The sequence below is a fragment of the Citrus clementina genome, unplaced genomic scaffold (assembly GCF_000493195.1).
Source record: "Citrus clementina cultivar Clemenules unplaced genomic scaffold, Citrus_clementina_v1.0 scaffold_9, whole genome shotgun sequence".
NCBI classification, from domain to species: Eukaryota; Viridiplantae; Streptophyta; class Magnoliopsida; order Sapindales; family Rutaceae; genus Citrus; species Citrus x clementina.
Genome location: NW_006261964.1, coordinates 2,558,129 through 2,619,076, shown reverse-complemented (window position 1 = coordinate 2,619,076; position 60,948 = coordinate 2,558,129). Strand labels below are relative to the sequence as shown.

The 60,948-nt window shown below is 35.4% G+C and overlaps 7 protein-coding genes and 1 pseudogene across 8 annotated transcripts; 3 read left to right on the top strand and 5 right to left on the bottom strand.

Moving 5' to 3' along the window:
* Positions 1 to 7,202: 7,202 nt before the first annotated feature.
* On the bottom strand, positions 7,203 to 10,563 carry LOC18032246 (protein FAR1-RELATED SEQUENCE 7). Of its 2 annotated transcripts, XM_024192200.1 has the most exons (3): positions 10,329 to 10,563; positions 7,612 to 9,942; positions 7,483 to 7,510 (listed from the first exon to the last, which is right to left on the bottom strand). In XM_024192200.1, exons 1-2 carry the CDS (start codon positions 10,334 to 10,336, stop codon positions 7,635 to 7,637), a joined length of 2,316 nt encoding a protein of 771 aa, XP_024047968.1. In that variant the 5' UTR covers positions 10,337 to 10,563; the 3' UTR covers positions 7,483 to 7,510; positions 7,612 to 7,634. The 2 variants fall into 2 exon arrangements, with proteins under 2 accessions (XP_006419768.1, XP_024047968.1); XM_006419705.2 differs by having other exon boundaries at positions 7,203 to 9,942.
* A 222-nt stretch (positions 10,564 to 10,785) lies between these two features.
* On the top strand, positions 10,786 to 12,925 carry LOC18032248 (pentatricopeptide repeat-containing protein At5g18950). The gene is given in 2 exon segments (XM_024182773.1): positions 10,786 to 11,767; positions 11,769 to 12,925. Coding segments are annotated over 2 exon segments (1,767 nt in total). The 5' UTR covers positions 10,786 to 11,033; the 3' UTR covers positions 12,802 to 12,925.
* A 738-nt stretch (positions 12,926 to 13,663) lies between these two features.
* Positions 13,664 to 15,418, top strand: LOC18032255 (BI1-like protein). The gene is made up of 4 exons (XM_006419703.2): positions 13,664 to 13,993; positions 14,484 to 14,597; positions 14,730 to 14,887; positions 14,988 to 15,418. The coding sequence occupies exons 1-4, from the start codon at positions 13,723 to 13,725 to the stop codon at positions 15,192 to 15,194; spliced, it is 750 nt and encodes a 249-aa protein (XP_006419766.1). The 5' UTR covers positions 13,664 to 13,722; the 3' UTR covers positions 15,195 to 15,418.
* LOC112096603 lies at positions 15,302 to 17,127 on the bottom strand (annotated as a pseudogene).
* A 5,950-nt stretch (positions 17,128 to 23,077) lies between these two features.
* Positions 23,078 to 24,582, bottom strand: LOC112100986 (polygalacturonase-like). Its single transcript, XM_024190865.1, has 4 exons — positions 24,127 to 24,582; positions 23,726 to 24,015; positions 23,391 to 23,619; positions 23,078 to 23,296 (listed from the first exon to the last, which is right to left on the bottom strand). Exons 1-4 carry the CDS (start codon positions 24,580 to 24,582, stop codon positions 23,078 to 23,080), a joined length of 1,194 nt encoding a protein of 397 aa, XP_024046633.1.
* Positions 24,583 to 27,972: 3,390 nt separating this feature from the next.
* On the bottom strand, positions 27,973 to 29,501 carry LOC112096547 (polygalacturonase-like). The gene is made up of 4 exons (XM_024179973.1): positions 29,049 to 29,501; positions 28,654 to 28,943; positions 28,290 to 28,518; positions 27,973 to 28,191 (listed from the first exon to the last, which is right to left on the bottom strand). The coding sequence occupies exons 1-4, from the start codon at positions 29,499 to 29,501 to the stop codon at positions 27,973 to 27,975; spliced, it is 1,191 nt and encodes a 396-aa protein (XP_024035741.1).
* Positions 29,502 to 31,521: 2,020 nt separating this feature from the next.
* LOC112096531 (polygalacturonase-like) lies at positions 31,522 to 33,006 on the bottom strand. The gene is made up of 4 exons (XM_024179972.1): positions 32,554 to 33,006; positions 32,172 to 32,461; positions 31,836 to 32,064; positions 31,522 to 31,740 (listed from the first exon to the last, which is right to left on the bottom strand). The coding sequence occupies exons 1-4, from the start codon at positions 33,004 to 33,006 to the stop codon at positions 31,522 to 31,524; spliced, it is 1,191 nt and encodes a 396-aa protein (XP_024035740.1).
* Positions 33,007 to 47,853: 14,847 nt separating this feature from the next.
* On the top strand, positions 47,854 to 48,639 carry LOC18032256 (50S ribosomal protein L22, chloroplastic). The gene has a single exon (XM_024186032.1). It carries the CDS (start codon positions 47,954 to 47,956, stop codon positions 48,557 to 48,559), a length of 606 nt encoding a protein of 201 aa, XP_024041800.1. The 5' UTR covers positions 47,854 to 47,953; the 3' UTR covers positions 48,560 to 48,639.
* The last annotated feature ends 12,309 nt before the right edge of the window (positions 48,640 to 60,948 follow it).

The following is a 60,948-nucleotide window of genomic DNA, read 5'->3' as shown; positions in this document are numbered from 1 at the left end:
ATGACCCTTCTTGTTTTCTACTCAGGTATCAAGGGATGTTATCTGCATTGCTTCCCTTGCTGCCGAGGAGTAGCAGCTTCTTGCGATCCTCTGGTCTCCTCGTACCACTCCGTCTACCCCATTCACCCAGTACTTCAGAGCCAGATAATGGTTGGACAACACCGCTTTGCTCATCCTCAGAAATGGCTGGCCTAGGATCATCTGGTAAGGACCTTCTTCGTCTACCACCACAAAGTCCAGCATCATTGTCCTTTCTTTCGGGGAGCTCTCAATTGTGATAGGCAGCTCGACCATGCCCAGAGGGATCAGCTTTCCTCCTCCAAACCCTTTCAAGGAGGTGTTGGTATATTCCAGTTTCCGGTCTGCTATTCCCATCTTCTCCAGGGTTGACTTAAACAATACGTCAACTGAGCTCCCTGTGTCAACCAGTATCCTGTCAAACTTCTTACTAGCGACAGTGGCCTCGATGACCAAAGCATCCTCGTGAGGGTATAAAATCCCTTCTTCATCCTCATCTGTCCACATGATTGGCACTTGCCTAACTCTTGCACGTTTGGCTGCTGGGGTGTTGAAGAATACCTATTTGCTGGTCATGGCGTATCTAGCATAATTCTTCCTCGACCTGTTGGAATCTCCAGCCAATGTTGGGCCCCCAGCTATCATCCTTACTGTAGGCTGCTCGCGCCTCAAATTCCTGTCACTCTGCTCCCCTTCATTTGTTGATGCTACCATTGGGAATGTCCCATCTATAAACTCGTCCAGATACCGATTTCTCACCAAATCTTCAACCTGGGTCTTGAGATCCCTGCAATCTGCTGTGGTGTGGCCATGAGTGCCATGGAACTTACAATAGCGTCCCCTATCGCTCCTGCTGGATGGCTTTGTTATTGGGGCAGGGAGGCACAGCAGCCCTCGATCCTTTATGGCTTCATACACCTCATCCAGGGACATCTTCAAGGAAGTATACCGCCCATAGTCCTGGTTCTAGTCGATCAGGTGCACTGCTCTTTCTCTGTTTGCTCCGTTCTGAGTTGGGGGCGTTGGCAGTACTTCTGGTCTACTCCCTCTGCTACCGTGGGAATGTTGATGAAGACCACCATATGCTGAATCATGCCTTCTCCAAGGCTCCCTAGCTGGGGAACGAGGAGGTTGCGCCCTGCTACGCTAATACTGTGGTGGCCTCTGATGGGGCTGGTAAGCAGTTACCCGACCTCCTACTCCACTACCTGAGGTCTGGTGGTCCCTCCTCCTGATCGGCCCATTCCCTGGTAATGCTCTCTTCTCTTTCCTCCCCAACCCTTCTAACTGGTCTGTTTTAATCCGTGCGGCCTTCTCCTCTTCAATCTCAATGTCTCTTTTAGCCTGCTCGTATGCGGCCGCATACGTCTGAATAACTGGGCTTCTTAAGTTGTACCACAGTCTTCCTATCTTCACCCCTTCTTTCAATCCCCTTAACGCCTGAGGGTGGTTGAAGGCTCCCAAGTCGAGGACAGCACGATGAAACCTCTTGATGAATTCCCGAAGGGTTTCTTGCTCTCCATGTTTCATGCTTTTCAGCTCCATCATGTCATCTTCTGGTGCCATTGTCCCACTAAACTGCTCCGCAAATTCCTGGCACATCTGCTCGAAGGTTTTAATGTTGCTCCGAGGAAGTTTCCTGTACTACTCTCGTGCACGTCCCTCAAGGGATAGTGGGAACACCCTGCACCTTTGGGATTGAGATAATCCTTGTACCCCAGTTATGTCGTTGAAGCGCTCTATGTGTACCAGCGGATCAGTTCTTCCCGAATATCTAAGGTTTGGGAGGCGGAAATCTCTCGGAATATCTGCCCTCATGATCTCTGCTGCGAGCGGTGATTCTCCGTCCAGCATTATCCTCCAACCAGGAGCTCTGCTCCTCCCTTGCATGTCGTCAATTATCTGCGCTAGTCTGCGCACTTTCTCCTCCAGCTGCACTGCACGACCAGGGTCACGTGCTGCAACCTGATCCCTCTCTTGCTCCACATCAAGCAAGTGTTGCCTCAACTCTGTTTCCTCTGCATTTGCCACTCCGTCGTCCTCGTCAAAAATCTGTCTTGCCGGGGATTGCTCTTCCTCTCCACGGAATTCTCCCCGCAGAGGTATGTTACCTCTCTCACCACCAAATCTCCCGGTGGTTTGACTTCTCCTCGTACTATCGGGACTTGGAGCCACTCCCCCAACTCTCATCCTTTCCTCCTAGGTTACCCTTCGTTCACTTCGCAACTCATGCAGGATGGTTGTCAGGGTCTCCATCTGCTTTTCCATCCGTTCCATCCGGTCGAACATGGCTTTTTCCCGTGCTTCACTGGCTATCTCTCTCAGAGTCACGGAATCGTTAAGCTTCATATCACCCCCTTGTGCACTACTTCCTCCTGTCTCCATTGCTTTTCACTTGCTTCACTCCTCTTCTTGCTATCAACAGAAGCTTTTTGATCAGCTCCCCACAGACGGCGCCAAAATATTAATGCGAGATTCTGGTTCTCCTCGTTCTACGACCAGGGTCTCTGCTCGATCAACTTCACCACGACCAGGATCTCTCCTCGTAAAGCTTCTTCTCCAGAGGTTGTTACGCACACAGACAGGTCAGAGTACGCCGGTTGTTTTCCTGGCGCAAACCCTCCGACGCTCAAGTCAGATATGAAGGTTCGGGGTACGCTTGCCACAAATCTTATGGCTGTTAGGTTGTTTTCTCTCTTTTAGAATCAAAATTGCTAACCCTTTTACCTTCGTTGGCTACCTTTTTATAGGCTTCCTCTAAATCCCAGTTTTCCGTAGTTCACGCCCATTATTCTCCCCACCCTCGGATGTGGATGCCCCATTGTAGTCATTTGTGGGTGAATGGAGATGGACTTCGTGCCTTGATTCTCGGATAGGAACGCACGTCTTTCCAACTGTCGTTGATCGGGTCTCCTCGCCTCGACTCCTAGCAGGAATGGCCTTATGCCTCTAACGGGAAATTGGCCTCGCAGATGACGTGCTCGTGGATGAGCAGGATATTCCTGCCCCTGTTTCCCTGCTACCTGGCTCTTACAGGACACACCTGCTCGCAGACTTCTGCCACCAAACATCTGCTCATCACGTCTGGTCTCGTCGGAGTATTTCCCTCAAACAGTTGGTAAATTGATGCATTATTTGATTATACAAGTGTAAATATTTGTACTTCATGGTAAAACTAAGATGCTTGGCAGTTGGTTTTTGAGGTTGTCATTAAGATATAAGAGAAAATTGGTTACACAAAGCTTGTAGGCAGTGAGTTGAGAGTTAGTAACAGTTAGTATTAACAATGAATTTTATTAAGTTGAGAATTTAGGGAAATCAAAACTTACCCTATCCATACAACACTCCTGATTCCTAGCATACATTAACATTACAGCCAAAATATATATTTCCAGATTTAGTGTTATCTTTCATCATGCATAATCTGCAATGTAAGAGCTCATACCATTACTTATCTAATTTTGCATTGCTACATTTAAGATTGTTGGTATAAAAGATGGCATTTATTGGCCTGGTTAGGCTAATTATTTATATTAATGTTTATGCAGCTTAGTTTGATATTGAGGCAGTAATTGATGGTGAAGTGTTTGTGGTTGGTTTGCCTCATTTTGGTCTTTTTAACACTGAATTCAGTTTTGTTTAATTATATGATTGTGTAATATCAAAAAAAATTCATAAAAGTATAATAGTCTTTTTACTACGCTAACCCATTTGGCGCCAAATGTAAAGATCATCTACAATATTAAATAATCTTGCCATTCCTTGAAATGTGTGGGGAAGGTCATTTTTTAACATTCCCTCAACTATCTAACGGGTGTCTAACTCTTATACATGACCAAGGGGGATATTGTCAATATATACATATATTCCCTCTAGGTGTAGCAAAGGTAAACCTCTCTAGATGGCATTAATTAATAATAAAATTATTTCTCTGCCCTAGTTAATGCTTATTTTTCCTCTTTCCCTTCTCCAATTTTTTTTTCTTCTTTCTACTGTTTTCTCTTCTTCCCCATCCCTAGAGATGGCAAAACCCCGGGCCGGGTCCGGGTATTGCCATGACCGGACCCTGCCCGGATGCAACCGGTCCAGGTCCAGGTCCGGATCCGGGTCCGGGCCGGGTTTTAATCCGGGTACCCGGATTTTATATTTTTTAATATTTTATGTGTATATATTTTTTATTTTTTGATAATTTTATAAGTTTGAAATTTATTTCAATAAAATTTGACATGAAAATATAAACTTTAAGTGTTTAAAACTTTATATATGTATAATAAATAAGTCAAATAAATATAAAATATTTAAAATAATATATATTTTATAATTTTTTTTAATAAAATCCGGGTTCCGGGTTTATCAAGTGATACCCAAGACCGACCCGGCTTCATACCCGAGCCGGGTAATACCCGGCCCGCAACACCCGGGTACGGTCCGGGTCCGGATCGGGCGGGTATTTTTGCCACCTCTACCCATCCCTTCTTAAACAACATAAAGGTTCCTTTTCAGCTTTCCACCATCAATAAGAATGGAAATTTGAAACATGACAAAATTTCCTGCATTAGACCCCAACATTAAAATGGAAATAAAAACCGCGATTAAATTTCATCATGATCTATACATTCCATTGATTTTTCCTCTCTTTCAAAAATCATTAATGGAAAAACAACAATCAAATCGAATCGCATCCAAAATAATGAAACAAGAATGGAAATTTGGATCTTAATTAATGATGGGATCCCGAACAGTACTGTTCTTCAAGAAATATATATATGAAAATCAAATACTTTTTCGGAAAATATGAAAAGGCATAAATTAGATTAAAAACTAGAAAAATGAAAATAAAAATGGTAAAATGTGATGCAATCCAGTCCAACAATAACAGCAAAATTATTAAGGAACAAAAAAAATGAAAACTTTCAAATCTACTGCATGGCATAGTGCAGTAAAAGTAATGCAGCGTGGGAAAATAAACTTGTTATGGAACTAAGCAATGGGAATGGCCTTGTAGAAGTAGATGAATGATACATGATGACGCCGGCACCAGCGCCCCCACCTCGCACGCCGCCACGTGCACCTCCGCCACCTTTGGCAGCCACTGAGTCTAAGGATGACTGTGACATGATCATCAGGACAATAATTGATAGCACCACCAACAATTTTGTGAGCTTTGCTGCCAAGTGAGATGTCATTTCTTTTTCAATCGCGTGGGAGAATTTCGAACTTGTAATTTCTTAAGAAGACAAGGCAGAAGAAACTTGTTATATCGCTTCGTATCTTTCATGTTAATGAGCCAAATCTGAAATTATTTATGCCAGTTTAATACACACACACACACACGAAAAACCTTACAATAACGTTATAATTAACAAATCTTTTCTCTTTAAAACTTCTTTTGATTTTGTTTTGCAATAATTTTCTTTCTTTTTAATCGTGGGTTGTGGAAATATTGACGTAATTTTACGAGAGCAACTTGTTACGAGATAAGTATTGTGTGCAGTAAATCCGTGCACCATTTAGACAATTTCTAGTACAAAAGTTGTTAAATAAGCTTGGTGACCTTTTCAAACTAGTAAGTAAGGATGATTGGAACAATACTAGAGAGAAGAGAGAGCAATATGACCAAATATAATTTTATTACTCACAAAAAAATAAATACAAAAAAAGTTTTTTAAAAGAGCTTGAGAGCTTGTGTGTGATGTGTGTTGTGTGTGCCGGTGGTGTGGTGTGATGAGCAAAATGGTGAGGGCTCACCCCTATTTATAGAGTTGGGTGCTAGGTTATGAAGCTTCCTAGCAAGTGGATGTAAGTTGCCTAAAAATCTAGTTAGAGATTAAAGAGCACAACTCTATAAAATTTTACACAATTTACAATTGTAGAGAATTCTAGATTTTGAATCGGGCTTGGTTACTTACTCAGCGCAATACGACTGGCTAGTTATATGAGGCGGTTCAGTGTTGAGAGCGCCCTACGCTAAGTACATCCCGCTGTTAAGCGGAGCACACCCCACTTCTAATTGCATCCCACTTTTAGACAAACTTTTACTAAGCATACCCATTAGTGGCAAATTTGACCGGCCGTGACAATCTACTGGTTCTGGAGCTGACCTTATTTTCTATGAAATTATTCATGGGGTGATGAATTTTCTTTCGTCAAAAGCATAATTAGTTGCATATAAAAGCAGAAAAATCACAAATTTAGATATACATACGGCTCCTAGTTCAATTCTTTGGAAGTCATTGCGGTTATTCTCCGAAAAAATTTAAGATTCGGGAGCACCTTATGATTCCTTCATGTATTACAAGTTCACCAAATATAAAATTAATTACTAGTTCCAAAGAATTTTGCAATCCCCCTGTTCTCTCAATCTTCTTACTTCTTCTTCTGCTGCATTCAATGTCTAAAATCTAAGTGGACCTCTCTAATTCTTGTATCATTTTAATACCATTTCATGTCCTTGCCAATGCTAATTGGTTGCTGCTTAGTTAAAAATAATTTTATTTTCAAAGAACTTCACTGTCAACTAAATCAACATTCAGATATAAACTTGGAGACTGCTCTGTAAATAAACAATAAATCTTTGTTCCTTCAACTGGTTTGAGAGATTAATACAGGCAAACCAACACAATTCTCAGCAACGCAGCAGCCACTGCAAACAAGAGATAATTTTGGAACCATTTGATGAAGTAACCCGATCCTCAATGGCATTTACACTCAAATGATAATAAGCAGGAAATTTATGAGTCAGCCATTGAAAATTATTAAAATTGCAATTGCCACCAAAATTCTACAGCCTCTCATCAAATATTTGAAACAAATGACTAAACAGATACAGAGTTCAGATTAGGGTAACTGGGTAACTGACTAGTTTTCTTAGGTAGCATCCATTACAACTCAAAAGGATAATGAAGAGACCAAAGAAGTGCTAAATTTTCAGTATTGAAACTTTTATTTATACAAGCAATTAGATCAGCAACTGAGCTACCTCATTGGCCTTGGATAACATTGTAAGATAATTACAACCACTTTTAAATTACCCCTGAAGCCCAGAGCTCTCGGCTTCCTCATGAACCATTTTCTTTCAAAGTTACCCCACTAATCTAAGGGATTTTTCCTTGTTCTCTACATCAGAACCTTAAACATCGAATGGAGTTTATTCCTATTTCATACAATTGTCACACCATTTGCAAACCAGTACACTGAACAGAAAAAATACAGTTGACAAATCCAACGAGTTTTGCTCCTAGACTGACTCAAGTATCAATTATCAAATATTTCTTTGAAAAGTTCACACTGCTAATAAAGACAATGACCTCATAAAGGCATCCACAAGGAGAATGCTTGGCAGAAATTAGGATAGTTAGTTTTCAAGAATATTATTATGCAATTAGCATAACATCCCCAGCTCAACAAGCATTATAGTAGACGATTTGAAAAGAACTATTCACAGCATGAAAGTCCCAGATTTCTGACTCAAACATAGAAAAATATCACAGACCTGAAAGCAATTAAGCAATCTTCAATTACTCAACAAGCCCCAACCAAGAAACTGTACATGCAGTTCTAAACACAAAAAATCAATCGCAGAGAATGTCTGACCTTTGTTATAGTTGGTACAAGTATTATCTTTGCCAACAAAGTTTGTTCCCACCTTCTCTCATAATCTCATAGGCAAGTTTGTGTTTTTCTAAAGATCCTGTTCCAGACTCAACGTATTTACTGGCTGTTTCTCTTAAACTCCAAACCATCAAGGCCTTAAGTTCCTGAGCACTAAAGCCCGATTCTGTATCACGTAAAACACCATACTCAGCATTCCTTGTCCACCGATGCAAGATGTATTGAGATGGAATTTCCTTTACGTTCATTAGGTTGAACACTTTTAAGATATGCCCGCAAAGCATGCCTTCAAATTCAAACATCTGACAGCTGCAGCTCACATTTAGGGCACTGAAGGTTACCACATGCTTCTCATCCTCATTTCCGCACTTCCGCACTAAGTATCTGACAATAGTTGCTTCCTCATTAGTTTTTGTCACAAGATAATCAAAGGATTGCAGAAGTTCGTTCTGAAATATTTTGAACATATTACGTGTATAAAGCCTTCTACATTGTTCTTCTATTGGTTCTTTGGTTTGTAGAAAAGCCTGCAAGTTCCATGTGTTGAAATCTTCTTTCCTTTCCTCCTCACGACGACGCTCAAGGCCTTGAGTGTATCTTGAAAGAAACTCTCTTAGTGGTGTCTGGGCAGTTAAGGTCGCGCCAAAGAATGATTCAATGCTTTTACCTATTGGGATGCCAGCGAAAAAGCTTCTACGCAAGTACAATGGAACCCAACTTTCTCGCTTCTCATACATTTCTTTAAGCCAAATATTGTCCCTCTGGCCATATTTCTCGATAAGGGCAGTCCACATGGTACTAAATTGGGCAATGGATTGACTCTGGTAAATGCATTTGTTGTATTCAAATACGAATTGATTAGACATAGACCTCAAATTCTCTCTTTCCTTGGCCCTAATCTGCCACATTGAAAACCGATGGTGAGTCCTTGGAAAGATTCGGGCAATTGCCTGCTGGATAGCCTTGTCTTGATCAGCAATAATTGTTTTTGGATGACACCCAAACATTGCCCTTATCCATGTATTAAACAACCAAGTAAAAGACTCCTTCGATTCATTAGCTACTAAAGCACAACCCAAAAGCACCGGATGCCTGTGGTGGTTGATTCCAACAAATGTTGCAAATGGTATCAGATAATTAGTTTTCCTATATGAAGTATCAAAAATAATAGCATCTCCAAATTGACTGCATGAAAATCTAGACCTGCCATCTGCCCAGAAAACACTCATGCATCTACCATTATCAACTTCTACAGAGTGAAAGAATCCAGTGTCTTCTGATTGTCTGGTTTGAAAATACTCGAAAAGCACCCTGTACCAAGCACTTCCAATGTTGTTCTCCTGGCTTATCTTGATAATGCTGCCATTATTTATTTCAGCGAGATCGACAGAATCCAGTCCACCACTCACATCCTCTATGAATTTCTTCGAAGTAGCAAAAGTTTTCTTATTGGCCCCCATTTGACTCTCCAGATCATGATTATGATCTTTCTGGAGACGATCCACTATCCAGCTTCCAAATTCTTTTCTCTTTATCCTCATAAATGCTCCACAACCTACTCTTGAAGGGTGTTGAAATCCTTCCTTTGAGCAAACAAACCGCCGAGAAGTAACTGACCCATCATTTTTCGAGCGGAACAGCTGACCAATTCGTACTCGAAATCCTGTTTTTTCGGCATATGCTTGATAAAATTGGTAAGCTTCATTAGCTGAATTGAACTCTAGACCTGCATAAGGTTCAGGAATGCATTCTCCTTCACCTGCACTGCTTCTAAGCCGTTTGAAATTAATGACACCAGATGGGCATGACCCTCCATCAGCAAATGATTTGATTTTGGGCCTGTGGGACACATTAACTGATGATTTTTTAGCTGAATGATTTCTCTGCTTCGCAGTAGGCAAACTGTTTTCACCAGCAGAGTCAAACTCGTGATTGTGATCCTTCTTCATTTGGTCAAGTACCCACTTCCCAGAATCACGTTTTTGCACTCTAATATAAGCCGAACAACCTGTCCTTGAATTGAGCTGAAATCCCTCCTTTGAACACACAAACCTTCTTGATGAAACTGAACCATCAGTTCGAGAACGATACAACTGACCGATACGGATTTTGAATCCCACACGCTCTGCATATTGACTATAAAACTCGCGTGCATCATCTGCAGTATCAAATTCTAACCCAACAGATGGTTCCATTCTAGACCATCCTTCATCCGCTCCATTGACATTATCAATCACTGACAGCACACCTATCGGGTATGCATTTAGAACCATGGCATTCTCACATACTTCAGTGTTAAGATCTGTATTTGAACTGTATCATTAAGAAAAGATAATCAAAAAGTCAGAGAAAAATCACCTTAAAATTTAGCCATCAGTCAGCTAGCATATTGGCACACAAAATACTCCATTTACTTTTAAAGTAAAAAAAATTATCCAAGTTCAAATCAACAAGCAAAATTGTTCGAAATAACATGATTTGCAACCCCAACAAATAAGACCTTAAACCATGAAACTGAAAATACGGTTCCTTTTGCCTTCTAAACAAAATTTCTCAGCTAAGAACAGACTGCAAAGTTTCTCAGCAAATTAAAAAGATGATCAGCGTACAAACAAAAATCAATTCAATTAAGCAATATGAATTCGCAAAACACAAGCAAATCAAAGCTGCGACTTCTCTCAATTTGGTTAAGAAATCACCTTCTCATTTCCGTGAAGTGACCGGAGCCAGAATCTAATCTCCGGAGAGAAAAAAGAATCGAATATATACACGACAATGAGATCGCGCGAACGGGCAATTTTGGTCTTTTTGGCGGGAAAATGAAAACCTAATTTGATCGATTAAAATCGTGATTGAATGTATACCGTTCTGGTCATTTAACGGTCGAGAAAGCCCACTTTCTTCATCCCGTAAATCTTCTCCGCCCGTCTTGTGTGGTGCTCGCCCTGATACTCTCCACTCTCTGGGGCTGACCTAACATTTTTTATTGTTGCAAAAATATCCCTTTTTCAGGCTGTTGCTTAAAAATATCTAAAATATTTTATTCTTATTATTCTGTCCAAACTATGATGTGATTTGACCAAAATTCACAAGTGTAAAGCAAAATTACATATTAACCAAAACTAGTAAAACCACTGCTGTTCTGTCTCGCACCTCTCGAAGTCTGCTGAGCTGTGCAAATTCATCCTCTAGCCATCTGAGTCAAAATTTGCCGTGAAGGTTTCAGTGTTGATTCTGCTTTGAGTTTCAAATCCCATCTCTGTAAGTTCAGTTATTGAGTGTTTTCAGTTTCCTTCTGTTTATTCAACGAGTTTACTCGTTATCATTTATATTAAATCATTCACTTTTAGGCCAAGAACTATAAACCCATTAATGAGAATTAGTAGAAGAAACAGTGAAACTCCATGGGTAGAGCTCCGTTTTCTGTTTTGACCATCCTTCGCCAAAACCCTCGTATTTTTCAAAACCCTAATACCCAATTAAGAAATCTTTCAATAGAGATCAAAGAAAGCCAGCAGCTTTACACAGAGATTGCAAAACAAGTATGCAAGATCACTAGAACCAAACCCAGATGGGAACAGACTCTTTTGTCTGATTTCCCTTCTTTCAATTTCAATGATCCTCTATTCTTCCGTGAGTTCTTAAAGCAACAAAATAATATGCTTCTATCGATTCGTTTCTTTCAGTGGTTGCACTCTCATTATGGTTTTTCACCTGATTTAGATTCTTGTAATGTACTTTTTGATTCTCTTGTCGAGGCTAGGGCATTCAAGGTAGCTAAGGAGTTTCTTGCTATTACTGGTTTTAGTCCTAATCCTAATTCATTAGAGCTATATATACAATGCCTTTGTGAGAGTGGGATGATTGAAGAAGCATTTCGTGTGTTTTCTAAGTTGAAAGAGATGGGAGTTTTTGGTTCGATAAAGACTTGGAATTCAGCGTTGTTGGGTTGTATTAAGGTTGACAGGACTGATCTCTTATGGAAATTGTATCATGACATGATTGAATCTGGTATTGTGGCGGATGTTGATGCTGAGACTATAGGGTACTTAATTCAAGCTTTTTGCAATGATGGCAAAGTGGCTGAAGGGTATGAGCTCCTTCGACAGGTTTTGGAAGATGGTTTGGTGCCTGAGAACCTGCTTTTACAAATTAATATCCAGGTTCTGTGAAAAGAAGAATTTTGGTAGAGTGTCTGAACTGCTCCACACAATGGTAGCTAGGAACCGTGCTCCAGATAACTTTACATATGAGGAAGTCATCAATGGACTTTGCAAGAGTCAAAAGAGACTTGAAGCTTATCGGGTTTTTAATGATCTCAAGGAGAGGGGGTATGTGCCAGATACCGTCATGTATACTACAGTGATTCATGGTCTATGTAAGATGGGATGGCTTGGGGATGCTCGGAAGATGTGGTTTGAGATGATTCATAAGGGATTGCTTCCAAATGAATATACATACAATTCAATGATTCATGGGTATTGTAGGATCGATAATTTGGAAGAGGCAAAAAGACTGCACAAGGAGATGCTTGATAAAGGTTATGGGGAAACTACAGTTACTTATAACACCCTGATTGCAGGGTTGTGCTTACATGGAAGGACAGACAAGGCTTATCACTTGTTTGAAGAAATGGCCCAGAAAGGTATTTTTCGTGATGTAATCACGTATAACACATTGATTCAAGGATATTGCAAAGAAGGGAAGATTGTGAATAGTAAGAAACTACTTGAGGAACTCTTGGCACTGGGTCTACAGCCATCAGCATCCTCATACACTCATCTTATTGAAAAACTATGTCAAGTAGGAGATGTACAAGAAGCAAAAAACTTGTGGAATGAAATGTGTAATAGGGGTCTGCAGCCCAGGGTCCACACACATGATTGTTTCATTATTGGGTTGTGCGGGCAAGGATATTTTGTAGAGGCAACAGAATGGTTAATAGAGATGCTAAGGAGAAAACTCAAACCACAAAGAAAGACTTTCGAGAGACTGGTCCAGTGTTTATCACAAGACAATAGGTTGGATGATTCTTTACTTGTATTAGATTTCATGTTTAGGATAGGTTATGCACTTGAAAAAGCCATATGCCACTCTCTGGTTACCAAACTTTGCAAAGAGAATTCCCATTTTGTTGAAGCATTCCTAGGGGACATCCTAGAAGGAAATTAGGCAGAGCTTTCCCAGTTTCGTTTTTTTGTAACTTAAAAGCCTCAAATTGTGACGTGCGTCACAGAGAGGTTCAGTTGTGATTCGTAATCCTGCAAATTTTGCATATTCGACAGGAATGGATACAATGAAGTTCATCAATGTTACATTTTCAATTTCTGGATCCAATGGTGTGGCAGACAAACCGAAATTCTGAGTTCAATGACGCATAGTCTGAATTCCCGTGTACTCAAAGGACAATGAAAAGTGAAGATGCTTGAGTCTCTGGGTTATTTTCTTATCTGTGACTCAAGAATCTTTCATGAGTTTTGTGGACACTCCACACATCCCGTGGCCCTCTTCCAGTTCAGTTCACTCACTGCAGCGCAGCAATTTCTGATGATTACTATATGAATTTGAGTAAAAAATCATCACAAGTAATTCATCGACTATAATAAGTCAATCATTTCCCTTCAAGCAGAAACGATTATTCATTGACTCTATTATTTATCTTTTTCAGTTAGTTAAATAATTAATTAACTTACCAGTTGATAGGTAAATAAACGTAACGCAAAACAAGAAGACATATGGAAGTCAATGCCTGAGGTTTTCCAAGAAACTCACAGTTCACCCAACCAGGAAGGTACAAAAGTGCGAAAAGGATGTAAGAACATCACATGCTTTGCCTAAGCAAAGCAACCGGGTAATACTACCATCACAGCTCGTCACACTTATGATAACCAAAGACGCGTCTGATTATGATTAACCCACGATTTCAATCGTCGTTGACACACGTAATCAAACCTAACAGTCACACTAACACATCTTTAATTAGAATCATTTTTCACAACGACCCCCAAGTCCCCACTATAAAAGTACCCGTCTGCGAAACTTACCGAATAAAAAAAAAATCACGAAAATTCAAAAATCAAAATCGCTTGAAAGATGTTGGGCTACGAGACGGTGAGGAGCAAAGATGACGGCAAATTCGAGGTAGATCTGGAAGGCGGAGATGGGGAGAGGCTTTACCCCGGTCTCAGCTACGGCGAGAACCAGCTCCGATGGGGTTTCATTCGCAAGGTGTACGGCATCTTGACGGCCCAGATCGTTTTGACCACCTTGGTCTCCTCAATCACCGTTCTTTACAATCCCATCAACGATCTTCTCAGGGGCAATTCTGGCCTTCTCCTCTTCCTCTCCATCCTCCCCTTCATCCGTACGTTTCAGTTCGTTTAATTCCCTATATGAATTGGTTATCTTAGTAATTTCGTTAATTTGATATTTCGCTGAATTTTATGTTTGCTTATACTGAAATTAGGTAGGTATATACTTGGGAATGTTGTTAATTGACGATTACGATTAAGGGTTTCTTTTGTTTGCTTTGTGTTGTCCTTAATGATTCTTCGTGCTGAGTTTGCTTGGTTGGGGTTTTGATGGAATTGGTCATGTCATGCTTGAATCTTGAGTATATGTTTAGTTGAATATGATTTGTTGCCTTCACATTATATGCGCTTGTTCATTCTAATGGGATAATGGGATTATGTTAAAGTTAAAAGGAGTCTTGAAGTTTTGGTGATTACATGAGAAGTTGTATTGCATCTGAGATCTTGATTAAGTCAATTTGCTGCTTCCAGTATTTGTACGATATTTGCTTGCATCTGTGCATGCTTTATCTAAATTCAATACTAAGCGTTGTGTTCATGCAGTGTTATGGCCACTGCATGTGTATCATCAGAAGCACCCTGTGAACTTGATTGTCCTTGGTCTGTTCACTGTATCTCTGAGTCTTCCTGTTGCTGTAAGCTGCGCTAATACCGATGGTTAGTATTTTTCTTCTCCCATGCTTGTGCAGTTCAGTTGACAATTATTGGCCTAGTGATAATTTACACTTTTCTGCTTATTATGATTTGTGATTATGGCTCGATGAACTTTGTTGTATTGTATGTTCTCAGGTAGGATTGTGCTTGAAGCATTAATTCTGACCTCGGCTGTGGTTTGTTCTTTAACTGGGTACACTTTCTGGGCCTCTAAGAAGGGCAAAGACTTCAGCTTTCTTGGACCAATTCTATTCACCAGCCTCATAATCCTCATTCTGACTAGCTTTATGCAGGTGAGATATCAAATTTCTTATGATAACAAACACTGGTGCACGATTTGGCTTTTTACGTATGGTACTTACCATTGATTATAAATCGTGTTTTGTAATGCAGATGTTCTTTCCTCTGGGATCTACATCCACTGCTGTTTATGGTGGAATTAGTGCAATGGTCTTCTGTGGATACATCGTTTACGACACCGACAACTTGATCAAGCGCTTCACATATGATGATTATATCTTGGCCTCTGTCACTCTCTATCTGGATATTCTGAACCTTTTCATCTCCATTTTACGGGTGCTGAGATCATCAGATGGTTAGTTGTACAGTGGTCTACCACAAGACGTAAATCTTTGTGGAATCACCTTCCGGTGCTCAGTTTATGTGTTTGTCTACACCTGAAACTAAGTTCTGAAACAATGTTATTGAAGATATAATACATCTTCTGATCATGTACTTGTGAATCAATAACCCTCCAAGATTTCTTGGCCTTCCATTTCCTGAATTAAGTGTGGTAAATAGATATATCATTGGTATCTCATTCAGTTTCGTGGTTGCTTTCCTCTGCAAGATATTCCCTTTTTCTTTTTTTGTATTAGAAGTCTCCACCATGTAGAATAGCATGGCTGCTTGTTATAATTTTGTCGAACGCTTGATGTTCAGCAAAAAATTTGACGGAATGAAGTGCTTTTTTTCAACTTGAATGGAATGTTAACTCAGCAGCAGTCTTGTTTGAGGATGGTTATGAATGATTGTGTCTTAACTGGTGTCCCACGTTCCTACTTATGTTTGTTATATCTTCACATTTTACTTAATCTTTGTACCAAGGGACCGCGGTCAGACTCAAAATGGCACTGCATGCTTGTTAGTTGGCATTGCTCGGAAAGAGTAGAGGAACACTTCAACGTCTGCAATTCTCTTGATTTGTAGCTATATTTTCCCAATTGCGTTGTTACAAGATGATTAAGCAATTTGTTTTTGAGTACCTTAAATTTACGTTCTGTAATCTTATTCCTTGGCAAGAATTTTCTGTGCTACACCTGGTTGAAATAAAAATTAATAATTAGCTGATATGACTCTTGGCTTTTAATTTTATTTCTTAAAGAAGAAAAATTATTAAGCGATACATTTGCCTGACCAGGACGATTTAGGCTGTGACGGCAGTAGTTTTGGTCAATGATGATGGGATTTTCAACATTTTTCATAACAGCCCATTTTGTGTACCCGTGAAAACTGTTCTGATCACAGTCACATTTTGCACACCTTCGTCATTCATATCCTTGCCTAGACTCCCAATACTGCAAGACACCTCCCAAGTCCCAAAGTTTATGAAGTTAGTATCTTGGTAGGAAAATGGAACTAATAATGTTAATGTATCTCTAGAAATTTGAAAAAGTATGAAATTTTTACCTGATGCCATGGGCAGGGCCGCAAGTGACACGCTCAATCCACAAGTTCTTAGTGCCAGGACCAATGGGGATACAATCATCGCCGGTCTTGATGGTGCAGTTCATGATCTTCGCATTCGTCGACAACTGGACGTGGATACCGTCTGTGTTGGGGCTGTTTCCTGGAGCTATGACGGTAACTCCTTCAATGTGCACGTCCTTACAGCCGTTGATCACGATGTGAAACATCTAGCTGTTTAATGACAATAGTCCATTGATCCTGATGTGTTGGAGTTGGTAAAGCTCAATGTCTGCACTCATGCACATAATAGATAATCAATTTTCTAAAAGTTGAGGCACAACTGAACGGAAACAAGAACATTAAACGATCGAAGTTAAAAGAGAAGGCAATTGTGTAATACCGTGGCTCCATCGGGACAATTAGTGCCTGAAGCCTTGCATGCCCACAAGGAAGATCCCTTGGCATCGAGTGCCCCACCGATGATGGAAACGCCGCTGACTCCTTCAAAGCTAAGCCAATTGTCAGCTTGACCCAGTACACAGTAATCCGCCGGGGCCACAAGGGTTCCATCAATCCGGAAAGTTATATCTGAGCTCTTGCAATCACCATTGAATGCCACATAGCCGAGCAGATACCTTCCTTTTGGTACATATATTGTGGCTGATTCTGTGGAGGCACAAGCTGCAGCCCATGCTTTGGCAAATGCTTGTGTGGAGTCTGCGACACCATTGCCTTTGGCTCCAAATCTCAACACATTATAACTTGTCGTTGTTGCATATGATGATGCCAAGTTAATTGATGAAATGAAAAGAAATATGAAAAGAGAACTGAAGAACTTCACCATTATTGCCCAATGAAATATGTATGTATGATGGAATTAATTAAGTGAAAGAGAGATAAATCAGAAGAATATTTATCAAAATTCAGATGATATATAGTAGCTCAGAATAAGTTCAAGAAATGTGAAAGGATAGATAAGTGGTAGTTGATGGAAGAAGTTGAAAAGATTGAGCTATTTATAGAGGAATGGATACAGATGTTTGGATTAGATCAGAAGAAGGAACAGAGCAGTAGGTTTTAAGAAATATAAATTAATCTCAAAGAAAGCAGCGCCAAAACTAAACCCTTGCTAGCTAGCTCTCTTTCATGCACCCATATTTCGTAACTCCTAATGCGCAGCCAAATTACGTCGTAACAATAATCTATAGGAGGAGGGAAAAATAAATGCATCGTTAATTTATTAGAATTTAAAACATAAAGAAATCAATGCTTGGTTTTTACTTGTCTACAAAACAATGTTCACCTTTTAAATTCATGATTAGCTAGAGGAAATTGACGTGGGGATTAATCAATTCAGGGCCTTTCTTCAAGTCTGTGCATATTCAATTCTAAATTCTATTCTATCCATTGACAATTTCCTTCATCATCAATTTTTTTCTTTTTTTTCCCTCTCACAACTCTCCTTCTTCAATCTTTAGGATAAAATAATTTAATTAACCAAGAACGTAAAGCCATATATAATCCTTGGTAATTAACTCGGTTGATGATGCCACCAAAATGATATAAAACGGTCGCCTGTGCACTACCCTGAAAATAAAGAATCAAGGAACGGCTAGTATAATTATATATAGTTGGTGCAAAATCACTGATATCATTTGTAATTGATGGTAAATTTTCCATTCTTAATTTTATGAGCCAAATCTTGGTATTTTAGCCAGAGACTTGAACTTAACATTATTTGCATCTTTTGCTTTTACATTCATCAAATGTACTAGTGTAGTCAATTTATATTTAATTACTAGCTTAATTATTGCAGAAAAAAAATTACCAGCTTGTCTGGGCCGTACTCCATACTGGATTTTGACCTTTTTTTTATTTTGAAAGATTGAACATTAATTAGTTAATTTTATAAAATTAGCTCTGGTTAGTCCTTCCCTCGCATCTCCAGACATCTTATAATAAGTTCTATAAATTGTAATATAGCGATATTGCGCGTCAACTGGCGGTAGCTTAATAGAGTCATTGCTTGAACAAACTTAAGTCAGCATCACTGCGTCAATCATGATCTCAGTTACCTAAATGAGTAAACATTATCTCCTTTAAATTAATAAACATTATCCCCTTTTATTCCTTCCATGGTTAAGGCACACAAGTAATTTAACTATGTGTTTTGACCTCAGAAGTTAAAAGTAACGCTGTGGCCTGTCAGTGGCTAATTCAAAGAACGAATGCTATGGGTGCTAATTTGTTCAATATAGAGGTAATATTTATTACTAGAGTGATATATGAGACTAAGGTTTGAATCCCTTTCACTCAACTAAAAAAGAGAGTTAGTTTTAATTCAGGCAAAATTGAAAAGAAGAAAATATGTAAATGAAGTGAAAGTTATTCTTTTAAAAAACTTTTGTTATAAATTAATATTTTATATATGTTTTCTATGGGTACTAATCTAATGACCATATCGTATTTTTCACTTTTATAGCAACATTCCTTCACTCTTTATTCAATATATTAGTTCCAACTTATTTTAATTCTAAATTTTCAAACTATATTATAATGCCATGTACAGAGAATATTTTAATTAATTTTTTAATAGATAAACTACTTGACCCAAAAATTTAAGCTGTTACGTAAAAACTCAACAATATAAGCTAAGACATTAAAAATTTCTTGTTAGATAAATTTTTTAACCAAAAGGTTTAAATTAATTGGTAAAGGCCCAACAACATAAATTAATACATTGAAACGAAAGTAAATATCAATCAATTTCTAATATAATATTTATTTTAAAAAGAGAGAGAGAGGAAGAAACTTTTTTCTTAAGGAGAGAAACTTGTGTAAAATTATCTCACTACTTCATCATGTTGAGATGACGAGGCAGCTCATTAAGTCTTTCTCATATATACGTTTCTCTTTATTTAGTGTGGTTTGAAGTTATTAATTACAAACTATAAAGTTAAACTTGTCTTATACTATTAATAATTTGTTGAATCTTTAACATGAAAACTTAGATATTTTAATAAATTAAATGCTTTAGTTACCTTACATAATTATGCAAGGTACATAACTCTTCTACAACAATTTGATAAAATTTAACGGTTGTGGAAATAACAAGATTTTGATATCTTATATTTCTACAGCCGTTGAATTTTCATCAAATAGTTATAGAAGAGTTATGTACCTTATATAACAAGATCCTAATTATTAATAAATAAACTGCTTGACCCAAAAGTTAGTAGATAATAGGTAAAAGCTCAACAACATAAGTTACAACATTAAAAATTTCTTATTACATAAATTATTTAACCAAAAGGTTTAAGCTATTGGTAAGGACCCAACAACATCAACAAATACATTGAAATGAAAGTAAATATCAATTAATTTTTAATATAATGTTTTAAAAAAAAGAGAGAGAGAGAAGATAAAGCTTTCTTCGTAAGGAGAGAAACTTGTGTAATACTATCCAACTACCTCATCATATTGATGTGACGAGACAGTCGCTTAAAATTTTCCCACATATATGTTTCTCTTTATTCAGTGTGGTTAGGAGTTATTAATTATAAACTATAAAGTTAAACTTGTCTCATACCATTAATTAATTGTTTAATCTTTAACCTGACAAGTAATCAATTGTTATTACACTTAGATATTTTAATAAAATAAAGTCTCTAACATGTTGACAGAGTCAAAAGTAATTTGTTCTAAACTTCAGGTTCTTTTGATATTACAATAATTAATCCATTTTAGTTTTGCCGATCGAATAATCTTTTATGTATTGAATCCTTCGTCCACGTTCTGAGCTTTTGCATCAATCCGCAAATTAATATCTGAGCTTTTGCATTCACCTTTGAATGCCACTGAGCCTAGCATATACCTTCCTTTTGGTACATATATTGTGGCTGATTCTGTGGAGTCACAAGCTGCAGCCCAAGCTTTGGCAAATGCTAGTGTGAAGTCTGTACACCATTGCCTTTGGCTCCAAAACTCAACGCATTAAAATTTGTTGTTGTTGCAGATGATGCTTGTTTTAAGTTAAAACAGAGAATGAGAAGAAATATGGAAAGAAGAGTGAAGAAACTCATCATTTTCCGTCAAATTAATTTGGATTAGATAATTGACAAGGTATAGTGTAGGTTTTAAGAAATTTAAATTTAACTCAAAGAAAGCAGCGCCGAAGCTAAATTAAAGCTTAGCCACCTCTCATACGTGTACCCATGTTGCGTAAATCCTAGTACGCAGCCAAACAATAGTGTAGTAATAATATTAATTTGTACGTATGGCTTTCATATATGTTTGAGATCGGGTAATCATGAAAGCATCAGAAAATTTCTGAAACGCTCAGAATTTTTTGGTTATGGGATGAAAATATTAAATGTCCGCACAGTTATATATAAATATACCAGCAAAACCTCAAATCAATGCTAGACTCAAATTCTTAATTAGTAACACCTTGGGTTTCAAACTAGCTACACTTCGGACTTCGTAAGAAGAAAACAAAAGCTCGCTAGAGGGCACAGTAAATATGGCCCGTCCACTAATTAAATTGCTTACTTTGGACTGAACTGAGAAAAAATTCATCCATTTTCATGATTAACCAACACTAATATATTCACTTTTTTTACCGTTGACAAATCGCCTCGTGATCTTGATCTTTACGTTTTATTCATTTATTTTCTAAATCAAGAAACTTATTATTATTAAATTAAATGTTATATAAAGAACCTTATTATTATAAGATTAAGTTAATGTTATATAAAATCATTTGAATACTTACTTACAATAATATTAGGTTATTTGGCAATCTTAAGTAATTGAACCAGATAAACTTGAATATGCCATTACCGAATGTTTTACTGTAATAAACTTTATACAAGTACATTTGCTCGCCAACCAGTAACTTGTCAGAAACATTGCTCGTACAAACATCAGTCAACGAGGTTGATCTATTTACAAAATTAAGCAAACATTTGATCTATTTATAAAATTAATCAAACATTCTTTCCATTGTTACTTAAGATACAAGTAAATTAACCACATGTTTTTTTGGAGCAAATTAAGGGGTTAAAGTAATAAATACTCTTTTAATTTTATCATGCATCGTTGCTTCTGTTATTGATCTATTCCTGAAAAATCAAGTCCCCGAACAAAGGAAAAAAAATTGTCTCTCTCTCTCTCTCCCCCCCTTATAAAACCAACATATAATTGAAAAGAGTGACAATTTTAAATCAACCCTAAATTCAAAATAAAGTTCTAATAACATTAGTCATTAGTCATGTATGGCCTAATCAGTTGGAGCTAGTTAAGTTTTTTTTTTTTTTTTTTTTTGATAGGGAGCTAGTTAAGGGGTTAAAGTAAGGGATTCAGATTCTCTACTAGGTATTTTTTCTCTTAATCTTCCTAAACTTTTAAAGATCTATTGATATGTGTAATTAATAAAATTAAATGGCAGAAATTAAATCGTAAATTGTAATCTTATTTTTCAAACTGATGGTAACTCAAAAAATTCTTAATTAGCAACACCTTGGGTTTCAAATTAGCTACACTTCGTACTTCGCAAGAAGAAAACAAAAGCTTGCTAGAGGGCACAGTAAATATGGCCCGTCCACCAATTAAATTGCTTACTTTCGACTGAATTGAGAAAAAATTCATCAATTCTCAAGATTAACCAATTATATATTTATATACACATATACAATTAGCGATAGGCTGCTGACGTGGGAATTAATTGATTCAGGGCCTCTTTCAATTCAGTGTTATATATTCACTTTTCTGATATTTGACGAATCGCCTCGTCTTGATCTTTACGTTTTATTCATTTATTTTCTAAATCAAGAAACCTTATTATTATTAAAGTGAATGTTATATAAAGTACCCTGTTATTGTTGGATTAAGTTAATGTTATATAAAATCATTATGAATACTTACTTATAATAGCATTAGGTTATTCGGTAATCCGTAATCTTAAGTAATTGAAACCAGATCGAGTTGAATATGCCATTACCGAATGTTTTACCGTAATAGACCTTATACAAGTACATCTGCACGTCAACCAGTAGCTTACCAGAAACATTACCCGTGCAAAACTTGGGTCAGCGAGGCTGACCTATTTACAAAATTAATCAAACATTCTTTCCATGGTTACTTGAGACACAAGTAAATTAACCGAATGTTCTTTCGCAGCTAATTAAGTTTTTTTTTTTTTAGTAGGGATAAATACTCTTTTAATTTTATCATGCGTGGTTGCTTCTGCTACTAATCTATTCCGAAAAAATCAAGTCTCCAAACAAAGGGGGGAAAAAGCTGTATCTTTTTTTTTTTATATATATCATAAAACTAACATATAGTTGATAAGAGTCACAATTCTAAATCAACCCAAAATTCAAAATAAAGTTCTAATAACATCAGTCATTAGTCATGTATGGCGTTATCAGTTGCAGACGATGCAGTGGCCACGCTCAGGCCTAAAGATGGCCACTCGAGTGTTAAGGGTGTAACAATAAATTTAGTCTAGAGAAGCAATTTCAAAATTAAACATGTCATATTTTTAATAATTCAATAACAATAGTATATAACATACGTTCCCAAATGACAGTTTCAAAATTTTAGAAACTACAAAGAGCATAGTCTAAAGTGAAAAGGAGCAATTTGAAAACTATCAAAATGGCAAGCCGCGTTTCGCTGTCCTAAAAAAGGAATACTCAAAGCTCACAAGGCAATTCGTTAAAAAAATGAAAGATGTATGATATATATAACTTACAAATACATTGTGTACAATAAGTTTTTGTGCACTTATATTACAAACAACTATTGGGTTGGACTAAACCCAGTGCTTTTCCAATTACATTATTACAAGATGATTGAGCTTCTTGTTTTAAATGCCTTAAATTTATGTTCTGCAATCTTATTCCTTGGCAAGGATATTTTGGGCTACAATCAAATTTTATAGCGATAGGCGTAGCTGATGTTCCTCGAATATCTTGATATATGACATCACTAATTTTTACTCCAGATACCTGATATTAAATAAAAAATAAAAGTTAAAAAATAGTCGACATAATTCGTTTCTTGAATTTTTTCAACAGAGAAATAGCAGCAGGTTTCTCTTACCTGACCCGGACAATTTAAGTTGTGAGGACAGTAATTTTGGTCGATGACAATGGGAAATTGAACATTTCGCATGACAGCATCGATGAAAAGAACGCCTTGCACAAATCCATTGCTGGGCCTAGCCCAGGACTTTATTCTAAACCCATTTGTGGTTCCAGTGAAAACTGTTTTGAAAACGGTAACATTCTGAACCCCTTCCTCGACCAAATCTTTCGCTAAGCTTCCAATGCTGCAAGTCATACATATGATGTTAGTATCACAGTTGCTAGAAAGATGGAATTAATTAATAATGTTAATTTATCTATGGTTATTGAAAATTGTATTAAAAATTTTACCTAATGCCATGACCAGGGCCGCAAGTGACACGTTCAATCCACAAGTTCTTAGTGCCAGGGCCAATGGGGATACAATCATCGCCTGTCTTGATAGTGCAGTTCGTGATCTTCACATTCATTGACAACTGGACGTGGATACCGTCTGTGTTGGGGCTGTTTCCTGGTGCTATGACGGTAACTCCTTCAACGTGCACGTCCTTACAGCCGTTGATCACGATGTGAAACATCTGGCTGTTTAACGACAATAGTCCATTGATCCTGATGTTGTTGGAGTTGGTAAAGCTCAATGTCTGCACTCACGCACATAATAGATAATCAATTTTCTAAAAGTAGAGGCACAACTGAACGGAAACAAGAACATTAAGCGATCGAAGTTAAAAGAGAAGGCAATTGTGTAATACCGTGGCTCCATCGGGACAATTAGTGCCTGAAGCCTTGCATGCCCACAAGGAAGATCCCTTGGCATCGAGTGCCCCACCGATGATGGAAACGCCGCTGACTCCTTCAAAGCTAAGCCAATTGTCAGCTTGACCCAGTACACGGTAATCCGCCGGAGCCACAAGGGTTCCATCAATCCGGAAAGTTATATCTGAGCTTTTGCAATCACCATTGAATGCCACAGAGCCGAGCAGATACCTTCCTTTTGGTACATATAATGTGGCTGATTCTGTGGAGGCACAAGCTGCAGCCCATGCTTTGGCAAATGCTTGAGTGGAGTCTGTGACACCATTGCCTTTGGCACCAAAACTCAACACATTATAAGTTGTCGTTGTTGCATATGATGAGGCCAAGTTAATTGACAAAATGAAAAGAATTATGAAAAGAGAACTGAAAAGCGAACTGAAAAGCCTCTCCATTTTTGCTCAATGAAATATATGTACGATGGAATTAAGTGGAGGAGAGATAAATCAGAAGAATATTTTTCAGAATTCAGATGATATATTGTAGCTTGGAATAAGTTCAAGAAATATGAAAGGATCTATAAATGGTAGTTGATGGAAGAAGTTGAAAAGATTTAGGTATTTATAGAGGCATGGATACGGATGTTTGGATTAGATCATAAGAAGGAATAGAGTAGTAGGTTTTAAGAAATATAAATTAATCTCAAAGAAAGCGAAGCCGAACCTAAACCCATACTAGCTAGCTCTCTTGCATGCACCCATATTTCGTAACCCCTAATGCGCAGCCAAATTACGCAGTAACAATAATCTATAGGAAGAGGGAAAAATAGACGCATCGTTAATTTATTAGAATTTAAAACCTAAATAAATCAATGCTTGGTTTTTACGTGACTACAAAACAATATTATGCTTTTAAATTCACGATTAGATAGAGGAAATTTGACGTGGGGATTAATCAATTCAGGGCCTCTCTCAAGTCCGTGAATATTCAACTCTAAACTCTATTCTATCCATTGACAATTTCCTTCGTCATCAATTTTTTTTCTTTTTCCCCGCATAACTCTCTTCTTCAATCTTTAGGATAAAGTAATTTAATTAACAATAACTTAAAGCCATATAGAATCGTTGGTAATTAACTTGGTTGATGATGCCTATAAAATGGTCGCTAGCTGGTGCACCACCCTGAAAATAAAGGAAGGATGATGGTAATTAACTCAGCTAGTATAATTATATAGAGTTGGCGCAAAATCACTGTTATTACTTGTAATTAATTGTAAATTTTCCATTCTTAATTTGATGAACCAAATCTTGGTATTTTAGCTAGAGACTTGAACTTGACATTATTTGCGTCGATTGCTTTTACATTCATGAAGTGTGCTAGTGTAGTCAATTAATATTTAATTACTAGGTTAATTATTCCAAAAAAAAAAAAAACCAGCCGGTCTTGTAATATTGCGATACTGCGCGTCTACTAGCGGTAGCTTAATAGAGTCATTGCTTCAACAAACTTAAGTCTGCGTCACTCCGTCAATCGTGATCTCAGTTACCTAAATTAATAAACATTTTCTCATTTAAATTAATAAACATATTATCTCTGTTGTGTATTCAGTGAATCAAATCAAAGAGGATGAAACGACAGTGTTGACTTGCGTTTTGTGATGCTCGATAACTTCAGCAAAACGACGCACAAAGACTGCGTTTAAATAAGTAAATGAATTGCTTGTCACAACGACATACAGTCTTACCGTTTTTGGAGTTAATGAAGCACAAGCAGAACACGTGCAAACAAAAGGTTGTTAAAGAAACCGTTATTGCACATGATCCTCATGTGTGTTTCTGGAAGTGCCTCTGAGATGGTTTATAAGCTGTTATACGCAGCTGGAAAAACAGAGAGTTGTTGAGACACTGAAAGCATTGTAACGAGAGAAAGAAAGCTTGAGAGCTAGGAGTTTTCTTGTTCTTATTAAGTGCTTGATAATCTCTGTAATCGAGACTTGAGTAATATCAATAAAGCTGATGAGTTTGTTCCCCTGTGGATGTAAGTCAATGCAAATTGACCGAACCACGTTAACTAGCTGTGTTATGTGATTTCTTGTTTTCAATCCATTTCTTTGTTTGTTTCTAAACACAATCTTAGTCTTAGTTAAGTGAACATTATTTCATTAGCTTTCTAATTGGTTTGTGAGACATCTTGTTGATTCTAATCCAAGATCTTTGGGGGAGTATTCTATAAAGCTTATGTTATCAGCTTGTCAGAATCTTCAATCTCCTTTAATTCCTTCCATGGTTAAGGCACACAAGCAATTTAACTACGTGTTTGTTTCTAAGAAGTTAAAGAAATGTTGTGACCTGTCGGTGCCTAATTCAAAGAACCAATGCTCTGGGTGCTAATTGGTTCAATACAGAGATAATATTTATTATTAGAGTAATATATGAAATTAGGGTTTGAATCCCTTTCACTCAAGTAAAAAAGAGATTTAGTTTTTATTTAGTAAAAACGAGATTTAGTCATTTAGTAAAAAAGAAAATATGTAAATAAAGTGAAAGTTATTCTTTTAAAAACTTTTTTTTATAAATTGATATTTTATATATGTTTCTATGGGTGCTAATCTAATGAACATATCGTATTTTTCACTTTTATAACAACATTCCTTCACACTTTATTCAATGTATTAGATCCAACTTGTTTTAAGTCTAGATTTTTAAGCTATATCATATTATAATGTACGGAGAAGATTTTAATTAATTTCTTATTTGATAAACTGCTTAATTCAAAAGTTTAAGTTGATAGGTAAAAGTTCAACAACATAAGTTAAGACATTAAAAATTTCATGTTAGATAAATTGTTTAACCAAAATGTTTTAAGCTTACTGGTAAGGGCTCAACAACATAAACTAATACATGGGAACGAAAGTAACCATCAATCAATTTCTAATATAACATTTATTTAAGAGAGAGACAGAGAGAAGATGAAACTTTCTTTTTAAGGAGAGAAACTTATATGAGATTGTCTCACTACCTCATCATGCTGAGGTGACGAGATAGCGAATTAAGACTTTTCAATGAGACAGTCCCACAACATAAACGAAAATGTTTTAAGTTTACCGGTAAGAGCCCAATAACATAAACTAATACATTGGAACGAAAGTAACTATCAATCAATTTCTAATATAATATTTATTTAAAGAGAGAGAGAGAGAGAGAGGATGAAGCTTTCTTCTTAAGGAGAGAAGTTTGTGTGAGATTGTTCCACTACCTCATCATGCTGAGATAACGAGACAGCCCATCAAGACTTTTCAATGAGACAATCCCACATAAATGTTTCTCTTTGTTCAGTGTGGTTTGAAGCTATTAATTACAAACTATTCAGTTGAACTTGTCTTATACCATTAATTAATTGTTGAATCCTTAACCTGAAAACTTAGATATTCTAATAAAGTAAATTCTCTATCATGTTGACACAATCAAAAGTAATTTGTTCGAAACTTCGTGTTCTTTTGATATTACAATAATTAATTTATTTTAGTTTTGCCGATTGAATAATCTTTATGTATTGGATCCGTCGTCCACGTTCTAATTTTATAGGGATTTTTCGAGTATCCACGGATTAAAACCCTTTGAATCTGCCGGCACCGCTAGCCATACTAATCGTTAACTACAAGGGTTTGGGTATCGTGTGGTCATAAACAGCCTGGCTGGACCATAGTCAAATGTGTGATTTTGGATCACAAGATATTAAAATCGAGAGGAGTAATTCCAGCCAATAAAAACAGTAATTCATTAAAAAAGAATGATATGGTACATATGTTGCAAATAAATTTTGTACAATAAATTTATTTATTTAAACTATAAACAAGTATTGGGTTGAACTATGCCGAGCGCCTTCCCAATTACATTATTACAAGATGATTGAGCCACCAGCTTCAAGTAGCTTAAATTCACTTTATACAATCTTATCCCTTCACAAGGATATTTGGCACTACAATTAAATTTTATGGCAATTGGTGTAGATGATGTTCCTCGAATATTCCAATAAATGATATCACTAATTTTTACTCCTGACACCTAAAATTAAAAAAAAAAAAGGAAAAAAATTAGTGTACATACATTTTTTCTTGTATTTTTTCTTTGTTAACAAAGAAATATTTAGGAAATTTTGTTACCTGGCCAGGACAATTTAAATTATGAGGGCAGTAATTTTGGTCGATGATAATGGGATTTTGAACATTCTGCATGACAGCATCAATGAAGCGAACACCTTTTACAAATCCATTGCTGGGCCTTGCCCACGACTTTATCCTCAGACCATTTTGGGTACCAGTAAAAACCGTCTTCCAAACTGTCACATTTTGCACACCTTCCTCATCCATATCTTTACCTAGGCTTCCAATACTGCAACATCACAAGGCACCCACTTTCATGATCGATCGATCGATATGCATGATGTTAATGTATAAAAACCACGGTAGAAAGATCAAATTAAGAATTAATGTATATATAGCTATGGCTTTGTACACTCACACTCACCTAATGCCATGACCAGGGCCGCATGTGACGCGTTCAATCCACAAGTTGTAGGTGCCACGGCCAATGGAAATGCAATCATCCCCAGTTTTGATTGAGGAGCTCCTAATCTTCACATTTCTAGATTGCTGGATGTGTATACCATCTGTGTTTGGGCTGTCGCCTGCAGCTATGATCTTCGCTCCTTCAACGAGCACGTCCTGGCAACGATTGATCACAATGTGGTACATCTGGCTGTTTAATGACAAGAGCCCCTTGATGCTGACGTTGTTGGAGTTGGTAATGCTCAATGTCTGCATTCACACACACAACAAATTAAACATTTGTAGGTTGCTGAAGGTGAGACAAAATTCTTCATAGAAAATGATAGTTGAAGAAAAAATAGCTATATGTATTACCGTGGCTCCGTTGGGACAGGTAGTGCCTGCGGCGGCCTTGCAAGCCCACAACGAAGTTCCCTTGGCATCGAGTGCCCCACCAATGATGGAAACACCGCTGACTCCTTCAAAGCTAAGCCAATTGTCAGCTTGACCCAGCACACGGTAATCCGCTGGAGCCACAAGGGTTCCATCAATCTGGAAAGTAATATCTGAGCTTTGGCATTCACCTTTGAATGCCACTGAGCCTAGCAGATACCTTCCTTTTGGTACATATATTATTGTTGATTCGTTGGAGGCACAAGCTGCAGCCCATGCTTTGGCAAATGCTTCTGTGGAATCTATCACACCATTGCCTTTGGCTCCGAACCTTAGCACGTTATAAACCGATGATGTTGCTGCTGATGGGTTTAAATTATTAGAGACAGTGAAAAGAAATATGGAAAAAATAAGACTGATTAAGAACTTAGCCATTTTTGTTGAATGTAGGAGGAAAATTAATCAAGTGATCGATATAAGTTCGAGAAAGATTTGATATAAGGATCGATGAGTCGTAATTGATGGGAATTAAGTTCACAAGATTAAGCTATTTATAGAGGCATTGATACTGATGTCTAAATTGGATTAGATAAGAAGGAATAATGTAGGTTTCAAGAAATTAAACTGAAACTCAAAGAAATTAAGCTGTTGCGAAGCTAGAAGCCAGCTAGCTGGCTCTCCTACCGTCATACGTGTACCTATGTTACGTAACTCCTAATGCGCAGCCTAGCGATAGCTCATATCTCCGGTTTGATCTTAAAATGGGTTACTAAAATATTATTGACGATGCTGACAATTTTGTAGTTATTTGATATTTTTCAAAAATATTTTGAAGTTTTGTTACACCTCAATACTTGTTGTATTCAATTGAGATTAGGCCTAAATTTAAGTATATGATTAATGATAATAACCTTTTAAATGATCATTTTACCATTAACGTAAATGATTCATTTAGCTAGTGATGCAAGTACAGTAACGTAGTATATTTACACATGATGATTGATGAATGAACGCCCGCCCACCAATTAATTGCTTACTATTGAGTGAATTAAGAAACAATTCATCATTTGAATTTCATGATTAGTCAATCATATGTACAATCAGCAAGAGGCTGTTGACGTTGGAATTAATCAATGCCAGGGCCTCTCTCCCTCCATCCATCGGCGGTTAATTAAGACACAAGAAATTGATTAACCCTTTCTTTTGTGGTAGAGAAGAAGGCAATAAAGTAATGCTCTCTTAATTTTATAAAGGTCGTTCCGGTACTTTGGTCAATCGGGGCAGAGCCATTTTGATCAATTGCTGCGGTTGTTCTATTTTATTCATTTTTTCCTTATGTGACAATTTTCCTTCTGTATATACATACATCCCTTATAAATTCACTTGACCAATCAGATGCGTGGTATCTTCTAGATTTCGTTTTACCTTTTCAAAATACCTGATTTTCCCGCCTCACGAGGATCGATTTAAGACTTTGTTGAATAATTACTTAATAAGATGACTTGAAATTGAAGAACCAAACATAAAATAAATAAAGAATCACCAAATCCAAGATTCCCGATAAACTGGAAACTCCCTGGAAGCTATCCTCATAGCCGAGTAACTTAATAGCTTTATTATGAGCCTAAAAAAATAGCAGAATTTGGCAAAACTTCAATAAAATTCACCGTTAATAATCGAGTTTGATGGTTTTGTCACCGGTTTTGAAATTGCACACAACCTTCTGAGACTATCTGATTTACCTCACAGAATTAATGTTGACTGTTGATTCAATTAAATTTCATTTTACCTGCACATATGGCCATGTATTAATTAAGGTAATAATTAAGACGACTGGTAGTGCACATATGATAAAAGTTAAGGACGTCACAGACACATTTGACAAGATTGAAAACAATTATACTACACATATAAAGATATAATGAAAAATTATGATCATTACGTGCATGTAAATATGGAAAACGAATCCTAAACTATAGTTCGCTTGTTCATTCTATTATGTATATTTGCAATAATTAGATTGGCATGACAAACTTGTTGTTGTTTTTTTTCAGTTGATTAATGCCATTGTAGAGTTGTTTGGTTTTCTCATTTTATTTATTTCAGCATCAAGAAGACACCATATAATGACGAGTGAGGAACGTCGATGTATATAATTTTAGTTAAATGAATGTAACGCACCACTGAAATTATATACTCTTCTCGATTAATTGTTTGGCATTGTTTCATCTCTTTATCAATGTATTCATTTAGTTGGTGCTTGGAATAAGTATTAAATCTGTATGTTGCGACATCTTTGTACCGTAAAAAGCCTGCTGGCTGAACAATAACATGTCGAAGGGATCAAAAATTACTTTAATCAAGAAAAGCATCAGATAATAAAAAGCAACTCATTGAAATGAAATAATGCTTGTGTTACAAATAAGTAATGTACAACAAATTTTTGTTTAGTTAATTACAAACAACTATTTGGTTGAACCAAGCCTAATGCCTCCCCAATTACATTATTACAAGATGATTTAGCCTCTTGTTTCAAGTGCCTCAAATGTACATTATGTAGTCTTATCCCTTTGCAAGGGTATTTGCTGCTACAATCAAACTTTATAGCGATTGGTGTTGCAGATGTTCCTCGAATATCTTGATAAATGACATCGCTGATTTTTACTCCTGATATCTAATTAGAATAAAAGAAATAGATATTACAATAATACTCTTTATATTTATTTTTTTTATTTTTTTATCAAATAATCATTTAGAGAATTTCCGTACCTGACCAGGACAATTTAAATTGTGAGGGCAGTAGTTTTGGTCAATAATAATGGGATGTTGAACATTTTGCATAAGAGCATCAATGAAACGAATGCCTTGTACAAATCCATTGCTGGGCCTGGCCCAGGACTTTATTCTAAGCCCATTTGTGGTACCTGTAAAAACTGTCTTGAAAACTGTGACATTTTGCACCCCTTCCTCATCCAAATCCTTAGCTAGGCTCCCAATGCTGCAAATCAAAAGGCACATCGGTATCCATGAAGTTAATATGTACCCTAGTAATAAGGAAACCAAAGTAATCAAAATAATAACGTAAATGTGTCTTGTAAAACCAACCTAATGCCATGACCAGGGCCGCATGTGACACGTTCAATCCACAAGTTGTTGGTGCCAGGGCCAATGGAAATGCAATCATCCCCAGTTTTGATTGAGGAGCTCTTGATAATCACATTTCTCGATTGCTGGACGTGTATACCGTCCGTGTTTGGGCTGTCGCCGGCAGCTATGATCTTAGCTCCTTCAACGAGCACGTCCTGGCAACGATTGATCACAATGTGATACATCTGGCTGTTTAATGACAAGAGTCCGTTGATCCTGATGTTGTTGGATTTGGTAATGCTCAAGGTCTGCACCCACAAAGGCATATATTAGCTAGTTTACTAAATTGTCATGACATTATGAGGTTAAGGAAAAGTTAATAATGTAAAATATATAATACCGTGGCTCCATTGGGACAATTAGAGCCTGCTGCGGTCTTACAAGCCCACAACGAAGTTCCCTTGGCATCAAGTGCTCCACCGATGATGGAAACATGGCTAACACCTTCAAAGCTAAGCCAATTGTTGGCTTGACCCAGTACGCGGTAATCTGTTGGAGCCACTAGTGTTCCGTTAATCAGGAAAGTAATAGACGGGCTTTTGCATTCGCCTCTGAAGGCCACGGAGCCAAGCAAATATCTTCCTTTTGGTACATATATTGTGGCTGATTCGTTGGAGGCACAAGCTGCAGCCCATGCTTTGGCAAATGCCTGCGTGGAGTCCGTGATACCATTCCCTTTGGCTCCACATCTTAGTACGTTGTAGATTGTTGATGTTGCAGATGAGTGGAGTAAGTTATTGGTACCGAGAACAAGAAGAAATGCATAAAGAAGAGTACTGAAGAACTTATCCATTTTTTTCTGAGATTAAAAATATTGGAGGGAATTTAAGTGATGAATAAGAAGAGAGATGATTCAGATGATGGTATTTAGCTAGCTTTGGAATAAGTTCAAGAAATGTCTAAGCATATATCGATGAGTTTGTATTGAATGTGAAAAAGATTGAAAGATTTAGCTATTTAAAGAGGCATCGATGCAGATTTTTGGATTAGATAGGCATAAATAGTGTAGGTTTTAAGAAATCTAATTGAAACTCAAAGAAATCAACGCTGGAGCTAAAGCCTAGGCAGCTAGCTAGAAAGCTCTCATACTTGTCCCAGTATTAGGTAATTAACTCTTAATCCACAGCCTTATTACTAGCATAATTAATATTATTATATATGGAAAACATAGGGCCAGATTATAGCTTGGTTAATTAATTTGTGTGGTTGGTATTTTGCTAGGGCATCATAAAGTGAAAAATAGTGGACGAGCACATCCACTGATAACAATGATAATGATGCAAAGAAATTTTTGAAACACATAACATGATTTTATTTGATAGTACTATTAGAATCATCCCATTTATTTATTTTTTCCTTTGTCAAGAAACACTCAATTATATCTGTTTCAGTTATTGAATAACATTTCGAAACACTTTACCAAGAGAAAATAAAAAGTTCTGTTCTAATAATTAAGACTATACAGTATTTTGTAACAACGATAGTACTGTAATCTAGCCTTCTTTACATTTGACCATTCGACCGTTAATTTTGAAGACTTATTTAGCCAACAAATTAATTAATTGCGTAGTATTTAGTTAATCAGAAAATAATTCATTATTTCCATGGTTATCCGATTATGTATATGTACATCCAATAAGCTAGGCCGTTAACGTGGGAGTTAATCAATTCAGGGCCTCTCTTAATTCTGAATTATATATTACTTTTCTGACTATTGACAACCTGCCTTCATCTTTACGGTGTTTTTAATTTATTTTTTCTTTTTCCCTCTTCTTTTCTCTTTAATTGATTAATCTCTCCTAATTCGTTTACTCTAACTCATTCTTGTGATTTTGTTATTGAGTTGTGCATTTAATCAGAGAATTACAACTTGTGATGGCAGATAATTCGGCTGTCTTAAATTAATTATATTGAACCAAATCGTCTTTTAATTTGGCAATACCAGAAACCGATTGCTTTTACTTTGATTGAAGTTTAGTGAATTAAAATGTTATAATTAGTACTCAATTTTGTACTTGGTTTAATTACAAATCAATTGAGGCGATTAAGTTTGTTTACATGATGTGCTTTGAACCTCCCATCCATGTTAATGATATTATATTGCAGCTTGCAGGTCAACTAGTAGCTTGTTAGAGGGACATTACTTCAACAAAACTCAAGTCGCCGTAGTATAACTAAATTAATCAACATTATTCCTTCCACGGTTACTTAAGAAACAATTAAGTTGAACGAATGTTTTTTCGTAGCTAGCCAAAAGTTAAGTTAACATAACATTAGCTTCTGATCATGGTCATTTTGCAATTGCCGTTAGCGATCGATCATTGTTATTTTGGTGAATTGCTGCTGTCCAAAGTCGTCGTAGTTATAATTACTTGAGAGAGTATTGCTAACAATTCCAAAAATTTTATCCCAAATCATTTAAGATGATTTTTTAGGATAAATTTTAGTTGAACATTATTAATCGTTTATTTTTTTTAATGTGTTTAGGTATCCAAGTTAAAATATTAGGCTATTGGATGAAAAGACATATCCTACTTGTAAGTCTCAAGAGGGTTTATTGTATAAATTAATGTGAGACACAACTTAACAATTCTTCCTTGGATGAGAAGCCACTATTGAACCCTGCTCCTTTCATCTGACACATGCAAATTGTTCCATCACCGCATTCTAGCTGTTAAGGTCTAGCTCTAATATCATTTATTGAGGAGTTGAGTCTAAGAATTCTTAACATTCAATCTAAAAGACTAACTTATTAAGTGGAAAATTCTATATATCTTACTTTTAAGCTCAAATTTGTCGTATTAATTTACTAGCTAACACAATTCTACATTTTACTTTTCAAGTTTCATTTTAATTTGAACCAGTTATTTCTCAATTCTACAGAGTTTGCACTTCAGGGTGGGCCTATAGCATCTTAAGAAATATTAAATTAAATAATAAGAAGAAGGCGGCATCACAAACTTGCATCGAAACCTCTTTGGAGCGATTACAGTAATTCTCTTATTCGCAGAGGAAGATTTCTTGGTGAGTGATCACTTCTTTCAATTAATTTCTATCAGGCAGTGAACGAAGAAGCACGATAAATTTTTTCGTTTGTTCACATTTTGTAACGCCTTTGATTGTTAGATGGATCTTTTTTTTTATTTTTCTAATTTTACATTTCTTTGTTATAAGGTCGTGCAAAGTTTTATGGAAACTTTAAGATTATTATTTTTTAATTGTATGACACTACTACTCAAATTACAATTCATTTAGATGAGATTATAACTGATATTTACAATCAGACAATTATTGGGATTAATTTACATTAAATCTTATATAACACTGTCAAAAAATTTTTGAATTAAATGAGACTACAACTCGTACTACAATTAATATTTACAATCGGATAATTACTTGAACTAGTTTACATTTTTTTTAATACAGGAATAGTTTATATTAAATTTTATATAACACTGCCAAAATTTTTTAATACTCGAGGGATGTCAACTCCACTCACATTTTTAAATAGAGAAAATTACATTCACTCAAATTTAAAAAAAGAATTAAACCCATCATAATACTTTTGTGAGGATTTGAACCACACCATCACAATTGTGTGGGAGTGACTCTTTGGCCGAGTGGGAATAAAAACTTTAAGAGTGAAATTGAATTTTTCTTTTCTTTTTTTTTCCCCGAAACAGAAAATTAGTAGATGGTGAAGGGCAGTGTTTGTCCGCAAACATCCAACCAATTAAAATGTTCAACGTTTTTAGCTCCTCTGGCTGTCCACCAAAACAAGCTTCGTAAATCTAAAACCAAAGCCATCACCCTCGAAAATGAACCAAAAAATAAGCTCTCAAATCCGACCGGATTCCACCCATCTCAGCTTATCCTCCTTCCTTAACCGACCCGTTTGGACTCCGCCACAACAACAACCACAACCGCGCAGCTTTTCCCACCAAAATCATCACCTAAACCGCCAAAGCACCCACTGGGCACTATATCTAAACAAGAAACAAACTGAACTCTATCGTCTGCATGCTTCCACTAAACTGAAAAAGTAGCCGCTCATTGCTCAGATCTTGCTCGCTAATATTGTTGTTGCATCGTCGAATGCCAGCCTTCTTCCAGAAACACTTCGTCCATTTTTTCAGCTTCATGTTAACTGCATTATTGCGTACGTACATTTTATTACTCTACACACCTTCTTCGATTTTTGATTTGTATTTAGACCTAGTGTATGGAGAACGAGACAAATTAATAATCAATATGATTCTATGTATTCTGTTTTGGATTTTGATCTTCCGTCCTGATATATATGACAATTAATTAAGGTAATTAACGTTATCTGCAGTTTATTTTGTTAATTAAAGAGAAGAAATTCATGCATGGGTAAAATCCATCTTAACACTTTTCATTGTGGCTGATTCTATCTTGACTGGTGTTGACTTAGCCAATCTGAATCGTCTGTAATCCTGCCCCTATTATAGCTCTATTAATAATTCAAACATCCTTTAATTTTTTTTTTCCTTTGTGGTAATTAAATATTTTCTTATTAAGAAAAATGACCTATATATATATATATATATATATATATTGGCAGTGGATGTTATGCTCTCAATCCTAGGATGTTGAAAATTAAGGACGACTAAACTGCTAAAAACTAAAATTATTTGAGTAATAAATTTTTTTTACAAAAGTAAAAAACTTTATTGATATTTTATAATAGAGACGATGTAACACTCACTGCTTACACTTTTTATTTCTCTCTTATTCTTGACTTCACACTTAATGCCTATAATTAAGCTCTATTTATAGTATCCTAAAACTAATACAAACCACTCAAGTATTAAATTATAAAAAATCAACAACCGCATTTTACAAATATCTCCAAATATTCAAGAGATTTTAAAATTTAGATATTTCTACTTTTATTAGATATTTTTTTGGATTAGAAGCATCTCTCATTCTCTACATAATTCATGAAACTTCTATGGATTGAACTTTGAAATTGGGCTTGGACAAGTGTATTGGATTGTACCATGAAATGGGCGTTGGACTTTTAACCCAGGACCTTTGGCGCTTGTAGCAAAAATTACGACCAGGGCTATGGTTGCTGAAATCATAGAGTTCACTTGCTAGGTTTCTGATGAGAATGACAACGAGTTCATGTACGGCCTAAGCTTCTCATTATTCGCAGTCATTGCTACTGTAATTTAATAATTGATGCTTCTTTCCTGGTCAATTGATATATATCTATTGGAGGTAAATTTGTCTTAATTAAGTGAACATATGTCAATTTTACTTATGAGAATTAGTTTTCGCAGATGTTCAAGTTCAACCCAGCTCTTGTTTCTTCTGTACTTCTTCCTAGTCTCAAAATTTTCTATCAAGCTGAAAAGCTGCTGAAGGCTTTGATGATCTGATGACTATATAGCGATGATCACGGTACCTTTTATTGAAACTTCTAAGGATGATTTCAGTAGACAAGTATTGATGATCACAGCATCAGCTGATCTTTATAAAGATCGGAATATAGTAAATTGAGATCATAACATTTACATTAGGGCAGCACAATGTTCATTTATTCATGAGATTAAAGATTAAGATAAGTATTGAGACTGACGCTCAAAGATGTTAAAAGCAGAAAACGTTTTAACTTAACAGGACTTTAATAGTGTACTCTTAGTATTGCGAAGAGGTCATGGGTTAAAATCTAGACAATAACTAAAAAATAAAAATCTATATATACTATATGATCAACGACTGAGATCTGGTGCTGAATTGATTTTTTTAATTAATTAAATCTTAATCTATATATGTACAAGTAATAGAAAATTATGAAGAGAACAACAAATATTAAAAAGTTGAGCATTAACTCCAATCCATATGATCACAAGCTTGGATTACACACAAAAGGTCGCAGTGCCTATAACTAAATTGATCAAATCTTTCCGAGATTTACTCGGACATGAAGTAAATTATTATCAGACCGTGCACCAGAACAGTCGATAGAAACCCTAAAAAAGAGAAACCCTTCACAAATTGAAGGCTTCTTCTTGTGCTTTCTCTTCACCATCATCGATCACTTCCTCAAAGCCCCTAAAAGTAAATAAAGAACCGACAATAATGATATCAAATCGGACCGGAATTAATCCGGCCATCTCAGTTCCATTTCACCCCATCACATCTCCTTCTTGGCCATGCTCCGTTTTCAAGGCAGATCTTGCTCTCCCAGCGGCCTGGTTTCACCACAAGAGCCTCTCTCTTCTGCCATCACCAAAACCCTAAAACTTTCCCCGCAAGTTTTCCCCAGAAAATCATAACCTCCATCCAAGAGCGAAAATCATCAACCAACCCTGCTGCCACACATGTCACCGTCAAAGATGAAGTGGTCTTAAGCAGAAATGAAAAGAAAAAACGAGATAAGGCGTTGAGATTGAATTTTATAAAGAAAGTATATATTTATTTAGGTTCTCAGTTCTGGTTCACTGGTCTTGTTTACACGGTATTTAAGATCGCAGGCCACACCCCAAATCCAGCGCTATCATTCAGCGCCAGCGGCTCCTCAGTTGTCCTGCTTGCTCTTGGGTTTTGTATGTAATTGCTAACCGTATCTGTTTGGTCTTTAGATAATCTCATTGCTTTTCTAATTTTATTGTATATTAGTTTGTTGAAGGTGTTAACCTTTCGCTTATCGTGGTTTCCCTTTGTTGAGTACATAAAGGCACCAGGTCGGCCATGCTACTGGTTCCGCCCCGGCACGGATCGTTTCAGCTATATGGTACGAGCAGAACACGAGGTTAAACAGGAGCCGACCCGAGATGAATGCGACCAGGAAAACATACCGACCAGAATTATACGCCGAGCCGATACTCATCCCCAGGAAAGCGGGAACACGATCTCACAAAATCGCGGTAGTTGCGCTTCTCCCAGAACGGTTGAAGGACACGCGAGATCCACGTTTGCCCACAATCTAACAGTTAGAGTCCCATGAGGGGCTACCACCACCCGAAAAAGGAGGGATAAGGGGCAAACGAAAAACGTGGGACAAAGGGCGGCTATAAAAGAGAAAGACATCGAAGAAGACAAGACAGAAAAAATTAAGAGAGGGAAAACGCTGCCAAATTGCAACGAGACTATTTTCTTACAGATCTCGAACAAACTTCTTGAACCCAAATTATATTGTTTTCCCGTAAACACCTTGTGCTAACTTAGGCATCGGAGGGTTTACGCCGGCAAAACCACCGGCGTCTCTGATCCATTTTTGGTGAACGCAGGTCTAGTGAAAGAAAGGAGGGTGATCCCGGCCTTAGTGGTTCGAGCAACAGTCGATAACTTAAGCGTTGGTGAAAGAATCTGGTCGGTCCAAGGACGAGCAGATCTCAGCATCAACACCCTTGGTATTATAGAGTCATAAACTCTTCCCACAACAGAATTAGTCGGAGAACACATAATTTTTCTTCTTGTTTTGTGCCATCTCGCTATACCTCGTCAGTTTGTGGGCTTGTATCCCCATAATTGACAAAATAGGTATTAATGTTACGACAACAAATACAATGTGAACTTAAATATTACATCAAAGTTTATTCGCTTTGTTTTTCTTATCAAACTTAGTTTAAATAACCTAGTACAGTCATATTTTCGAATAAATCATGTAGACAATATGATGTTTTCATGTAAATAATATCATGTCAGAGTTTGTCCCTCTATTTTTTTTTTTTTTAAATCAAACTACAGGTTAAATCATCTTGCACAGTTATAATTTTTTAGCCTCTACTGCCAGACAATCATACCTGGATTACTCACTGTTTTATTGCCGTCTCTTATCCCCTCATGTTTATCATATTTTCTAAATAGATGTAGAGGACATGTATAAATTATACAGTATAATTACATAATCTAGAGTGTTTTGATATATTGTTTTTGAAAATATAATAATATTATTTGGGTCTCACCATTCTTAATTAATTCCCGAAATCTTGGCAGATTATACTTTGTACGACTCCAAATGGAAATCCATCAACTCTATGTTTCTTGGACTTTATTCTCTGGCTACAACTGTCCTGTTTGGAAGAGACTTAGCCATTTTGAATGGTTTGTACGCTTGCCCCCATTTAAAATTTCTCATTAATTGATTAAATTTTCTTCATATATCTTGTCCTCCCAGGAAAAGCAATGCTTGCATCAGGAGCAGCAACTTTAGCCATAGTTGTTTCCGTAACAAAACTCGCTTTCTGGGAACCTGAAAAGAAACCCATGGCATTGGAATTTCGTCCATTGTTTATCATGTTGACTTTACCTGTTCAAATCATTGCTGGCTGTATCCAGGTCAGTTTTGTTTCTCAAAGTTTAACTAGATCAACTAAGTAGTCTAATTATTTAAAAAAAAAATTGAACTTTAAGTTATATTGGGGAATGTACCTCTTGGGCTCACTGTAAAGAGTTAAACCAATTGGGTTATCATTTTAGGATGGATTTTGCTATGTTACAATTAATGTAACATACACAAGCCACAAGAACCACACAAACATGTGGGTCCCATAATTTGTGTGGTTCTTGTGGCTTGTGTATGTTACATTAATTGTAACATAGGGACTCCCTTTTAGGATTAATACCTACGGGCACTTTTCTACTGAAATGAATATTTTCTAAATATGGACATGGTTGTTGTTTGTATGCAGATATGGGCGCCAGGTCCAATTTCTACTGCAATTTATCATGGAATCACTATTATTTCATTGTCAAACATTGTATTTCATCAATCTAAAAGGCTGCTGAAATTTTCTTATGAAAATGATAAAGGCTTTAACTCTGATGAGTATAAAACAAGGACATGGCTGAGCATCATTCTCCAACGCTCTACCAATTTCAACAAAGGGTTTAACCCTGATGAGTATACAGTGGCGTCCGTACAATTATTCGTGAGCATAGCTCTCCTTTTCTGGACACCACTGATGACTATAAGGGAACTGCCGGTGTACATGGTTTAAGTAGTTGCCCAGTTACATTTTTTTAATCTTTTTTTTTCCCAAACTATATAAGTCGTATTTCTCTTCATATATATATATGTCATATCAGGGCTTAATACCTTGACTAGATATGCTGTCAAGACTATATATATGACTTCTCGCGTTAGACAGACACACATTTTGGGCACTATCTCTATTTGTTGCTCGTTAACTTGTTTATCTTTTTCTTCTTATTGATCCACGGGAAGTGCAATATGGCATATAAATTATATCTGATTGGTTGAATCTTTCATAGCTAAGATTGCAACAAGTAAATGAATCTTGGATTAATTCATAATTGCAATGTTTATATACCATATGATCACCTTTGGATTGCACAAGACGTCATGAAGTGAGAAAAAAATAAAAAATAAAAAAATAACGATCTTCATTACTTAACATTTAATATCTTTAATCGAGCGCTTAAATGTTACGTGGCTACAATTACATGAAATATTTGCAAATGAATATGTTTTAAATTCATATAAAAAGAAAGATGCATTCCCTTTCTCTTGCGCTTGCACCGCTGGCTCTGGCTCCAAAACTCGACACATATTAATTTAACTAGGAAATAGAACCGCACTTCGTGCGACTTTTAAAAAATAATTTAATATTATTTTTTATTATTTTACACTTGATAAAACTGATAAAAAATATAAATTGATTTTTTTTAAAGATGACGCAGCCTTATAAAACTAATATTATTTATGAAAGTTAATTATTTTTTTATTATCAGTCGATGGTGTGAAAACACTTCTTGATGTCGAATTCTAAAAACCAGCGAGAGATTCCCCACTCTATTTATGAAAGTTAATTATTTTTTTGTTAACATTAAAAATATATATTAATGTGTATAGTTAAGTGTACACAACATTTTCATCAATAAAAATTATATCCACACTAATCAACTCTCCACTCTTCTTGGTATTAATAGACTCCCACATTTTACAAAGTCTAACCCTTATCATCCAACTATATTTATCATTTTTAACTCATGAAGAAAAGAATACTCCATGAAGCACACAATACAAAAATTTTTAATAAGTCAAAAAATAAAAACACAATAACATTTCTAAAGAAGATGTTGGTTAAATAATAAAAAAAATTCAAACATAACAAATCTTAATTACTTAATATTTATATAGTTTAAAGAAGCCAAAAGACACTAAATAAAAGGTTGCATAATTAAATATGAAATTATGACATTAAAATTAGGTCCTAATAGTATTGGTGAGGGAAGATGAAAGAACCTTCCTTCCTATATTAATTAGTTGATGTATTTTAAACCACTAAGGTTTAGTTGTTGGCTTAATAAAATAAATGAATGTTTTAAAACTATAATTAATTTATTATTAATGGTTACATATTGTTGAATTTAAATAGAAAGAAGAAGAGACATGTAATCTTTTATAATCTACTAATTATTTTCTATTTTTAATATTTTGTAATGTAATTATTTTTTAATCTCAACCAATATATTAGATTATAGAGAATATAAAAATATGAGAAATAATAATGCCACAAATCTTAACTACTTAATATTTAGAGAGTTTGAAAAAGCCAAATGGCACGAAACAAAAGGTTGCATAATTAAATATGAGATTATAGTATTAAAATTAGACCCTAATGACATTATTGAGGGAAGATGAAGGAACATTCTTTCCTATATTAATTAATTGATATATTAAGCCACTAAAGTTTAATTGTTGGCATAATAATAATTTAATGTTTGAAGACTTATAATTAATTATTATTAATGGTTACATATTATTGAATTTAAATAGAAAGAGGAAGAGACATATAATCTTTTATAATCTAATAATTATTTTTTATTTTTAATATTTTGTAATGTAATTTTTTTTTAATATCAACCAATTTATTAAATAATAGAGAATACAAGAAGATGAGAAATAGTGATATCACATCACCTTCTCTAGTCCTAACTTTATATATATATATAGATAGATAGATATAGATTTTTAATATTTTGTAATGTAATTATTTTTTAATCTCAACCAATATATTAGATAATAGAGAATATAAAAAGATGAGAAATAATGATGCCACAAATCTTAAATATTTAATGTTTATGGAGTTTGAAGAAGCCAAAATGCACTAAACAAAAGATTGAATAATTAAATATGAGATTATGACATTAAAATTAGGCTCTAATAGAATTGTTGAGGGAAGATGAAGGAACCTTCCTTCATATATTAATATTAATTAATTGATATATTTTAAGCCACTAAAATTTAATTGTTGGCATAATAAAATAAATGAATATTTCAAGACTTATAATTAATTATTATTAATGGTTACATATTGTTGAATTTAAATAGAAAAAGGAAAAGACATGTAATCATTTATAATCTAATAATTATTTTCTATTTTAATATTTTGTAATGTAATTATTTTTTAATTTCAACCAATTTATTAGATAATAGAGAATATGAGATGATGAGAAATGGTGATGCCACATCACCTCCTCAAGCCCCAACTTTATATATATATATAGATTTGTTGTCGTTGCGGATGATGTGTATAAGCTTTATTGACAGAATAAATGAGATGAAACGTGCAAAGAAGACTCAAGAACTCAATCATTTTATAAATGGGCCTTTGGTCTAGTGGGAGAGCCATTTTACTTACAATGTTGAGTGCAAGGGTTCGAGCCTCCATAAAAGTATTTATGGGGGTTATTTACAATCCTTCCTCAATTATCAAATAATTGAGTAGAGCCAGTCTATCCCTCACGAAATGTGAGTGGAGTGGACAGCCCTTGAATATTTGAAAGGGTTTGAAGAATTTGGGCAGCGCTTCAGAGGAGTACATGTCACGAAGAAGGTCCCAATTGTAAAATCTGTTTGTAAATATTAATTGTAATACCTACAGTCCTGTATAACAATATTCAAAAAAAAAGAAAAAAAGAACTCGACCATTTTTGCTGAAAACTAGAGAAATTAACTGATGGCGCTGGACAAATCGATCACAGTAGCTAAGAAGAACTTGATTTGATTATGTAATCAATTTAGTTTTTCGTTGCTATTGTGGTTCTTTTGGGTAAGAGGGCTGGGGCAGTAACCAAAGTGCGCATTATATAATCATAGATTTGTAGTCAGTGAATTTTATTAGCGTGGGGTAATGTAGATTGTGTACTGATTGATAGATAAAATAATGGATTAATTCACTTGGTAAATATTGCAATAATTGCCCAGTTATTAATTCATCAGCATGCACGCCTTGCTTGCGTCTCTTGCCATCCTAACTCTCTGATATTTATTAGTTACATGAAATATGAATTTCCTTCTATATTTTTGGTTTATATGTGATCTGCTGCCATTTTTATATGCCATCTCAGCACTCTGCAATTCAGTTCTGTGCCTGATCTTTGTTTGTGCTGCATTTTTTTTTAAACTGGCAAGCAAGCAAGCAATGTCTAATTAACAAGACAAAATCCGCAGCAAGCTTTGCTGGCTGCAATTTTGTACAAAATTGATCTCATAATAAATTTCAAAAATATATATTTTCAAACCAGTAAAAAAAACAGAAACGTAACAAGTGGTAGTACAACAGGTACTCTGTTTTCTCATAATTCACCTCAATAAATTCTGCAAATTCCAAAATCCTTCATCAAAGTTTCCATCTTTGAAGGAAAAAACTATGCTTTTTAACCAGATCTGCAACCGCATTTCACCCCTTCTCATTTCCTCTCCGGCCCATTTCCAACACCTATGTCTTTCAACATAGGCGTCAAGGCTGCTGGTCTCACTAACCAGGTAGGCCAGCTTCACTCTTAGACTTGACCCGTTTTGCAGCTTCACCCTCACTCACACCACCCGAAAAAGAATTAAAATATCACATATTGGATCCTTAATGCAACGTTGAACTTATACATGAATAATTATATGTTACACACTGTCATATAAAGTTAAACCTAATTAAAAGTAATCTATTAAGATTTTCAGTAATTTAGACTTTAATATATCTCATAAGGTGTCAACCTTTAATATGCAAATACTTAAAGATAATTTTTATTTTTATGATGGGTTGAAATAAAAATACCTAAAGATAATAGGAAAAGTTATCTATATAATTAGCTATAGTGCCCAAATCACACGTAATATTATATTCTCTTATGACATCCCATCATCTGAGAGAGTGCAGAAAATTTCCTATACATCAACAATAAGAAATATAATGTAAGCTCAGGTTTGTACGCGATTGAATATTGCGTACATTATTGGGATGTTAGGAAAATATTTAAGCAATCTAGAAGTAAACCATTGGAAAGTAGCCAAACATGTCTTGCAATATTTACAGATAATAGAGATACATGCTCACGTATTGGAGATCAGATCAGCTTGAGATTGTTGGATATACTGAATCCGATTTATTGAATGCCAAAATACCATGAAATCCACTTCGAGTTACATCCATCTTTTAGTTAGGGGTGTTGTATCCTGGAAGAGTGTTAAACAATCTCTTATAGCCTCTTTTACAATGGCAATAAAGTTCATAACATGTATAAGACATCTAATCAAGAAATATAGCTGTAAAATTTTGTTACAAGGTTATGCATAATAGATGATATTGATATACCACTCAAGTTATTTTATGTTAATAAGTCAGTAGTGCTTTATTACAATAACAATAGGAGCTCAACGAAATCAAAGCATATAATCAAATTCCTAGTTGTTAAAGAAAGAGTTCAGAGTGGGCAGTTGTCTACAAAGTACATTGGCACAAACTTCATGATTGTAGATCTACTTGCTAAGGGATTACCGTCCAAAATGTTTCATGAGCACACCACTCATATGGGTGTCATATTATTATAGGAAATTTAGTTTCACTGAGAGGTTGTTATTTTAGATGCTCGTATGATATAGACATTTTTCAGTTTATGGATATCTAAGGCTATTTTCTACATAAATAAGGTTTTGGTTTATTCATACTTTGATTTTGATATGGTTTAATATTACTAAGATTTAATGTGGACTAGTTAGAACTAGGCATGTTAAGATCATATTGGATAAAATATTTATGTTACACATCTACATCATTATCCATGTCATTCAGTTGGATTGACATAATGGCCATTAATGGGTCAAGTTACGACAGTTGTAACAAAGGCCGCTTTGATCATATATTAGTATGATTGATGGTATAGATACATTTCGATAATGACAATAAGATTGAGCTCATAAAGATATTTTCATAAAATATGATTATAAGGTTACACATATAATCCAAATGAGAGATTGTTGGATTTTTAATCCAACATTGGGATTATATGTGAATAATTATGTGTTGCAGGCTGTCATATAAGGTTAAACTCAATTAAAAGTGATCTATTAAGGTTTTCAGTAATTTGAACTTTAATGTATCTAATGGAGTGTGAACTTTTAATATATAGATACTTAAGGATAATTTCTATTTTTATGATATGTTAAAATATGAATACCTAAAAATAATAGGAACAATTATCCATATAAGTGTCCTAGGTCATATATAACATTTTATTCTCTTACGACATCTCGTCATCAGAGAATGCAGTAAGAAAGTTAAAAGATTGTCTAAGATAATTAAATTTGATGCTTCTCGCCAATATCCCCCGCTTCCAAGGACGTGGCATCATTTGTAAAACGAGCATAATGGAGAGCACTATATTTGTTGAACTTGTCAAAGTGGCTATTGTTGCACTTGGTCTAATCTTGGCTGATATAAGACTAACCCATTCATATGGTATGCATTCTTGCTCCATTTGACTAAATTTTTCATGTATTGAATGATTTCATATATATATATATGAATAATTTTGCTTGGAGCATTAATTTTAACCTTAGCTATGTCTGCAATTGTAATGGGAGTCACTTTCTACAAATTTGTTATGAAGCGCAATTACTTGAGCCCGCCCACATCTTCCCAAACAATGCCTAATTTTCTTCTCATGGCTAGCATTATCCAAGTCAGTTATCTAACCTTTTTTTACTAATGTGTTAATAATGATTTCAAATATATGGAGCGTAGAGTCACGTTTCGTTGCAATGGGGAATTGATGGGTAATATATATCTAAATTTAATTACGTGTGACAAATTGCAGATTGTCACCCCATGTCCTATTACATCTGCAATTGAAATGGGACTTTGTGTTGAGATATTCTCAATGTTTCTGGTGTGTCACAGCTGGACCGTCTTGAAGCCTTATGATTAAGATGCTTGCTAGTCCCATTATGTGCTATACGAAGGTCTCTGGGATGCCGTCCAGCTTCTTTATAAGCTCAATTTGAGTCTATATTTATGCTATTAGTTAAATAGAGCTAGCTAAGTTACTGCATTGGCAGATTATATACGTATTTTGGTACTAAAAACACATAGGTTCCTTTAGTTTTCTTCAGATCAATTTCACATTGATAATTCTTGCTTTCTTCACTAGTGCGAAGATAGAAGTTTAGTATCGAGAATGGGAATGGGGTAGAAGCTTAGGAGAATATAGTCCCCTTTCTGGCTATCCATATATTTAAATTACAAAGGACGTTATTGACCAAAAAAAAAAAAAAAGATTTTTGGGAACCACCAGTTTAATTCATTTTTCTACAAACCCCAAGGACTTAAATGTAAATATAACTATTGTAAGGTTGAGACTTGGATTCTCGGCTAACGTGATCCTTGCGCTCAGCCGCTCATCGTTTCGCATTAAATTACCATAAGAAAAAGAGGGGGCAAAAAAAAAACAGAAAAAACCGTAAAATGATGATATCCAGCACGACTCGTATCCTCCTCCCCTCTCCGCCGCCAACATGTTTGGCCACCAGGCAACTGGGTCACAACCCATTAATTCTCCGGTGGGATCAGGCTGGTTTTACTTCAAGAACAGATTTTTCTCGCAAACTTTCTCACACCCACAATGAAATTTTTAATTCCAAGAAAATAATCAGCAGTGCCCAAAAGAGAGGAATATCGCCGCCGAACAACAGAAACAAGACCAACAAGAAGGCAGAAGTGTCTGCTTCAGCTCGATATCTGCACATGTCTGCTCACAAAGTCCGAAGGGTAATTGATCAGATTCGCGGACGTTCTTACGAGGAGACGCTTATGATACTGGAGCTCATGCCTTATCGGGCCTGTTATCCCATTTTCAAACTGATTTATTCTGCGGCGGCAAATGGTGTTCACAATATGGGCTTCAACGAGGCCAGTTTAGTCATCGTCAAAGCGGAAGTGAACGAGGCTTCTTCTGCTAAAAGACCGAGACCTAAAGCTCAAGGGAGGGTTCATATGATCAAAAGACCCACTTGTCATATCACTGTTGTGTTAAGAGACATGTCTTTAGATGATGAATATGCGGTTTCCTAATTACAGATTTCACTTGTATTTCAAGTTTGCTTAGTTATCTTTTGCTGTTTTTCTAATGAGTAACGTCCCGTTCTTTGTTTTTTTTTTTTTTTAAATTTTTTTTTATTCATTCCAAAAAAAAGGAAAGAGTATAAATATAGAAGCAGGTCGGAAGCTAACTTCAATTGAATATAATTGTTTGCGGGTGCTGATTTGATTGACTCTTTTTGGTAAATTTTGTCCTTGATAATCGGCACTTAATATGTTTGATGAAAAACCTGAAAGAACTGCCGAGGTCAATGCCAACCAACGAGTCTTCATTAAATTCATAAGATAGATTTAATTGTGCCAAGTGGTTACTCAAAGTAAAACACTGGATTCACGAATAAGAGAAAAGACAAAAACTAGAGTTATTGGAGAAATTGAACCGAGGCTTTTTTTCTTGCTATATTTACATTTTCTTTAAGTTCAGTTATAACCTAAGGTCTATTCAAATTAACCATAATTACTTCCTATTGCCTGATGTGATATTCAATGGTCGTGACAGGAATGATCTTGCTCCCAACATTAATTCCAATCTAAGCAATGTTTGTTCTATTAAGGTTCAGTGCTACCTTCGAGGTTGTTGTGCAGGACGGGGACTTGAGCTGTTTTGAACCATCCAAGTACTCCTCTCTATGACCACGGCCATCCTTGCTGATTTTCTCCAGGTCAGTTGTCTTACTTTTCCGGGCAATTATAGCTGTAACTTGTTGTTAGACTCTCTTGTTTTAAGAACAATTTACAATATGAAATGAAAATCTTAGTTGCGTCATAAGTAATCATCTACATGCCAATGCATACCTATGTATCTTTTTGTGATGGGGTAGTACATGTTGCTAGTAATGTATACCACATATAATTATGTTCCTCTGCAATTAATTATGTGCATTATTATGCAGATTTTAACTGAGGGCCAAGTACTACTGCAATTGAAACTGGATTCACTGCTTTGGTATTCAGCATTTTTGCATTCTATGATGCCGGAAAGATCTTGAAGTGTTGATCATGATGACTATTATGCGGCCTCTACTCACCTTTTTGGGAACTTGTGTGAAATCTTTATCTGCTCAATCAAGCTCTTAGCTATGCTATCTGGCCTTTTTATCAGTGCTCAGCCTTACCTTTATATGACTCACTTGTATGGTTGTATTCTAGACACAGACAATTAGACAAGTTAGTTGCGATTTGATTAAAGGCTGTGTTATATAGTGAGGCTAAGAGCTATTTACTTAATTGATGCATTCATGCAATATTAACATAAGACGTTGATATTTAGTTTTTATAAAACAAAATTTAAGCTTGAGATCTTGAATAAGTGACATAGTATTGTTTGATGGGATTTGAGAGAACATGAGGTTCTAGAAGTATGTATTCTGGAGTTAAAATTTATTTAGAGTACTTGTACTTGAGAATTCCAAGTGGAAAATTTAAAAAAGTTTGAAAAATATGGGAAAATCTGTAAAGTTTTGGGCAAGATATTTGGATTAGCTCATTTATTCTAGTTATGTCAGTTGAAGTTAGAAAAATTTGCTCTTAAAGTTTGAGGCAGAGTTCAAGTTCTGACTTTCTGTCCTTTGTCTCACTGAAGCAAGATTGTTTTTGCTTATTCTCTTTTCTGTTCACTGGCTGTTTGTAATTGTAACATTACAACTAAATTTGGTTAATTTTCAATTTTCTTTGTGCCCTTTTTTTGTCTTTTTGGTTCAACAATTATTACATTTGACATTTGTCGGTTTCTTGCCATTATCCCCTCTTCCAAAGACAGGCATTTTTCCTAAAAAGAGCTTAGTGAAGAGCTCTATGTTTGTTGGACTTGTCAATATGGCTATTGTTCCACTTGGTGTAATCTTGGCTGATATCAGACTAGCCAATTCAAATGGTATGTAATCTTTCTCCATTTAGCTAGACTTTTCATGTGACTGATATATAAAGCTTTTTTGCAACTGTTTTTCACAGAAACAATTTTGCTCGGAGCATCAGTTTTCAATATTGGCTATGTTTGCTATCTTAAGGGACAATTTGATGGCTATCTGAATTTAATTATGTGTGTCACATTGCAGATTGTCATCCCAACCCCTGTTGCAGCTGCAATTGAAATGAGACATTATGCTGTGATATTCTCAATGTTTCTCATGTGTCATACCTGGATAATCTTGAAATGTTATGACTATGATAAATATATGATGGTGTCCTCCAATCTTTTATTGGACTTACTTGACATCTATCTTCTCAATCAAGGTTTTCTGGATGCTATCTGATCTGATTATGTGCTCCAAAAAGGTTTTTGGTTTGCTGTCTGGCTTTCATTGTCCCCTCAGTCAAGTCTATATGGATGCTATTGTTACTGAAGGTAGTTGGCTGATTAAAGCACTGCATTTTTGTTGATCATATGCCTGTAAGATTGTCCTGAACTTATTGGTTGCCTTGGCAACTCACTTGAAATTAAACATATATTTTGGTACTAAATATTATATTTGTTTCTATAAAAAAAAATTATATATTATATTTGTTACCTTTCTCCAGAGTAATTTTGCATAGAAACTGCATCTCCTGTTGGTTTTATTGTAGTTCTAATTTCAAAACATCGGTAGCCGAGCATTATATCCAAATTTTAAGCTAAAAATAGATGGAACAAAAGTGAATTAACAAATACAGGCATGCATAAGACGATAAGACGTGGCATAAAAGAGAAAAGAGTCTACCAACAATGAGTGAGAGAGAATTTTTTTTTTTTAAATGCTTTGTTGTGTGTGCGTGGTGCAACACCTTATGGTGGCTCCGTTGCTCGTGAATTTCGAGTTACAAGGGGCAAAAGAGTTGGTGTTTATTATTCAACCTCATCCGATTTTTCTAAAAATGATCGTTGAAAGAAAAAATTTATATTGATAATTTGTTGACGTTTGACAATTGACATGTTCTTGGACTTCTCAATGTGGGGTTTTGCTGCCATTGGTGTAATCTTGGCCGATATGCTCCTAGCCAATTCGAATGGTTTGTGAACTCTTCCTCAGATTTTTCTTGTTTAATCTGCCAATAGATAATCTAAGCCAGTGGATCCTAATATTAAAATCACAATTTATATCCAGCTATACTGTTACTCATCTATATAACGACTTTCAAAACTATTAAAATTGTTATTGTATAGATGAATATCATATTAATTAGGAAACGAATCGATTTCTAAATATTACGAACATTATTCAACTCAAATCCATACGTTCTATTAGTTATGAACTACAACTTAGATTTATCATTTATATATATATATGTGTGTGTGTGTGTGACTAAAAGTTTGTATTTGTCTAGAAAACAAATATGTTTTGGTACTATTAAACTTGGTGAAAATAATATAGTATTAGTGTTATTTATAACCATTTACATAATATTAAAAATAAGTGATAGTGACACGACCCGCTCTAACTTATATGTTAAATATGAGGCAAATCATGTGGTCTAATCACTAAAACTCATGGCACAAATTTAATTCATGAACATATAAAAAATGGCCCCTACCATAAACATATAATAACTTTTGTGCCTCATCTGAAAAAATACATTAAAAAATTGCACAGTTCATATCTCACTATACATACTTACATTACAAATATATACATAAAAACATTAGCAACATAAATGTGCTCAAAATGTAAGTCATTCAGCAATGCGTCTTGTGGTCCAACCTCAATTGATCTGCACGAAATCCTGCAGAATCCTAAGATAAATAGGAAAATAATGAGCATGCGGTTCAATGAATGGATATAAATTTATATATAAAAAATAAAATTGCGTACTAGGGTTTATACATAATCACGTGATATAACTCCACACTAAGTGTAATGCATCAGCAAACATGGGAATTATACATGCATAACCAAAACTCACCAAATAGTACCCAAAGAAAATAACTCTCAATACTTGCCAGGATCATTATTACACGAGTACAATGAGCGAAAAACCTCTTAATACCCTACAGAATTTAACTACATCACATGGGTAAAATAATTTAACTCTCAATACGCATGTGCAAAAGTTGTTATGAAACATATAGTGATTGGCAATCACATCTCATGACTCAATCAAACATATAATATGCGTACATGTAATCATAACATGATATTAAATCATACTATGAAACATAAATGATTCATAGAAAACATAATAGTAATAATAGTATCAACTCACAAATTATGTTTCACTCCAAGGTTCGTTGGGGTTCCTAAATTCTCGGATTTCTCCTAAAATACAGGATTTAAAAATTAACAATTAGAACTAATATAAAAACTTATACGTATAAAAATCATAACTACTTAAATTTCATAAATCTATTACTCACTGACTCACTTAATATAGATCTAACTGTCCAATTCTATTTCCCGTAATATGTCCCTCAATTCCAGTTTTTAAATTCTTTTTCACTCTCGGGTTTTCCTTCTTTCTTCTTATTTCCTTTTTCTTTTCTTTCTCTCTTTCTCTTTTATTTTCTCATTGTCTTTGTTTCGATCTCAGTTGGAAATGATATCTAATTGTCCAGCAATCTCAATTTTCAACTTGATAAAATGAAGTAGCTCACAATATTTCTCAGTTGTATAGCCACTGGCCCGTCGAATCCAAGCAAGCAGGTGAAGCATGCACGTGAACTTACGAAGCAGCAGCTGGCTGTTTTCAAGTCAACAAGCCATGAGCGGCCTCTTAATGCGCAAGCAGTGCATGACAAATAGAAAATATTTACATAAAGATGAAAATAACCAAAAGTGGTCACTATTCAAATGGCATCTACATGTTATAGAAATAGCATAAAACAAGTAAGGAAAAATTAGGATTTTAATAAGATTAGAGCAAATAACTTGACTGCTGATTAGAAGTTAATAAATAAAATAATAAAGAAATTAATATTTTATTTATACTCTATTACTAAAATACACGTGACAAAAGTATTTAAAAGCGTATTCAAAAGCTTAGTAGAACTTAAATCTAGGGATGACAATGGGGTGGGGTGGGGGTAGGGAGGCCTACCACATTCTCCACCCCACTAAATTTTTTTGCCTCCATTTCCCACCCCATTCCCCAGTAAATTTAGTTGGGTGGGAATGGGGAATCCCCATGTGGAGAATGATTTCTCTATCCCCACCACATTTCTCATTTATCTATTTTATAGTAGGTATAGATACACAATTTCAATAAATTAAAAATTAGAGACTTAAAATAAAATTATCACCATATTATAAAGTATTTAAATTATTTAAAAAAACTAAAAGTTTAAAATAATATCTTAAAATGATATCAAAATTAAAAAATGTTCGAAGAGAGCAGCACCATAAAATAGAAAAAAAACATAACAATATTTTAGAGTCGAAAAAGAATTATATCGTAGGGTTTTCTTTTAGTTATATCCTATTTATATTACATAAAAATAAAAATAAAAATTATTAATTGACATTATATTTTATAAAACAAAAATTATTAAATAAAATTAAAAAATATTTATATATAATCAGGATTGAGGTGGGGTGGGGAGTACAAAACCAAACCCTTCTCCGTTAAGAATTTGAGGATTATTTTTCTCTCATTCCCTAAAAATTATTTAAAATTTTCTCCATTTAGGGTGGGGCTCTATGGGACCCCAAACCCGCGAAGGATTTTGTCATCCTTTAAATCAAGAGAGGATTCTGTTGTAAGAAAATTACTTGTCTTTATAATTTACGAAAAAGGAAATAAAACAATTAAAAAATTATAATAACAAAAGTAAAGAAGCGAGTAGTATAAGAAAATACATATATTAAAAATATATATAATAACAAAAGCAGAGAAGCCAGTAATATAACAATATATATACACACACATAAAACCAAACCCTAGAGTATACGTGAAGAAAAGAAGAAGAAGAAGAAGAAGGAAAAAAAAACCTAAAATGATATCTAACCAGACCCGCATCCGTCCCTCTCCGCTGCCAACATCCTCAGCCACCAGGCAGCTGGCTCACAGTCCGTTACTTCTCCGACGAGTTCGGGCAGCAGGTTTTACTCCAAGAACAGATTTTTCTTGCAAACTTTCTCACGGCCATGAAAGTTATAATTTTCCGGAGAAAATAATCGCCACTACCCGAAAGAGAGGAATACGGCCACCAAATATCAAACAGAGTGAAGTAGCCGGAGCGGCTGCCGGCGCTGGTGAAGATGAAGAGGAAGAAGAAGAAAAGAAGGAAAGTGGTGAGCCAGTGGAGGATCGGTTGAGTGAAGAAGAAAAAAAGAAAATTTGTGAGTTTGCGGAGAGATTGGGTGAGGAAGAGAAGATAAGAATTTTTGAGATTTTGATGGGATTGAGCGAAGAAGAGAAGAGGAAACTTAGTGAGATAGTGGAGGAATGGAATTCTGGAGGGGAAGACGGAAAAATTGGTGAGCTTGTGGAGGGTTTGAGCAGAGAAGGGAAAAGGAAACTTTGCGGGGTCTTGAAGGATTTGAGCGACGGGGATAAAGAAAAGATAACAGAGTTATTGGAGAGATTGAACGAAAAACAAACGAGGAAGCTAATCGAGCTTGTAGAGAGCTTGAGCGAAGAAGGATTGAAGAGAGTCAGTAAGCATGTGTTGGCGAGCGGCGGAGTTGAAAGCAACAATGCATTTGAGTTGCTGCTTATAGATGGATTAAGCAAAGAAGATAGGAAAAGAGTTAGAAATTTTGCATGTAGCGTGGCCATTTTCAAGATTTTGTTGTGCCTGCGTGAAATTGTTAAGGTTGATGATGGAATCAGCAAAGAAGAGTTGGTGAAGGATATTAGACATTTTTGGGAGGGAGAAAATAACACAATTGCTAAATTCCTGAAGTCATTGGAAGTAGATTATCAAGATGAAGTAAGAGAAATTAGAGAGTCCTTGGTAAAACTTAAAGAGTCTACGGAAAAAGAAAAAAAGAAAAGTAATAAAGATTCTGTGGAAGGGTCCCGAGATGGTGAAACCGTGAAAATTAAAAAGATTCTGAAGAGATGGGGCTTGAGCGAGAAAGATATGAAGCCCGCTTTAGAGTTAGTGGATGGATTGAGTGAGGGCAGCAGAGTGAATTCGAGAAAGTTCCTTGAGAGCTTAGAGGAAGAAGCCGCTAAGATTTTAAAGCTTAAGGATTTGGCCAACGGCTTCTTAAACAAAGATCTTGAGAAGTATATTAAGAAGGCCTCCTTGAATCTTTCGCCGAGGCTAGAATTTATCAAAAAGGTTTCTGTTCATTTAGGGGTTCATCTCTTATCGGGTATTGTTGCTTACGCATCCATGAAGATGTGTCCCCCAAAAGCTGCGGCCTTCAAGAAAAATTACTCTCATTTTCTATCTCCTCTGCTTTTTCGTAAGTAAACTATTTGTAACGCCTTTTTTTTATATACGTTTTCATCAGATTTGTTATATATGCCGTTAGTATGTTTACATTTGATTGTGTATTTTGTCAGTCATACCAACATGCAAGGCTTTCAAGAAAGAAATATCCAAGCAAAAATATGATTCCACGGCCGGGCTTCTCGTGAGTGCGGTTCACACTGCTTTTGGTGTATTCTGGGCCGATGTACACCTTGCTAACTCGAATGGTTTTGTATTCCTGCTGGATTTACATTTTCTTCATATCAAGTTCATGTTAATTCAAACCAAAACTATAATTAATTAATTACTGCCTGATATCAATCAATGGTTGTTCACAGGAAGGATCATGCTCGCGGCATTACTTACAGCCACATATATCCTTTTTCATGTAAGTTTGGGAGCTGTCTTTGAGGTTGTTGTGAAGGACGACGGGGATCTGAGCTGTTTTAGACCATCCAATTACTCCCTCTCTATGACCATAGCCTTCCTTGTTAGCTTTCTCCAGGTCAGTTGTATTGCTCTTTCGAGCGATTATAACTCTAATTCATTGTTAGTAAGAGTACAATATTAATTTAATTATCTTGTGTTTTAAGAACAATTTGTGATATAAAATGAACATATTTTTGTCGTATAGTAAGTACTCGTCTCCATGTTAATGCGTACCGACATATCTTTTTATGATGTATATGTATAGTGGATGTTACGGTGTGCTATAATTTTGTTTATCTGAAATTGATTTTGTAGATTTTCAACCGAGGGCTTCTTATTACTGCAATTGACGCTGGACTCGGTGTTTTGGTGTTCACCATGTTTGCGTTATATGATGCCGGGAAGATCTTGAAGCGTTCTGACAGTGATGACCACCACAAGGCGTCTGCTCATCTTTACTGGGACTTGTATGGCCTCTTCATCTGCTCTGTCAAGATGTTATCTATGCTCCATTCATAAACACACAGATTTGGGGTACCAAATGGAAGTACCTTTCCAAGTTGTTTGATTTTATTTTTTCAGTTTTGCAAAGAAAATGGAGTACCTTGCAGCATAATTATATTACAGTTAGGGATTTACTAAAGGTCTGGATTCTTAGAATTATACAATTTGTACAAGAGAGATATTGATCCCAATAATGACTCAACCCTCATCCCCAATGTGAAGGGAGGGACAACCCCAACCACTCAGTGGCTGTCTTAATTACTAAGTGAAAGATATTGAATTGACTGCTTTGCAAGAAGTTTTTTATTTATATTTTAAAACGGAAAAATATCACCCCCCGAAACATTTTTAAATTTTGATATAAAAAAATGACAAATTTATCTTTTAGTGAAGACATTTCAAATGTTTAAATATATAAACACAGTTTCAAACAACTCTAATTTATGTTTTAAAGATATTATCTCACAAGTGTATTAGTATTAATAAGAATAAATAAAATCATTTTATCTTACCAACCCCCACTTCTCAGTTCGCCTCACTAAAAATTTTAAAATAATCTTAATCTCTCAATATTCCCACATTTGATCTCCACTTTACTCTTATTATAATTTTTATCATTTTTGTACACGTCCTACCCTATAAAACTTAAAAAATCTGCATTAAAAAAATAAGCTCTAACAATCTTTCTCTTTCTCTTTGTATCATCAATGCCTCTCAAAAACGATTTATCATCAGTGCAGGTGGTTCAGGTGTGGGTTTCTTTTGTTAAAATTTTGCTTACTTGAATCCAATTAGAGTTATATATTGATGAAATTTTGTGGGGGCAGGTAATGAATGGATTTGCCCCAAGATGATAGGGTTGCAACAGCAGATTTATCTTGAATTTGTCCTTTGATAAAATTGTAATTTCGGAATAATGTATAAGCTTAAATGCTCACTATAAAATCGAGAACAGAAATTGAGGGATCGAAACTTTAAACTTGTTCTTAAAAGAAATTAGGCCTCTTCAACTGCATTCCTTTATATTATTTTTAATTTTCTTCGTGTACCATGTACCAATATCACTGGAAGCAACAAATACTAATAATGTTTATGTTCTACGCATACATCATTTTTTTTTTCCTTTTTGGTACTTGTTTATTATTTTTTTAAAATAAAATCCTTGTCTGCTATCTCTTTTAATAACTGCAATTTTTTAAAGTTTATGAATGAGTGTATATAGTAATACAGTATTCAAAGTACGTATATATATCATAGAATATAAACAACCTCATCCTTTAAAAAAATACAAAAATCATTAATGTTAATATATGATTAGAATTTAACTTTTTTTATCGAACAATCCCTCTTTGTGCAGAAGAATTTTGCTTAAAAAACTCATATCCCAGTAAAAGATCTATGAAAGAAAATAATAAAAATGGTATTGGTAGTGGACCAGAATTTTTACATCTGACGAATTGCATATATTTCAACCAATAAGAATCTGCAAACATAAATGTGATGCATCCTAAAACCTTGAAATATTTCTTCTTCTCTTTAAAATCCTAAACCGTAATGTATTTGTGCTTCAAATACTAACAAGAAACCCTCCAATTAGTGCTATCTAAATCGACCAGAATCAGCCCCTACTCTCTGGTGCTCACATGGTCCGGCTCCGCCACCGGTGTGGGTGACAACCCGATACATCTCCGACGGGGTCGAGTTGGTTTCCGTCAACCAACCCTTCTTGCAGGCCCCTCGCGTCAATAAAATTATTACTATATCCAAGGAAATTTTTGTTGGTCCTTTAAAAAAAGGAAAATAGGAAATCGTTATTAACTTCAAATAATGACAGTGAAAGAGAAGTTAGTGAGATTTTGGGGGTACGTAGCAGTGAAGAAGACAAGAAGAAAATGATTGAGTTTTTGGAGGCCTTCTGTCAAGAGATATAGATGAAGCATGCAGCGGGGTTCGGCGAAGGGTATAAGCTATAGATGTTTATGAGGCCATGAAGAGCAAGAGCGAACCTTTTGGTCGCTTCAGCTTCAGCGAGAGGGAAATCAAGAAAATTAAAAGATTTTGCCGAGTGCTTGGTGAGAGAAGAAATGAACAAAATTCGTATGGTTATGGAGGGAAAGAGTGAACGAGGATCCAGAATATTAAAGAGCTTGTTGCTTGCTTGAGCAAAGATGACAATAAGAAACTTGGTGATCGTAAAAGGCTTGAGAGAGTGAAAAATCAAGAAAGTTAGAAAGTGGCACCCTCAACACTATCAGACTTGCACTTTTCAATGTGGCTATTGCTGCCTTTGGTGTAGTCTTGGCCGATGTTCGCATTGCCAACTCAAATGGTTTGCACTCCAGCTACTTGCTAGCTCCATTTTTTTTTAAATTTTTCTTAGGTTCTTCATGTAACTTCAAATTAATCTTTTTCAATCGTTAATTTGCTCGATCATCACAGCATTAATCATGCTGGGAGCATTAAATTCAACTTTAGCTCTATTTCTTCTACAAATTTCGCTCGCTTACGCCCTGATGGTTTTCAATAACAAGGACTTGAGCAAATTTGAATCAGACATTAATGCTCACTATTCTGTAACTACTCCTGCTATCATCAATAATTTTATCCAGGTTAGTTCTTCTTATTACTGTCTTGTGCGACTACTAATGCCGCTGCTTTTGGTTAATGTTTGTTCTGAGAACAATTTGTGGTGAACTAATTAAACTATTGATGGGTCCCCTCGCGACACATGTCAATTACTCATGCCATATCTTGTTCATTATCTGTATTACACAATGCAGGTTATCAACCCAGGCCCTATTACTGCTGCAGTTGACACTGGACTCAATTGTATACCATTTCTAGTACTAGTAGTTTCTAACATCGCTATGGTCTTCAAGGGTTTTCACAATGATGATGACTATGTGGTGGCGTCCATTCATCTTTTCTGGGGATTGTACGGCCTCTTTATCTGCTTAATCAAGGCTTTTGCGATGCTATCTTGCTTCTTAATAATCTCAAGTAGGGGTTTTGGGATTGCTATCTGGCCTCTTTATCAAGGCTACGGGGATGCTATTTGGCTGAGCAGTTTGTTTATTAAACTACAGTATTTCATTCACTATGCCTTCATGTATATGGGGCCAAGAATGTCCTTTGACTCTGTGCTTAGCCTTGGATTTATATCGTCAGCTGTATTTTCGACAGATATATTTCTGGGCACGTACCAGATAAACACATTACTCTTTGAACATGTTGTCTGATCTTTCCCCTTATGATTAATTTTGCAATGCTGTTGGTGTCTTTGCTTCGGGGTCTTTCTTGCAGTTAAAGCATATCCGGTTTCTTGCTGCTAAATAGTGCAGATATTTTGATTGACTGAAGTTGCTTGGTTTCTAGAAAATTTTTACAGCATGAATTCTGATCCGTTGCTATTGAAGGAACGTTTCAGTCAAAAAACCAAGAACAGCCTTCTAGGCAAACGATAACGATTTATGGCTATGTTTGGAAGGTAGAATTGGATTGAATTGGCTTTTAGGATTGAATTGGATTAAATTGAATTATATGTAATGCTATCTTTTGTTTGGTACAATATTAAACAGGATTATGTTAATTTAATTTATTAAAGTTAAATAATTATTTGAATATTATAATATTTTTAAATTATATTGATGATTATGGACTTTAATATTTAATATTCAATACTACTATAAAGAAATATTTGATTATTTTTATCTTTAATATTCAATACTAGTTTAGAGTAGTTTTCTAATCAGAGATTTTTGACTTTATTAAAGTCAGGAATCAGCTAATAGATAAAAAAATTTAGATTTTAATACACTATATGACAAAATACATTGCATTGGAGTCTGTGTTTATTTTATCTTTTAGTTGATTCCTAACTTTATTAAAGTCAGAGTTTCCTGATTGGAAAATTACTATACTAATTTAAATAAATTAAAGAATAAAATTTTGATATTTAATCTTAAATTAAAAATAATTTTAAAAAATTTATTGAATTTTTTTTATATTGTAAATAATATAAAATTACAGGTTATAAAAATTATAAAACAAATTTTGAAGTTTAATTTTTATTAAAATATTAGGTTAAATAAAAAAT

Excerpts from the sequence above, each read along its gene's own strand:
- LOC18032255 (XM_006419703.2), top strand. The coding sequence starts at position 13,723 with ATGTTGGGCTACGAGACGGTGAGGAGCAAAGATGACGGCAAATTCGAG. Across the intron at positions 13,994-14,483 it reads CTCCATCCTCCCCTTCATCC|TGTTATGGCCACTGCATGTG; the intron begins GTACGTTTCAGT and ends GTGTTCATGCAG. Across the intron at positions 14,598-14,729 it reads AAGCTGCGCTAATACCGATG|GTAGGATTGTGCTTGAAGCA; the intron begins GTTAGTATTTTT and ends GTATGTTCTCAG.
- LOC112100986 (XM_024190865.1), bottom strand. The coding sequence starts at position 24,582 with ATGGAGAGGCTTTTCAGTTCGCTTTTCAGTTCTCTTTTCATAATTCTT. Across the intron at positions 24,016-24,126 it reads ATTGTCCCGATGGAGCCACG|ACATTGAGCTTTACCAACTC; the intron begins GTATTACACAAT and ends GCGTGAGTGCAG. Across the intron at positions 23,297-23,390 it reads ACTTAAATTGTCCGGGTCAG|GTATCTGGAGTAAAAATTAG; the intron begins GTAAGAGAAACC and ends ATTTAATATCAG.
- LOC112096547 (XM_024179973.1), bottom strand. The coding sequence starts at position 29,501 with ATGGCTAAGTTCTTAATCAGTCTTATTTTTTCCATATTTCTTTTCACT. Across the intron at positions 28,944-29,048 it reads CCTGTCCCAACGGAGCCACG|ACATTGAGCATTACCAACTC; the intron begins GTAATACATATA and ends GTGTGAATGCAG. Across the intron at positions 28,519-28,653 it reads GGCCCTGGTCATGGCATTAG|TATTGGAAGCCTAGGTAAAG; the intron begins GTGAGTGTGAGT and ends GTGATGTTGCAG.
- LOC112096531 (XM_024179972.1), bottom strand. The coding sequence starts at position 33,006 with ATGGATAAGTTCTTCAGTACTCTTCTTTATGCATTTCTTCTTGTTCTC. Across the intron at positions 32,462-32,553 it reads ATTGTCCCAATGGAGCCACG|ACCTTGAGCATTACCAAATC; the intron begins GTATTATATATT and ends TTGTGGGTGCAG. Across the intron at positions 31,741-31,835 it reads ATTTAAATTGTCCTGGTCAG|ATATCAGGAGTAAAAATCAG; the intron begins GTACGGAAATTC and ends TATTCTAATTAG.
- LOC18032256 (XM_024186032.1), top strand. The coding sequence starts at position 47,954 with ATGATGATATCCAGCACGACTCGTATCCTCCTCCCCTCTCCGCCGCCA.